The sequence below is a fragment of the Boleophthalmus pectinirostris genome, unplaced genomic scaffold, assembly GCF_026225935.1.
Source record: "Boleophthalmus pectinirostris isolate CB_2022bp ecotype Guang Dong unplaced genomic scaffold, ASM2622593v1 HiC_scaffold_22, whole genome shotgun sequence".
Lineage (NCBI taxonomy): Eukaryota > Metazoa > Chordata > Actinopteri > Gobiiformes > Gobiidae > Boleophthalmus > Boleophthalmus pectinirostris.
This window is the reverse complement of record NW_026571190.1, coordinates 22057863-22110125: the sequence shown is the minus strand read 5'-3', so window position 1 is coordinate 22110125 and position 52263 is coordinate 22057863. Positions and strand designations below refer to the sequence as shown.

At 38.5% G+C, this 52263-nt stretch overlaps 4 protein-coding genes across 4 annotated transcripts; all 4 read left to right on the top strand.

Moving 5' to 3' along the window:
* The first annotated feature begins 12528 nt into the window (after positions 1 to 12528).
* Positions 12529 to 14523, top strand: LOC110166257 (homeobox protein MSX-2-like). Its single transcript, XM_020931484.2, has 2 exons — positions 12529 to 13166; positions 13715 to 14523. Exons 1-2 carry the CDS (start codon positions 12800 to 12802, stop codon positions 14125 to 14127), a joined length of 780 nt encoding a protein of 259 aa, XP_020787143.1. The 5' UTR covers positions 12529 to 12799; the 3' UTR covers positions 14128 to 14523.
* Positions 14524 to 15815: 1292 nt separating this feature from the next.
* On the top strand, positions 15816 to 18148 carry atp5pd (ATP synthase peripheral stalk subunit d). Its single transcript, XM_020931465.2, has 6 exons — positions 15816 to 15901; positions 16509 to 16635; positions 17110 to 17206; positions 17483 to 17554; positions 17669 to 17731; positions 17971 to 18148. Exons 2-6 carry the CDS (start codon positions 16514 to 16516, stop codon positions 18100 to 18102), a joined length of 486 nt encoding a protein of 161 aa, XP_020787124.1. The 5' UTR covers positions 15816 to 15901; positions 16509 to 16513; the 3' UTR covers positions 18103 to 18148.
* A 398-nt stretch (positions 18149 to 18546) lies between these two features.
* On the top strand, positions 18547 to 41772 carry pnpla6 (patatin-like phospholipase domain containing 6). The gene is given in 37 exon segments (XM_055157954.1): positions 18547 to 18657; positions 21084 to 21187; positions 22414 to 22467; positions 22551 to 22638; positions 22714 to 22796; positions 22881 to 22972; positions 23066 to 23206; positions 23904 to 24063; positions 24687 to 24767; positions 24846 to 24974; positions 25075 to 25155; positions 26934 to 27066; positions 27142 to 27213; positions 27525 to 27625; positions 27774 to 27956; positions 28320 to 28397; positions 28467 to 28672; positions 28867 to 28998; positions 29106 to 29229; positions 29321 to 29434; positions 29508 to 29583; positions 29661 to 29810; positions 29885 to 29948; positions 30030 to 30198; positions 30277 to 30332; positions 30334 to 30457; positions 30532 to 30650; positions 30724 to 30880; positions 30959 to 31075; positions 31148 to 31217; positions 34297 to 34413; positions 36781 to 36929; positions 37095 to 37247; positions 37869 to 37985; positions 38062 to 38149; positions 39092 to 39222; positions 40604 to 41772. Coding segments are annotated over 36 exon segments (4047 nt in total). The 5' UTR covers positions 18547 to 18657; positions 21084 to 21124; the 3' UTR covers positions 40679 to 41772.
* Positions 41773 to 43188: 1416 nt separating this feature from the next.
* Positions 43189 to 46298, top strand: LOC110166114 (ependymin-like). Its single transcript, XM_055158460.1, has 6 exons — positions 43189 to 43270; positions 43509 to 43524; positions 43619 to 43745; positions 44546 to 44729; positions 45369 to 45456; positions 46091 to 46298. Exons 1-6 carry the CDS (start codon positions 43189 to 43191, stop codon positions 46254 to 46256), a joined length of 663 nt encoding a protein of 220 aa, XP_055014435.1. The 3' UTR covers positions 46257 to 46298.
* The last annotated feature ends 5965 nt before the right edge of the window (positions 46299 to 52263 follow it).

The following is a 52263-nucleotide window of genomic DNA, read 5'->3' as shown; positions in this document are numbered from 1 at the left end:
AAGTGCTTACTGTCATATGCTTTTATTTTGAAGGCTTTTGTTCATGCAAATAGTTTTTTGGAGAAATAGAGCAATGAAGCCATAATTTTTATTCGATGCATCAGGAAATTATTTAGTTTGTTTTCAAAGATGCGGATATTAGGAATAAATAAATCTAATATTTTGAGCTTATTGCTTATCAAAACCATAATAACACGGCTTTTACTTATGATTGATTGTAGCATTTCTTTCAGAAATAAAATTCAAAACAGCTCTCATTTCTAGGGAGATTTTTTTTTTTAACCACCCCATTCTAACACTTGCCGTGACAGCGACAATTTTATGAAAATCCATTAATATAATGAATCAACTACTGTAACTAAAATGGATTACTAAGAATACCATTTACAGTTTACACTTTAAGTATCCTTAATATAAGTTGAAGAAAGACTTAATTCATAATGAATATAGTTTATTTTTAACAATTCAGGCTTAGTAACTATACTTAATCAAGGGCTGCACTATGTATTTGTAATGAAAAGGTCTTCCTTTACATTTTATTAAGCTGTAGTTATTATAGAGTCTCACCTAAATCTTTGCTTCAAGCACCAGAATGGCAGGATTCCCTCTAAAAATTGTTGAGAGGAGCAATCTACTGCACTTTGAAACACTATCTGCATTTTTAAGTTGATGTGACTCAAATCTATTTTCACACAGTGTCAAACTTCAGACAAACCATATAATGTGATCAGCCCAGAGTGGAACACCTTGTGCCTGCTGTCCGCTGCTCTGGGCCCTGTGGTAGACGGGGCTTCCTGGCCATAGCTGCTCTCCCTGCGGCCAGTGTCTCCATACAGAACCACTTAGGCCGGCTGCCACAGGTATGCAGACTCTGTGGCAGTCAGCTGATCCGCTCGGACAGGCACGGGCGGCGGCGGCACCCTGGGACAATCTGCCTTTAAAGCCCAATTACAGTCCCCCATTTCAAAGAGCAACGGTAGAAGAAGATACCAGCCCCGATAAGGGACACATGGGTTCCATCACACTTAATTGAAGCAGGGTTTCCTGAAAATGAAAGTGGCCTGAAGCAGTGGAGGAAAACAAACACATAGAAGGGCATAACAAGCAAGCTTAAAGTAAAAAAAGATTTAGGAGACAGTGTCCTTCTCTCTTTTTTACTGGACAATATTGTGTCTTGAAGAGCACCGTGAGTTTCGCAGTCCTTCCAAACCTGATTACTGCTATGCTAAAACCTCAGACAATGCTGTGGTCAGTGTGCAAACCAAGAGTCTTCTCAGATATGGACCATTCATTGTTGTCTTTGTTTTCACTTTATTTTTCTGATATAAAAGCATGGAAAACCTGCAGTGTGCACTTTAATGGGTTTAAGTCTATCTTCTATTGCAATACCAAAATATTTAAATGTCAATTTGTTGAAACATCAGTCTGTTTGGATGGTTGCATGATGAAAGGCAGGTCCATATTGGCACAGGAAACTTGTTTATAGAAATAACACTAAAAAGCATACATTAAAAAAAAACACCACCAATAAAAACATGTAAACGTGAATAAATATTAGTAATACATGAGATATTTCTGAGACTGGAAGAGATTGTGTACATTTAGATAATATCTAACAGTGAACATTAATGAAACTTTGACAAGCAGTTTTTATGTTTGTTTTTTGTTGGTTTGTTTGTTTGTTTGTTTGTTGGTTGGTTGGCTTGTTTTTTATTTTTACTTATTCACCTGCGTTTCAGTTTGCATTTTTTAACTGTATATTTTTGTGCTTTTACTGTTTGCTGCAGTGTCTCGGATAGACAGGGTTGCATGAGGAAGGACATTTGCCAAGTCATTGAATGTCGTAAGTCTCATTATAAACTCTGGCTACGCCTAAAGTAAAAAACGAAGAAGTTCAGTTTGCATCTAAAAGAGAAATGTATCCCGTGCATGTCTAATAAAGGTTTGCACAGAAGCTCCCTGTTCTTCAGCCCGCTCCCATGAACCAGGATGTATTTAGCATTTACAATTTCTCATTTAGGGGTATATTATTACCTCTCTGGCACTAGGCCCCACTGTTTGAATCCCCTGGCTTTAATGTTAAATCATGTGGACATTAAAGTCTTTCCTTGACTTACAAGACATGACATTTCTGGAAACATACAACCCGGGTCAAAGATGGAGCTTGTTAGAGGATTGCACACAACCACAAATTCACCAAGAAAATAAAAAAGAGGAAAAAAAAGTTGACACGAGGGACAAAGACAGTGCTGTGTTTGGGCTCTTTTGTCCAATTTGCTTTATCATGGCAAAAGTTTGTTTGTTATTGACTATGGCTCCTAACAAGCGGTGCAAGCATCAAGGGGATATGAGAATGAGGAGATAAACCCCGCGGTACAGCGCTCCTCTGATCTTAAATGAGGAACATGTTTTGTTAAAAAGGTCAAATATGATTAAAAGCCGATGTGTATCGTTTGATCACAGACCACTTCTCTTGATTATCTATGGCACCTATACAGTCTCATTCTGCGGTGTTCATCAAACTACTCCCTGTAAATATAATTATGTTTACAAAGCCTATATTGATTTTTAAATCTCTTATTTTACCCGCTTTCATAATCTTGTGTCATTTCACTTAGGTATGATCTGGTAAACAAGTCAATATAGCTTTGGCATCATGGAAGATTCATATATTTCAGTTTATTTTATTTTATTTTATTTTTTTTTAGATAAGAGCAATGCCTCTCTCTTATTTTGGTCAAGTTTGTCCACTGATTTAGATATTTTACTTTACCTATCCTTAGCAATTGGTTTGCAATGGCCCCCAGCTAACTCACTGACTCCGTGCAGACGTGTCCTCAGGTGAATTGTATTAACTTTGGATCTCTAACTTATCGCAACTCTAAACTCCCATATATAGGAGTGAAAGTAATGTTGAAAACTATGAGCTATAGGTTGTAAACTGAAGTGGAGACACCTTAACAAGAGAAATAAACAATTTAAAGCCTGCATTAGGTCACTTTTTTCATGGAGGAAATGAGACCTCTCCATGGAAATGATATTGGCTTTCCCTGAAATATGACGCACTATGGCATTAAACTCTAACATTTGTGTCATTTCAGATGTTTTTATTGCTTAAAAATACCCCCAAATCATGCATTCTCGCAGTGAGCGGAGTCGTCTCTCCAAATCAGACCTGTAACTTGGCCTTTTTGCTCCATGTGCCGGTCTTGAGAGATACATGTAATACAATACTGTGGATTATTCTGGCATATTCCATAATATATCCATGCAGGCAAGCAGGTGGAAAAGTTACAATAGCAACATTTCGACTGGCTTTACCCAAACCGGTTTGAGTTCTTTGGTTTGGTTTGATTTATTGGTAGATATCTGTTTCCATTTTAACATCTCTTTGCGCAGTGCATTGGGTTTAGGTAATGTTAGATTCATTATCCACTGGACATTTAAGATTTTTGATGCAAGTACTGTCAATTGATAAAAAAGAAACAGCTGTTGTTAGCATGCGCTAGCTTTGTTGGGACCCCTCAAACAGCTCGATACAATTCACTTTAGACAGTGGAAACACTTACCGTACATATCCGTGCCAAAGCAAACCAATGGAAATAAGGCTATAGTGTACCTTTAAGTAGAAAGCGAAAAGTTAAAATACCACATTAACTTACATTCTTAGATTTTGTAGCATATTGAAAACATTAGGAGCTTTCTGAGTTGTGAGAATGTTCTTAACAAGTGCATCTCTCTGTACTAAAGTTTGTACTAAAGGGAGTTAAGTCTTCATTTGTTGCTGTTACCGTTGCTTTGTTGTTGCGTGTCCATTTCAGAAGACACAGTTACACAAAACAGGTTAGAGACGTGTTTGGTCTTCATAGCCTCAGAGCTCAAATGCAGCCAGCCGTGACTCCAGCTCTCGATTTGTCTAATTATGTGCACTTTGTTTGCCATTAAACTGGGCCAGAGAGACACTTAATGATCTCACAGAGGAGCAAATTACAGACTTAATATTGTGATCTTTAATTATACTTTACTAGCTACCTTCCCATTTGGCAAAGTTATTTTAAAGTCTTATTTTTCCGAATAGACAAGGCGAGCCCTCTGCACGCTGTTTACACATCCCACAAACTGCTAATACATTTGGAGTGCACCCCCCCTTTGCCTCAGCCCCTCTCTTCCTTAATTGCCCAACATCATGAGGCAATTTGGGTTTTTTAATCACCGTTTTAGCAGTTATAGCGTGGCTGTCCGATTTCCTGCAACTAAAGTGTGTAGTGCCATTAGTGCGAGTTAATTCCGCACAGCAGGCCGGCAGTTGTGCGTGTGATGCTCTCGGGACTCAAACAACAAGGATCACAATGGAAAAGCTGAGCTCACGGGCTCAATCACACCGCTTTGTTGTGGCTGGCTTTGCATTCTTTGGAGATTGTTGGTGAGATGTATCCATGCATGGGACATAATGAGATACTTTCATGTCAAATTTCAGGTATTTTCATTGTTGATGTTGACTCATAGAATACAACTAATTGTTTGTTTTTTAATTATATATTGGCATTTTTGGTCATGCTCGTCTGTATAAAACTCTCTTTGTGTCAGTATACAAAATGCAGGATATGGGATGGATAAATTGCTAATTATCTTTCAGATATCATCTCAGGTAAGAACTGATTAAAGTACAGTAACAGTTCCACCAAAGTCAAACACATTCAATACAAACATTAAAGCCTCACAGCAAAAGAGTTAACCTAAAAAAAAAAAAAAAAAATTAAAAACACACATCATATGACAGGGTTTGCTTCTCAACCAATATGACTCATAACTTTGTCTCATGGAGGGCTTGACACCTGCTTGTGTCCATCGAGATGTTATTGCTTTGCCTGGAACATACAACAAAATGGTATAGATCATATTTACCTTCATGGAGAGTGTTCTTGGAAATCTGATGCAGTACTGCTTTAATGTTCATTTTTATTTTTATACTGAAGTCAACTTTCTGATTACAAATACTGTCCACATTTTTATTAGAGTCTGATCACTGTATCACCCATCACACAACTTTACATTGGTTATGGTCATTCAACACATCAGGGGTCCTTAAATGGACCAGAGCCACAGTGGGCCAATCCTAAAACTTTGCTACTGTGTACCTTCATTGGGCTGAAGTAAAACCTGTGGAAGTGGTTTTACAACTGTATTTATACATGTCCTTATTCCCATATGCCAGACTATAGACACAGAATCTCACCATTTTGGCTCTGACGCACTTTTCAGCCTTTAAGTCAAACAAGCACTGCAACCCAGCGGGTCATATATTAAAACTCATGCACTTACAGAGTGAAAAGCAAAACAGAGAGACTTCTTGTCCTATTTTAAACAGTGTCTTATATAAACGTAGCGGGGGCTGGGTGATATCTGATAAAATAGATCAAAATTACATTATTGGCTTTTATAGCCCACTGAAAACACAGCCTGAAGGTATGCTGTTTGGCAGAGAGCGGCTCGTAATATGTCCAAGAATTGTTACCATCTGGCTCCACGGCAGGGAATACTTCTCTCTTAAAAACCTCAAAGTCAAAATGATATAAGTCAAACGCAGCATTCATAACCAGGTTGGCTTTTATGGATGCCTGTCCACTTCGATTCGGCTCCACTCAGTCTTGGAGATAACTCGGACAATTTTGAAAGCTCTTTTCTCTTAAAAGGGGGTTTGCTGTTACATTCTGGCAGGGCACTGTGGATACAACTTCATATTTCAGGTCATTAGGAGGTAATCTTTTTCATAGGACCAAAGATCAGACAACAAAACTGAGATCCTGAAGTTTGAGTCACATCCTTCACCAACAAAATGCACAATATGCTTGTCTCTGTCTGGACAGGAGAATGCGCTCCCTTGACATTTTAACCCCTTTTTGGGAGCTACACCCCTCTAATCACACTCCTGTACACAGTTTCGACCCCATTATCTTATTATGAGATTACAATGTCAATGCGCTCACAATTGTGACAATTACAGTAAGTGGTGCAGTAATTTTCAGCATTAAATGGGCTCTTTGTGCAGCGCAGCTCCACAGACTGTCACCGGGTGAAGCCCTGTGAATCACATGCACTTTTATGTGCACAATAAAGAGTATAGGTATACTTATGAGGACAGTGGGCGAGCTGACAGGCCCTGGGCTGTGCAGATGAAACATGAGTGCTGTTTAGAGCACTGGAGCAGAGTGTTTTCTCACTGCCTCCTTGACCTGTCACTATTGATGATGTGTGTGAAGGGGACAGCGTGCTGATATCCTCTGCCCCCTCCCTCACCACCGCCCCTCCCTCTCTGGCGCCCGCTATGAGAGAGAAAGCTGTTGTTAATAAAAAGTTTTCAAAGAATGGGATGAAAAGGAGGTGAAATTGAGCGGCCCTGGCTGTATTATTTCTTCTCCGTATGGGAGCTGGCCTCTCGCGGTCTCTCCGACGCTCTCAGACCAGGAGGGGGTCGCTGGCTCGGTGACCATTACTGCCCCGGGGCCAAAGCAAATCATTTGCCTCTCTGAGGCTTCAAAGGGGAGCAATTACACTTAAGTAACCAAATGAATAGATAGCCCAGCTTGGCAGCAGTTTGGGGGAAACAGTGGAGGCCTTTGAGTGAAGAGGCACCACACCTTTGGAGTAATATGTAACGGCTCGCAATGCTGAAAAGAGGACCAAAGTAAACAGCAAAATATTTCCTCACTGAAGAAAGCGAAAAGGAGGAGCTAGTGAAACGTGTCCAAACCAAAACAACAACATTGTTTAGAGCGGTTTACCAGACCAGATGAGAGCTTTTAGACTCCACTTGTGCCATTAAACAAATAAAGAGCCAACCACTGCAGTGTGCTGCATTTCACACACAGTTTATGTGATGGCAGGCAAGAAACACAGTCTAAGCAACCATTTAGTAAAGAGATCAGCTTTCAATTAGTTTAAATAAACTGGCAAATCATTATTTATTCTTGTCCACTGTACATGCAGCAAAGAAAACATAAGCAGGGGAGGAGCAGAGTATCAAACTCCAATATAAATCAGTGCTCCTGAATCTGGGCAGCACCGTGGCTAAAGATAATTGCAGTGTTTTGAGTGCGTGGCTGTGCTACTGCTGAAAGCCTGAGAAAGGCCCATTGACCAGAGTGGAGACTGGGAGCTGCACAGTGGAGCTCACCTGTGGAGAGCGCTCTATAGCCACAGAGACAGCACAACAGCTGCCAGGGTTGTAAGTCCAGGCACCTACTGGAGCCACGGCATGGACCTCTTTCAAAGCACTGCCACTTAGTAACAGAAGGCATGTGCCAAACTTGCAGAAAGAGAAAGAATAGTCCCGCTTGGAGTTCACTAAATATCAGCAGCACTCTCTTTTTCAGCCCTCCTCTGTCCCCCCTGCCTCTGCCCTTTCTCTCCATCCTTTAGTCTATTATAATTCCTCCATAAAAGAACAATGGGTGAGTGAAAGACCCCCAAACCACTCAGATATATCAACAATCGGCAGGGTAGAAGGAAGAAGGGGGGACTATGCTGAAGTGTGGAAGCCATCAATTACTGTGGGCCTTAAGTTAACATCCCAGCAGGATATGAGCATTAGAATGCAGATATGGGCAGACATTGGGCAACAGATGCCGAGCGAAGCGGTCAAAAGAGCAGAACATGTGCAGTGTGGGACGCTGCCTCGGAATCTACAGAAGAATGGAAAATTAAGTTGAATGATGATTGTAGCAGTGGCTGAAAAGGGCTTTTGTGAGAAGAAAACTGGAATTATGGCTTTGAGATGAGCCAAAAACCTCAGTAATGTCCCATATGCTGCAGTGTGCAACAAGTGTCCCTCAGCTTCATTTCTCCATCCACAAACGCACCGTGATGCCTTCAATGGCTTTGAGCTAACAGGATTTTCCTATTTCTCTATTCTCAGCGCTCAGCAAGACCCGGCCTCTGGGCTTCCTCCTCGCGCTGCTAATTTACACTAGCCTGCAGGCTTCCTTCACAGTCAGAACACCGCAATTGTATTTTCAGGCTCATTAAGCAATAGCACACGAACGGGGGCAGCTCTGACCCCCCATCTACTTTCCCGTCCTCTCCCGGTAGGAAGAATGAGGATATAAATAGTTGGATGATAAAATGCACTTTAAATATATTTGAGTTTTGATTCCATGTTGGAGCCAGGTCGTCATTGTGGGACTCTTCTGAGAACCAATCCGGCTGCTCTGTGGAAAAGCCCTATTCAGGAGCAGGCCATGCGTGTTTATTTGAAAGAGACCCCCGCTTTCTTAACTTCCCACCCGGTGCCATTGTTCCACTTTTCATGGGGAGGACTTTGAAATTGTAATCTCAGGATATTCAAACACACACATTTGTTGTGACCTCTGGTGCCTGCAATAACATTATTACTATCAGACAAGCTCTGTCACTTTGGATCTGGGCTGTTTTGTCCATAGTTATCGTTTAACAAGGCAATAGCCCACGTTTTACAAATGAAATATGGAAACAATAACATCTACAAAGAACATTTAAGATTTAAAGAAGTGTGGAAATGTTGTTGACATTAATGTTATTATGCTCTGGCCTTGCAGAAAGCAGTTAATAAGATCAATTAATGTGTTTGTGGTTTAGGGGAGTAAATCATTATTTTCAAGTATTTTATATATGCTGTAGGCTATTTGTTTCTATCAGCAATGTAAAGCAACAAGTCAAGAGGTCAATAAACTTCTCTAATCAAACAAGATTATTCATTTTATTTTTATGCAGTAAGTTACACTACCATAACTATAAACCATTTTCAAAATGACACATAGCTGTACTTTGGGGTTTGATTCTTTTTTCAGATAATATTTGTCTTACTGATGCGACCAATATTTACCAATAATGATATATTTCAAAACCAAGCCCCAAGTTGTCATTAAGTTCCTGAAGTGACTTATCTCTTACGTTAAAACTGAAACAAAATACATTTTCTCAGATATAACAAAAATTTTCACAAATAGAAAAAAACAGAAACAACAATAATCAAAAGATAGTTATGGACCAGATAACAATAAGCATCCCCCAATAACGCCAGTGCCTAGTAGCACTCATATAACTCGCCCCTCAGTTCATAATGTTTTATAGTGTGAGTATATTAAATATTACTGAGCAAATAGCTGTGATTTCTTTGCTTTGGCTCGGTATGGACTAAAGCCAGCAGTATGACAGAGCCCTTCTCTTGCTGTGCTCTAGCAGGGCCCTGGCTGTGAGCAGTGTGTGTGATTGTGGCTACATTCTTGGTTTGGTGAATGTGACCACGGAGCAGCCACACTGAGCTCCCAGTCCACAGCGCTCCACCGATTTCGCCCACTCGTATTGTCTACACACTTTCCTCAAGAATGTGGATTTCTATGGTCTTCGGCAAGCCAAACCTAATTGCCAATCGCATTGTCACCTTTTGTGTTTGTTTTACTTTTCAATGTAATATGTCTCTGTAGAATAAGTCTTTCACTCCTGTTGTAACTAAAAGCTCCACTGGACTCTTTATTGCCTAATTGCTTTTTTACAACCCCCAAAAAAGAAGCCATGATGGAGGCAATTTGCTTGGTTCAGTTGGAGAATATTTTGCTCATTACAGTGGAACATAGGGCACGCTGATGCCGCAAGAGGAAGTGGCTTTGGCAGGCCACGTCAAACTGGCATTTAAGTGCAGGATTCAAGCGGGTCTGATGTGGACGGGATCAACTTGTTAAGTCAAATGAAAGGTCAAAATATTTTCCACAGCGTTGCGCAAACTCCATAAATGCTGTCCAAATAGCTAAAGTGCCTTGCTGCAAGCCTGTACCTCACATTCACATAAGAGCCGTGATGAGGCAAAAAAGTGAAATAGTGTATTGTTACATTTATGGGAACTTGGGGAAGAAAAACAACATTCAAGAGAAATAGTTTTAAAAGTATTTTTGGAAAGCACTACAATATATAATTGAAGCATTTGTAATAGGAGTTGGAATAACCTTTTTGAACATAAGCACTATTTTGTATTACTCTGCACTATTTGGTATTGGTTTCTAAAATGACAACACCATGTATTGATCACTAAATGTAACATACTGTATATTCTTTGTTAAAAGGGATATTAAAGGTCCCATATTATGATATTCAGATTTACGTTATAATGTTGTTTCCTCATCAAAAACAAATCAGGAATTGTGTTTTGTTTCATTCACACATTTAACACACAAATCCTGCATATTTAGGCTGAGTTCTTCCCTCAAAACAGAAAACACTCCTTGCTATGTCATGCTGTAAAACAGGAGATGCTCCACTGTGTTTTTAAACTCTATACACCTTCACTTGAATTATTTGAATTATTTTAGCCCTGGAATTGCCTATTTCTACTGAACTAAAGGAAAAAGGTAGCTGTTAACTACAAAACTACCACTACATGACATCACAAGGTGGAACAGAGCATTTTGAGCTTTTGCGATATAGACAGACTAGTAATGCAGGATTACTCAAACATGTCTCAAAGCAACAAAACAAAACTCCAGGTATGTTTTTGATGACATTATAGCATTATAACAAGGCCAAAAGGATGCAAGACTCAATTATGTATAATATAGGACCTTGAAAGATTTTATTGTTGTTTTTTTTTTCAGTCATGCATGGAGTCACACAACTCACAGTTCTCGCAGTTCTGGTAAAAATGTCATGCGCAGCATTGGACATAAATTTTATTTTCTTAGACAAAAATAATATATTTTTTCCTTTGGTTGTTTCAAAAGTTAGAAAAGAGTTCATTTTGTCTCCACTCTGTTGTAGAAATGCATGCGCCAAAAAATCCTACCACAATCTAACCCAAAGTATCTGCATTGAGTGACAAGACTGTTTGTGTCTACACTAAATCTACAGTTAGGGCCCTGGTTTGTTTTATATGTAGCCATGACCCTTTACACATCGTGAAGTGTCTAAGTGGTCCAGTTGAAACATGAGTCCACTTGAACATGTGAAAATCTTTAGCTCTGTGGTGCCAGCTGAGAGGAGAGTTCTTCCCGTGGAGTTTCTCTAACCTTGGCGCTCATATCTGCTTTCAAACTCCCTAACACCTTTTGACACTGCTCACCCGCCTGCACGCTGTTACAGAAATGTCTTTTGGCCCAAAGGATAGGGGCGAAACGGAGGACAGGAGGCCAGGGACACCAGGTAACCCATGGACCTATAGTGTCTGTACATATAGCACTGTATGGGCAGACTTTTTAAAGGCAGAGAGACCCGTGCGTCACAAAGGAAATGAAGCAGTGAGTAAAACATCAGGATTGACTCAAGTTGACTCATTGACCTGAATCCAAACAGTTCTTTTCAGCTGTTCACTAGTGTCTAGAGTCCTATTGAACTATATCTGGTGTTTGTCCTATGTGTAAGTTCATTTGACAGGCACTCATAAAGTAACCTGTAAATAAGGGTCACCAAATTGTTATTGTTATCTGTGATTACTGTACAAATAAACTGGCATGATTAAATGTCTCTCTCAAGGCATATCACAATTGAATACATTGTATCTACTATTGTTTGAACACATGCAGCTACAACAGGAATATTTCTACTATTTAGACAATCCGGCAAATCAGCTAGATTTTCAATTTAATAATGTGACATTTTGACTGTGGGTGTGGCGTGGACTGTAAAGAACTGGATTGATTGTGTGATTCTGAAGTGTTAACTCGTTTACATATGCAATCAATCAGTCACTGAGACTAATTGGTGTTATTGTAAAAGTAGAGATAATAGATCAGATAAGTGCGGTGTTAACCAATTAGTACGGGCTGATCTGATGTTGATCTGATAATGGCGCACCACTGAATCCCAGAAAGCAAAATTGTTGTAAATACTGAAGTAGAATGACTCTTTTGTTCCACGTCCATCATTTAAACATTAAAAACACTGACTGGGAGCCTCGGTGCGCCCCCGCTTCCTGCACTACGCAGTGGACTATGAAATATCTGCAGGACAATTGGTTAAGTGGAGTTAACTGTTCGCCTCTTTTATTTCCCCTCCTCTCTTTCCCCTCTCTCCCCGCGAGGTATATCTTCCTTTTTGATCCCGCCGAGTCTGGCGCCTCGCACAACACAACTCGTCTGGCTTATTAAATGCTCTGACCTGGAGAGAGGAGAAACGCCTGTTGCTTCTCAACTGGGGCCATTGTGCGGGAGACGAGCGAATGACAGCTCCTAAATTGCTGTAATGTTGTGTGACCAACGTTCAGACCTAATCAATTTCTGTCGCTTTTGTTTGGTTTTAGAATAGTTTTTACATTTGGTTTAATGCCGCGGGCCATCCTCTAAACAAAGTTTGTAAATATTAAAGAGTGGTTGTCTTTAAAGGGCGCGCTCTTCTGAAGTGCGATAGAAGTAGTCTCGCTTTGATAATGTCAGTGGGGCTCTTTAGTTCCCATACAGTAGGAGAGGACGCTGCTCCTAATGGATGGAAATGGCCAGGAGTCCTCCCCACTGCTTAATTGCGCTAAAATTGGTCTAAGCCACTTTTGTGAGGGCCTTCAATGGGCGCGCACCGCATGGGGTCTGTATGATTAACTTCTTCTTCCTTTCAAAGTCCTCTTGATGTTCCTTTTGCGAGGCAGTGGGCCAATCAGTGTTCAGCTCTTCAACGTCATGATGTCACTCCGTGCAGCTGATTGGAGGGTTTGGTGGAGTAAAACAGCCCCTGCCCTTTTATAGACGACCCCCGTCCGGTCAGTACTATTGACAAGACTGACAAGGTTGAACTCCGGATTCAAACTAACTTCTCTGGACGGACCAGCACGTACGGGCGCTTCAACATGAATAACGGACAGAGTTCACCGTCACGCGACGGAAAAGAGGACATAGACAACGAGGAACCCAAAGACATGAGCGCGGAGAAAGGATACAAGGCTCACCGGAGCAGCCTTCCGTTCAGCGTGGAGTCGCTCATCGCTAAGAAGACCACCTGTAGAAGCTCGTACTCTTCCACAGACTTAGCGCTGTCCCTCAATAAGACCGGGACACAACAGCCACAGATCCCTCAAAGGACTTTTTACACGGAAAGGACTCCCGGAGACAGCGGGCACAGTTCATCCTCACACTCCCCCAGCGAAGACAGCGCGCAACTGAGCGACAAAGACCAGAGCACTTGGTTCCAGACCGCTTCCTTCTCCTCTCCACCAAGTAAGTCCATTATAAATGACACTGGACTAGATGCAATAGTTAGACTGTTGACGGTATTATTTGGAAAAATACGCATAATAAGAATGTTTTTTGTGATCAAAAGACGATGGGTAAACTATTTAGCACATGCACATTTGCTGCAAAAGATTTTAAAAACCGCTATAATGTGTGTGTGAACTGTGAAGCGACCAAACTACATTTAAAGTTTTTTTTTTTTTGTTTGTTTTTTTTTTTGTATTGGCCTACATTTTAAAAAAAATATAAAATATATATATATATATATATATATATATATATATATATATATATATATATATATATATATATATATATATATATATATATATATATATATATATATATATACATATGTATATATTTGCTATTTAAGAAATATTAAACCGTTTTTGAGGCCTCAGATGAATGACAGTAATCCAGATTTCTGTTTTGTTGGCAGGTCTTGCTGTATTCTATTCCACAATATTACCCCTAATACCAATACACGCAAATAATGCTATCATTTATAATTTTGTTTTTTTTTCTTGCAGGGAGCTCCAGCCCAACGCAGTGCACTCTGCGCAAGCACAAAAACAACCGCAAACCTCGAACGCCCTTTACTACCTCGCAGCTCCTCGCGCTGGAGCGCAAGTTTCGCCAGAAGCAGTACCTTTCCATTGCAGAGCGGGCCGAGTTTTCCAACTCTCTGAACCTGACCGAGACTCAAGTCAAGATCTGGTTTCAGAACCGCAGGGCCAAGGCGAAGAGGCTGCAAGAGGCCGAGCTGGAGAAGTTCAAGCTGGCCTCCAAACCAGTGTTGCCTGCTTTTGCCTTGCCTTTTCCAATTGGAGCGCACGTGGGCTCCCCGGCCTGGAGCCCTTCCAGCGGTTTCCCGCGGCCCAGCGTGCCTGTCCCAGGACTGTTCAGCGGGCCCGTGGCCTATGGGATGTACTACCTGTCTTAGTATTCCCTCTGTATGTGAGAAAGAAGAGACTAAGGACAATACATTTGTTACTGTTGTAATTGTAACTTCAGAATTTGAAGTCATCTGTGACTCCTTTATAAATGATGATCCATGTTTAATCAGGTTAAAGCCACACGCCTTAAAGGTCTCACTGTGGACGTTTAAACTCTGCGCAATAATGGACAGGGAAGCTTTAAGCAACAAAGTACTTAAAGGTGGAGTGCCTTAAGACCAGTGTATCACTTGAGCTCCTTTGCTGTGTCCCAGTCACTGTTCGGTGCCTGTTTAAAATGGGGGATTATATTCTTACACGTGTATTAGACACTCTGTATGGAGTGCCTTACTGTATGCTGAAAATGTACATAGGCCACATGTGGACTATGGATGAAGCCTGTGCCTCTGTGATGTGCACAGTGGTATTTATTGAAACTGTTTGTATCTGTACTGTGTACATCCTGCGTCTCTATGTAAAGCTTTGTAATTTGTAAAAAAAATAATAATAATTTTAGTAAATAAACATTATACAAGATGCCCAGGAGTCGTCATCATTTTTATGCATTTTAATAAACTAAGCTTATAAGTAACAGAGTTTTATGGAAACAGAATGTGTGTGTGGGCCAGTTTAGCTGCAAATTATATTAGCCAACTAAAATATATAAATCACAATTAAATACGTTTTTACATACACTCTTTGTAAATAGCCAGTATTTTTGATAATTTAAAATTATATATAATTGGAACTGAAGAGTGTTCTGTCTCTAACCTGTATATGTCAGTTGTTATATTTTCCATAAATGTTTGAAAAGAATATAATAATATATAGTTGTTGTTTTGTTTTTTTAATTAACCACCTAGCAAATGCCAGCCTGTTATATTTTGTGTTAGTTTGAGTGTTAAAGGAACATTAAAGGATAGAAGGTCAGATATTTAAAACTATGATTTTTATGCTCTTGGGGCTGTCATCTGAATTTTTTCAGGTTATATTTTAAGTAATCGGCTATGAGACATAAAATGGTTGTCACTCTTCTGGATTCCAATTTTAAATTTTTTTGAGAAAAGGAGGAGCAGTAGGCCCATGCTCATGTGTTCCCAAACTCCAAATTCTTTACAAAGTCTGCTTATCAGTTTGAAGACATTGCTGGCGTATTTGTATTACTTATAAATAAACCTCAAAGATGTAGCAAGCAAAATAAAAATATTAAAATAGACTAAATGATAAAGCAAAACAATCGGTTGCTGCAATTCAGTCCGGCTCCTATATATTTGAATTTATTTGTTTGGAGGATAAGCCCCTTGAGATGTCTCACCATCTCGTTTTGAGCGTATCCTATATATATAAAATATATGGATAGATGATATAGATATAGATATAGATGTATAGATGTAGATGTAGATGTAGATGTAGATATAGATATAGATATAGATAGATAGATCCAATAATGGCCTAGATCTGGCCCCACATCAACATATTTTGCCCTTCTTAATAAACTACATTAAACAACATTCAATTACTACATTAAATCTCAAAACGCATTAAATGATATTAAATGACAAAATGTACTTGTTTTTTTTAAACTCCAGGTTTTGTGGTTATATTTAAGCAAGAGTGTGGGAAGCTAAGATAGAGAAGAGGCAGAAACTCATCTCCGTGGGCATGTCGTAAATGCATCGTGTGTCCCACAGAGGGCGGAAAAGTACCAATTGTATTCGTGATCAACAGAAGAAGAAGCACTTCCGTCCTCTCCGCTGTCAGACGCGAGCTCAGCGCAGTGAGGTGAGTGCAAGTATCTGTGCGGTTTGTGAATGAAAGCAACTACAGATTGTGAAAAAAGACACGCACCTTTAGGTCCGTGTATTTATTCGACTCATAAACATATGATAGTTTAATACCTATATTCGATTAACTATGAAAACATCCGACCTTTATGGAAATCGTCTCTGACCTTGGCTAGCAAGCTAACGCGTTTAGCCAAAGATCCCTTTGAAATATCCCAGCGTAAACAGTCAGTATGCCACTCTTTACACGAGCTGGACGCTTATCCTTTCTCCTCACGTTTTGTATTAAATTATGCATATTTAATATTCAATTTTGCCGAAATTGCGTATTTGGTGGTCGTGCTCGTAGGTTTGTTGTTTCTGTTCAGACCCTTAATGCCCTCCTTTTTTTTTTTTTTTTTTTCATTTTTCTCTTAAGTTGTCCAAAGCAAGCTTCTTTTTTGTCTACATCATTTACAACTACAGTTGTGTTAAAATAGCTTATTGTGACTAGTTGATAAGCCTACTGTACACTTCTTCTGACTAATTGTACACTATGTTCTTCCATATTGATTAAGATTGTTTTCAGGCAAAGATCTAACAATGTTTCTTTTTATGTTTTACAGTCATTATGGCAGGTCGCAGGGTGGCACTCAAAGCGATTGACTGGTTGGCATTTGCTGAGCGGGTGCCACCAAACCAGAAGAGCATGTTTAATGCTCTGAAAACCCGAAGTGATGCCATCGCTGCAAAGTAAGAATTAATTGATTTTAACTTTTTTTTTTTCCTTTATGGTCAGCACCAGATGTAATGTCAAACGCTTCTCAGAAAACTGTCAGAAAACACTCATGTAGTGAGCACAAGTACTGAACCCCAAGTCTTACACTTGAGACCTTTTTTTTAAGTCAGTCGTACTGTGGCAGCAGGCGTTTCACCATCTAGTATGGGGTGAATGAATGACTTTTGACACTTTAAGAGGCTTTGACAAACAAGTCTTTTAAATACCATTACAAGTACAAGTGATTATTATTAATTATTCATTATTATTATGACTTTAATCGGTCAATGATGATATGCCAACTGAGTGCCAAGATGTTTAGACAATCAACAACAAGGAACAATCACCTCACAAACTGGGATAGAATAAATATAAATGCAAAATCTCTATTCAGTAGTAGTTGTAATTGTTAACTTTTTCAAAGCCAATATTCTCTGTCTCTCCCACAGGCTAGCTTCTCTCCCGGAAAGTCCTGCTGCCATTGACTGGAACATGTACAGGAAAGCAATAGCTATGCCTGGCCTGGTTGATGAGTTTGAGAAAAAAGTAAGTAAATTAAGATATACATATATGTGTTTGAGAGGGTGTGTGTTTGGTGTGTTGGCTCAAATGTCTGTTGGGAAATGCTCTTTGTACACTGTGGAATGGACTAGATATAATTTCTGTAAATGATCTCATTGTTTTATTCTACAGTGGCCTTGTACAGCAATAGTGATCATTTCCATTACCAATAAACATTTTTTAATTTATTATGTCTTTAAATTAATCTTACACAATGCACACAGAAGCAAGTTTTTAACATTGTGTTGCATTCTCTTTCAGTTTTCAGCTGTGAGTATTCCTCAACCAGTTGACACACAGACCAGCTCGATCAATGCCCAGGAGGAGGAAGCTGTAAGTGCACTTTTACAGTTGACTACTTATCCATGTTAATTCTACAATGTTTAGTACAAACTTGTCAACAATCCCATTCTTATTTTTTGATCTTGAAAATGCTTATTTTTACAGAACGTGTCTGCTCTAGCCTACATTGAACAATCAAAGGCTCGCATTGCCAAATATGAGAAAGAGGTGAGGCACTATTGGCTGTCTTCACAACATAACATTGTGTCAACTGGACAAAAGCTTTTTAGAGTGAATAAGATTCACCACTCCAAGTATTCGCTCTAAAAAATTTTCATCCTGTTGACAGAATTCAATTTTCTTTTGTGGCATAACCTACCCAGATGACTGGGATTAGACATTATTAGTAGTCTTGAATTTCAATGTGATACTGTTTTTAATTTTAATTTAATTTTTTTCGTTCATAGCTGGAAAAATTCAATAACATGATCCCATTTGATCAGATGACCATAGAAGACCTTAATGAGGCCTTCCCCGAGACCAAACTGGACAAGGTCAAATACCCATACTGGCCTTATAAGCCAATTAACGATCTGTAAATCTGTATTATGTCTCTCAAAATAAAATATGTATTTTAAAATGAAACTGACTGAATTTTGTTCTCTCTGCCAACGTATTCAGTTGAATCTTTCTTCCACTGGGAGGCAGTGTTGCTTCAAAATTAACTTTTAAGATTTTATTTAAGTCTCTAGATTTAAGAGAGATGTCATTTCAGCATATTGTCTTTAATCCATATTCAGCAGAAGTCTGGATGGTTTACATTATGTTCATTGCCCAGATTGGCCAAATAGATTACAGTGAAATTAGTAGGTAATCCACAATACAATAATTGCATATCTCCCTCCATTATTTTACTAACGATTGGTCTGCAACAAAGGTTTGTTTTTATTGACACGGAGTGGTGAGGGGGGGTCTGCTGTCTGAAACAGCATTTTGATTGGACCTGAGACAGTCGCCATTTACGTCGTGTTTGGCTGAACAATCTGGACACGGACCGGCCTCCAACGGACACAAAGGCGGAGCTTGGTGAAGATGATTTCCGTTTTATCTTATTTACAGCAAACCACAGCAATTGACGGAGTCCATCAGCCCAGGTAAAATACCGTTTTTTTTAAAGACCAAGTCTTAAACATGTCAGTCGTGCTCAGGAAAAGACTAAGTGATTTCATTTATTTTGTAAATTGATATCGAAGAATTGCTTGCCTAGCTCTGGTGAAATTGTGTGGTGAATTTGTCTCAGATTGTCCTGTGGAGGTCACACTGAAAGACATTTAACACCACTGTTCAATTTTACAAGCACACGTATTAGGTTTAATCGCCTGAATCTATAGCCAGCAACATTTATTATTATAGTCCGTGCTAGCTAACATTAGCCACCACTGATGTCAATAGGCGCCTACGTTATCAGTCAATTCAACTTTGCACTTCAGTTGATGGCGTTAGTGATGTTTCCGACCTTATATAGTTTACTTATTAATTTAATTCTGTGTATATTATCAAACATTGTATCATGGTTGTGCTATTTGCCATCGTTACGCATCAATATCCATGTGGCACTGCGTCAAAACACCCTCTACCGGCGCACAGCACATGTCACAGGAATGTAATTAACGCACGTATTATTCAAGGCAAATAAAAGACTCCTTAAAGCAGAACTATTAAACTCTTGTATAATGTTGTTGTGGATTACTTGCAGAAGAAGTAAATGAGTCAAAGTTGAGTAAAGGAACACTCCTGGGCGTGCAAATTGTGCTAAACTATTTTGGCTTGAGGGAACATGAGAGCTTGGTTCTTTGAGTTCACCTTGGGCAGTAGGTCAGTTAGGTTACAGTTCCACTTAACTACATTTACATTTCAGAGTGGAAATTTGTCTCTGTTTGTCCCATCTGTTAGCTGTGTGTCTAGTTCTTCAAGCTGCCACTGAACCATAGGTCATCAACACAAGCCTTATTGTTTTATAGGACAATGGGAGTAGGACTATCCCTTGAATGGAGGCACAGCATGGAGCCTTGAGTTTGAGTACAGGGTCAGTCTGAAAAAACTGTATATTCACCATAATGTGAATATACATTTTTAGGGGCTGTTTAAAATGAGAACATTTTAAGGATAGGCATGTATTGTGTGTTACTTGAACCGCAACAGATGTATTTTAGCACATTTCTGATGGATTGCCACCATTCTTTCTAATATCATCACTGCTATAATCCAAAATAAACAATAGACTAACTAATATATCTGTATATTTTTTTTCTATATGGCTCACCTCTAGTGCTAGTCAGACCCATGTTATTGCAACACACAGAGTTCACCTTCTAAACAGCACAGTACAAGACAAGGCGGTACATTTTGATCACCACAAATTTGAGGAATTATTTTCTCAACCCTCTGAAAAACTGCTGAAGAAATGCTTTCATCATCTTCAAAATGCAGTGGTCGGAGAATGATTTTGTGTTAAAGTTAGATGAGACCAGTTACTAGACCAGTTACACTATGGTCTTCTTGTTTATGCAACTGGTAGTTGTAATTTCCTCGGTAGCCACATCCTTTGCTGTTTACTTGTGGAATTCCAAGGCTAACTGTAATAAGACACTACAAGACCTTTCACTGATTAAATTACAGCCATACAGCAAAAGGTCACTCTCTCTCTCTCTGGCCCTGGTAATGATGCTCTATTCAATACAACTCCATACAATCTACCAGTACCATGCAGTTGTACTACTACAGAAAGACTGTGTCAATCTGGCATATTTTAAATGAAAGACATACTGTTTGCAGTTTAGTAATGGAATTTTGATGCTTCTCTGTTCTTTTGGTTTTTGTGGTTATTTTGAAATGCGTGAGCATCATCCATGTAATTTTGCTTGTGCATCAATAAAGTCTCAATACACTACAGCACCATGTACAATACTCTAAATTGGAAAAGAGAACAGCTCTTTCTCTGGCCACTGTCCTTGCTTGAAGTTTGCTTGAACAGAGGCTGGAGACTAGTTTGTATTCCCTGAGCAAGCTCTGGCTCTTTTGTTTGTCCCACTTGCTGCTGGGATTGTTGTGAGCCAAAACAGCATAGCTGTTTATTTGTTCATAGACATTGAATGAGGTTGTTGTCCATCCACAGTACACAGCCCTGTGTCAGCTGAATCACTCTTTGTGGGCATCAATGTGGTATGTGGCCATGCAAAATTAACCTTTATAACACTGAATTGATACCTTAAGGAAAATAAAAGCCTCTTGATATTTGCTTTAATAAAACCACTGCTCTAATGTATTAGCAGTGTCAGTAGATCATTGGGGAGGGGTAATGAGGGATAGATGGATATAAAGAGAAAGGCTTACCATCTGGACAGGGTTTATCTGGGCAGAGACATACAACAGCCTGCCTCCTCCTTTGCCTCCTCCTCTGCAGCATGGGATAATTGTAGGATGTTAGTGAATGATTTATGATGTCCTGCTATTAGGCTGACAAACTCACAACAAATGTAAATACAAGTACTTAGCAATATGTGTCTTGTTTTGTTTGCAGTGGACGTTGATGGACCAGCCCTATGAAGACACAGGATTACAATGGGACAAAGTACCTCGGAACAAGAGGTCCAAGAGGCACCACCACCACCAGAGGCCCGCGAGGTCTTTTTTTAAATTTATTTATTTATTTATTTTTTACATTTTTTATAACACCATAATATAATGTGATCATACTTTTGACCACAAGTACATTTCATACATAAAATGGATGGAATTAATGAAATGATTTAATTACATGTTTGTGTGCCTATGAGCATACCATCTGTTAGCCTGCATCTGAATATCTCATGTGTCCAGGCTAACTCCATATACGCTAATCAATAACTGCTGATAACGGACATGTTTCCCTCTGGCCAGAAAGCACTGCACTAAAAAGATCCCTTCTGTTTGTTTTCCTAAGTAAGTCTCAAAAGTACTTAGATTTTATTAAATTGCAAAAGCATATTTCTGGTGATTGACAGTTTGCGACTGTGTTGTATAGATTGCTAATATATTAAAGTAAAACCATAGCCTGTTTTATCTACTTAATAATGTATGAGAACAATGAGACATACTTAATGGCAATCTCAGTAATGGCATTATCCAAATAAATAGGGTCAAAATATGAATAATGTTAAGCCACTTTGCTGCAAAATTCAAAGACATTTCTTCTCTTTTTAATAGTTGAGATCTATTTTCATTCTTTCCTCTTTGCCAAACAAGCAGCTTATCTGCTCACACCCTGCACAGTCAGTCTAAAGATAATTCACCTGCCCCAAAGTGCTCTGTCAATGTGTGTAAGAGCAGTGCCACGTCAGTGCTTGAGACACTAATGAGCACCATAGCATTTCTTTGTCATATATATGTGTATAATATAGACATAGATATTTGGATTTTCAGCATATTGTCTATTGGCCTTAAATCTCTAGCACAGGCTGATATTTTGTTTTGGTCAATCTGCTGCCTCAAAATACACACAGACCTTTATTTCAACACTTTAATATGAAGAGATAACTGCTGAAAACATGACTACACCAGTCACTCAAAGGTTTATGGTAAAGAAAGGGCTGTGGATGAGTTTGTAGTAAATTTAAGTATAAATTTGAGGAAAATCTTTAGTATAGTGTTGTGTGTCACTTTTCTCTGCTCGTTTTAATGTCTTGATTGCAAATCCTCTATTCCCACATACCATTACACTTCAGTGGCCCTGATTTCTTAAGAGTCATGAGGCTTCCCAGCAAAAGTCACGTGAAATTGTGAAGAGCAATGACTATTGTTGGCACTAACTACAAAGTTAACAGTGTAATCACATACTGAAAATTTGTATGTTTGGGATTTTCTTTTCATAGGATGGGTTTAATGATATCAAATCTTTGGTGGAGGAGGAGCTTCAAACGAGCATGGTGAGCTCAATATAACTTCATATAAAATAAGTGCTAAGTATACATTTTGTTTTGTAATAATATAATTTTCTTTAACGTCTCAGATGGTGGGAATGGTGATTGGTGCCGGCATTGTCATAGTTCTCATTGCCATCCTCATTTTCTTTGTCCTGCGGAGGATACAACTTCGAAGTCAGTTTTATAACTTACCATACAAAAAGGTTTTATTATCAAATGTTCTGATTGTAACATTTCATATTCTGACAGATGAAGAGACTGAAGAAACACCGAAGTATCGCTTCCGTAAAAGGGACAAAGTTATGTTCTATGGCCGGAAAATTATGCGCAAGGTCTGTACTAAAAAGAAACCATGTTCAGTGAATTACTAATGCTTTTTTCATCTTTTAATCTCATCCATATTGATTTTCTAATAGATGTCACAGTCTACCTCTTCTCTGGTTGGTACTTCCTCCTCTTCTCGTCCCCGTATGAAAAAGAAGCAAAAGATGATTAACATAGCCAAAAAGTACATCACACACATGAATGTTATAGCTGTGCATGACATACCATAACCTATAATATTTGTTCTTATTATAATACTTGTTCTTTTCCTGTGAAGGATCCTGCGCTTTCAGAAAGAGGTACCCATCCTTCAGGCTAAGGAACCCCCTCCCTCAGTGCTGGAGGCTGATCTCACAGAGTTTGATGTGGCCAACTCCCACCTCCCCTCAGAAGTGCTCTACATGCTCAAAAACGTCCGGTAGGTTTGCAGTCTGTCAAATGGAGTCAAGCGTAAGAAAACTTAAATGTAGTTTACACCACGCCTCTTCTTCCCCACTGCATACCATACCTCCTTTGTGTCCAATCACTGTCCTGTTATAGCAGATATAGATATGCTTCTCAATAAAGCTGCTCTTAAATGTCCTTTGTTACTCAAACTGACTTTTTAAGCCATGTTAGAACATTGTTACCTTCTCAAAAACATACTTGGAGGTGTGTTTCTTTGTTTCATTCACACGTTTGAGTGAGTAATACTTTATTGTTAATCTGTCTACATCTACAAAGCTCAGAATGCTCTTTTCCACCTTGTGATGTCATGTAGTGGTAGTTTTCATGTTAACAACTACCTTTTACCTTTAGTTCAGTAGAGATTGGCACTTCCAGAGCTGAAATCATCCAAATGATTATAGTGAAGGAAGTGGAGCACATGACATCACAAGGTGGAAGAGAGTGTTTTCAGTTAAACACATGTAAATGACACACAACACAACTTGAGGTATGTTTGTGATGAGGAAACAACCTTATAACAGAGATCAGAAAATAATATGTAATAATGTAAATAATGAAAATAATGTCAGTAATATGAGCTCTTTAATGCTCTCTTGTTTCTTTCTCTTCAGGGTGAAATTATTTTCTTGTGTTTAAAATATTGTCAGTGAAACCATCTCTTTGTTTAGGGTGCTGGGTCACTTTGAAAAGCCACTGTTCCTTGAGCTGTGTAAGCACATGGTTTTTCTGCGCTTCCAACAAGGAGAGCATGTGTTCAGACCAGGCCACCCTGACAGCAGCATCTATGTGGTGCAGGAGGGGAAACTCGAACTGTGCCTTACTGGACCGGTGCGTGCTGCTTTTGTGCCTTTTCACATGTAGAGCACACAAACCTTTAGTAAAATTATGTTTTATGTCTCTTTTAATCTATGTTAGGTATTACCCTTGTTTTTATATATGCAGTGTATGGATGTGCCAGACCGCAAATTATGTTTCAGAATGGGAAAAAATCAAGTTCTTTGAATTGCAAATTACTACCTTTAACTAGGCACGGGATGATAAAATTATTAAAAATGCTTTTAAAAATGTTAGTGTCTTTATTATGAATAGTTTGGTTTTTAGATAACCATTTTAGAATTGTACTTTGTAAGTGAAAACAATAATTATCTAGAATAGAACATCATCAATGATTTCTTTTTTCTGCACAAGTGATTATCTTTGGCAATTATCACAGTTATACAAAATGTGCCACAGTTTATCACAATTAGCAATATTCAATCAATCAACAACTTTATTAATCCCAAAGGGCAATTCAGTTCGCACATCTCTGGTCATGAACAATATATAAATATAAATAATAAAGAGAAAGAAAGATAGACACTAGACGTTCGAACCACAGTGCATCAGGGACACAGTTTAACCCTAACCCTGGACTTGCAAATATTACATAACTGTATGTTGCGTTCTTACAGGATGGCAAAGAGAGTGTGGTGAAGGAGGTGTATGCTGGAGACAGTGTTCACAGTCTTCTCAGCATCTTGGACGTGATCACAGTAAGATACACTCTTTCTGTGCGTTACAATTATTGTGAAAATGGTGCATAATATTTGGCCTCATTCATTTCTTGTCAGGGCCACCAGAAGCCTTACAAGACAGTGTCGGCGCGAGCTGCAGAGGTCTCCACTGTACTGCGTTTACCTGTTGAAGCCTTCCTCTCTATATTTGAGAAGTACCCCGAGAGCCTTGTGCGAGTAGTGCAAGTGTGTACTATTACTACTTCAGTGACATTGTGTGTTTATCTGTGGTAAAACGGTTACAACTATTACTTTCGTTTAACAGACACATTTTGTTTCTCTTTAGATTATTATGGTTCGTCTCCAAAGAGTCACTGTCCTGGCCCTGCATAACTATTTGGGGCTCACCAACGAGCTCTTCAGCCATGTAAGTGCACATATTTACTAGACATATTTGCTGTGCTTTGGCATTTCTTATAAACCGTTATTTAACCAGGTGAAAAATACATTGAGATTGAAAGCTCTTTATATACAGACGTGTTCAAAATTTTTTGTACCTCTCTGGTAATGAAAGAAAAGTCAGCAATCATCACAGAAATAACTTGAAACTGATAAAAGCAATAATAAATAAAAAAATCACCGAAAATGATCCTACATAAATCAAACATTGCCTTTCACCTGTGGTTCAACAGAATCATTAGAAAAAAGAAAATAATGAAACTGGCCTGGACAAAAAGGATGGTATACTTAACTTAACATTTTGTTGCACAACCTTTTCAGGCAAACTCTGCAAACAAATTATTTCTGTAACTGTCAATTAGACTTCTGCATTGGTCAACTGATATTTTGACCCACTTCTCATGAGCAAACTGCTCTAGTTGTCTCAGGTTTGAAGGGTGCCTTCTCCAGACAGCATGTTTCAGCTCCTTTCAAAGATGTTCAGTAAGACTGAGATCTGGGCTCAGAGAAGACCACTTCAGAACAGTCCAATGTTTTGTTCTTAGCCATTCTTGGGTGTTTTTCGCTGTGTGTTTTGGGTGTTGGAAGAATCATGACCTACGACTGAGACCAAGCTTTCTGATATTAGGCAACACCTTTTGTTCCAAAATACCTTGATAGTTTTGAGATTTCATTGTACCTTGCACAGATTCAAGACACCCAGTGTCAGATGCAGCAAAACAGCCCCAGAACATAACCAAGCCTCCTCCATGCAGTACAAACAATGTTCTTTTCTTGGTGTGCTTCATTTTTGCATCTGTGAACACAGAGCTGATGTGTCTTGCCAAAGACCTCCAGTTTTACCTCATCTGTCCAAAGGACATTCTCCCAGAAGCTTTGTGGCTTGTCAATATGCACTGTGGCAAATTCCAGTCTCACTTTTTTATGATTTGCTCTCAACAGTGGTGTCCTCACCTGAAGTCCACTTTGGCTCAAACAGTGACGGATGGTGCGATCTGACACTGATGTACCTTGTCCTTCAAGTTCACATTTCATTTCTTTGGAGGTTGTTCTGGGCTCTTTGATACCATTCATATGATCCATCTCTTCAATGTGTCATAAATTTTCCTCTTGCAGCCACGTCCAGGGAGGTTGGCTACAGTCCTGTGGACCTTAAACGTCTGAAGAACATGTGCAACTGTAATCGAAGGAACATCACGCTGCTTGGAGATGGTCTTATGGACTTTATCTTTATCCTGCTTGCCTATTATTTTCTTTCTAGTCTCCTGACACAGTTCTCTTCTTCACTTTCTCTGGTTCATATTCAGTGTTGATGACAACATGTCCCCCTTTAAACAGGCAGTTTGATTGAGGACAAGTTTGAAGACACCTGTGATGCAGATTAGAGGACACACCTAAGTTTAACATGTTCCTATTGTCCATGTATTTACAATCTTTTCTACGGGTACCATCATTTTTGTCCAGGGCAGTTTCATTAGTTTGTTTTTTTAAATTATTCTGCTGAACAACAATTCAAAAACAGTGTCTGATTTTCATTGGTTATTTTTCAGTAAATGTTTATTTATTATTGCTTTTCTTAGTTTCAAGTTATTTCAGTGACCATTGTTGATTTTTCTTTCATTACCAGATGGGTACCAACAATTTTGAACACGTCTGTATATTCTGCCTCATTGGGGACCTGTCAATGTTTCATTAGTAACAGTATTTTACTAAATGACAGTGGTTTGTCATAATATTGTTTTAAAGGAAATGCAACCCAGTCGTTTGCCCCCTCCATCTCCTCACCCGACTCGGACCAGCCCAATACGTCACGGTAAACGCTTCAGCAGCTTGACTGTACCAGAGGAGCACAGGGAGGCTGCTGTCAAAGAGGCTGCAGGTCATTGTCATTATATCATTCTACGACAGTTTTGTTAATGCATTATTTGTAAAATGGTTTGGCTTTTTTAAACAGCAGAGCAAGGGAAGGATGGCTCATCAGCCCCACTTCTCAGCAGAGCAATTTCCATGCCTGTGGATATTGCTGGTAAGACTCTTTGTTCAAAACTATATCCAAATACAGAAACAACATTCAGCATTTTTATTTCAAAAGGCAAACCATAATTTTTTTTCAAAAGGCAAAGTATGTTCTTACTAGTTTACAACTTTGCCTGTAGTCAAATGAAACATATTTCTGTTTGGGCAAGTTCAGGCCATTTCAAGCACAAGAACTGACAAATTAGAGTATGTAATTTAAGTAAAGCATTCCAGTAACTACTGTTCTTGTGTATGCCAAGAATGAGATTTTATTATTATTATCTACTATTTTGAAATTAGTATTTTTATTGTTCTGTTCAGGTATTCAGAAAGGTCTTAAGTCAGACTTTGACATGGCTTATGAGAGAGGCCGTATCTCTATTTCTGCAGAGGATGGAAACACTCCTCCACAAACATCAAAGGCAAGTGCCTCTGAAAAGAGATAAAGATAGTTGACAATTTAGAATTGTATCTTAATCATTAATAATAATCTATCATTAATAAATAATAATAATCATCATTAATAATCATTAATAACTATATATCATTTCTTCCCTAAATCTGTACTAGTGTGTTGGACCTCTCGATCAGCGTGAGCGTAAAGTCACAGTGGATGAGGTTCCATCAGGGATTTACTTGTATCCTGAGGAAGAGCCAGAAGTGGATAATATTTTCACTCCAGTTTCTGCCAAATCTGGCGCTGCTCTGTTTGAGGAAGCCCAGAAAGAGGTCCTGAAGCTCATGAGGATAGAGGTTGGTTTCATTTTAGTCTAAAAAGCGACAGATTGTGCCTTTTAATATCCATCTACAGCAAGCATTTTCTGTCGAGGCTCACGCAAAATACGCTCATACATACACATTATTTATCTGCATGAATGAACATATTGTCCATAATCTTAATCTGATGACAGTCAGATTATGGTGGCTACAACACTGAGCAGCAAAGTGGGCCAAACCCTGTCTACTGTTTGCATGCATTTACTTGCATATGTTGCAAGTCTTGCAAATATTATGTTTAATAGGAGACAGCAGTGTACATTGCATTATATAACTGTGCTCACTGACCTTGGGTACTTCAAATCTATATTCAAGCATTTTTTAATAAATTTTTTCTAGGACCCTACATTGCTGAACGGGAGAGTAACTCTACATCATGCCAAAGCTGGTGCTGTTTTAGCCAGACAAGGTGACCAGGTACTGTGAAATCCCAAATATTTTATACTGTGTTGCATTTGCATACATCTCATTTGTATCTCTTTCCAGGACGTGAGCCTGCACTTTGTCCTGTCCGGGTGCCTGCATGTGTACCAGCGGATGATCAACAAACAGGAGGCAGTGTGCTTGTTTGTGACCCACCCAGGGGAGATGGTGGGGCAGCTGGCTGTGCTCACAGGAGAGCCCCTAATCTTTACCATCAAAGCCATCCGGGACTGTACCTATCTTAAGATCTCCAAGTCAGACTTTTATGAGTAAGATCTGATTAGATTGGCTACATTTCCAGTAACACACTTACAGTATTTCTTTTATTTTTGAGATTAGTCCAAATATACAAGTTCTGCCTCAATGTATTACACGCTGATATCAAAGTTTCAGTTACTATATGGCCCTTTCTAGTGAAAATTTTGAAGTATTAAGAAAACAAAACAAATTATGTATGTTGTAGAATCATGCGGGAGCAGCCCAGTGTTGTCCTGAGTGCGGCTCACACAGTGGCCATACGCATGTCTGCCTTTGTCAGACAGATGGACTTCGCCATCGACTGGATGGCTGTGGAAGCTGGAAGAGCTCTTTATAGGTACGGTTTGCTTATTTGTTAATTACCATAATGTAGTTGGCATTTATTAAATTAAAGAGATTATGTTGAGATGTATTTAGCAATTCTATGATGTTTGTAAATTTCAGACAAGATGACAAGTCAGATTGCACCTACATAGTTTTAAATGGACGTCTACGCTCAGTCATTCGAAAGGCAAATGGGAAGAAAGAGCTTGTTGGGGAGTATGGTAGAGGAGATCTCATCGGTGTGGTGAGTGTTTGACTATTTTATCCAATGCTCCAAATGTATAATCTTAATTTCAGATTTGAAAATAAATGTAACCTCATCTTTTATACGTCAGGTGGAAGCTTTAACTAAACAGCCGAGGGCCACCACTGTCCACGCTGTTAGAGACACAGAGCTGGTCAAACTGCCTGAGGGAACGCTCAATAACATTAAAAGACGATATCCACAGGTGAAATAAATGCCTTTCAAAATCTTGTTTAATGCAATGGTGCACTATGATTAATCGCATCTTTTTATTTCAGGTAGTGACACGGTTGATTCACTTGTTAGGCCAAAAGATTTTAGGGAACCTTCAGCAGGGGCGAGGGCCTTTCACAGGTGAGAAAAACAGAATTGCATGTAATAAAAAATAATGTGACTTTACACAGCTGAACTTTTGCCATACTTTTCTCCAGCCTCTGCTCTGGGCCTGCCCACTGTTACCACCAGTGCTGATGTGACCAACCCCTCCAGTAACCTCTCCACTGTGGCTGTGCTACCCGTGGGTGATGATGTGCCTGTCAATGCGTTCAACCTGGAGCTCAGCCATGCCCTCAGTGCCATCGGTAAAGTCTCACACACGTATTTTATTAGTTAATGTGTGATTTTGTTTATTGATCATGTTTGATTTAATATATAGGTCCGACTTTATTGTTAACAAGTGACATAATCAGGGAGCGACTGGGTGCCTCTGCACTGGACAGGTATGTTCAGACCTGCATTGTATGTACTATATATTACATGGGCTTTCCATTGTAGATTTAAACAGTTTTGTTATTGCTCAGTATCCATGAGTACCGTCTGTCTGGCTGGCTGGCCCAGCAAGAGGACATAAACCGGATCGTCCTGTACCAGACTGACAACAGCATGACCCCCTGGACACAGCGCTGTATCCGACAGGCTGACTGTATCCTCATTGTTGGGGTGGGGGACCAGGAGCCCACACTTGGAGAGGTTTGTTTCTCAAAAAATAGATATGATATAATTGTGGCTCACACATAAAGTTTTAAGTCTCCCTCCTATGCACGTTAGCTGGAGCAGATGTTGGAGAACACAGCAGTGCGTGCTCTGAAAAAGCTGGTGGTCTTACAGAGAGGACGGCCCTGATCCAGCGCGGACAGTGGAGTGGCTCAACATGAGGAGCTGGTGCTCAGGTCACCTTCATCTCAAGTGCCCACGCCGAGTCTTCTCTCGACGCAGCCCCAGCAAACTGGTACAGCTCTATCTAAAGGGACAGTTTGCGTGTGTTTTTATTCTATCTGAAACTGTATTTTGTCTCATCGGTAGAGGGAGGTGTATGAGAAGGTTTTTGAAAAAACAGCAGACAGACACAGTGACTTTTCTCGGCTGGCCCGAGTCCTGACGGGGAATAGCATTGCCCTGGTGTTGGGAGGAGGTGGAGCCAGGCAAGAAACATGCTGTTATATGAAAACATGCCTATATGAGGAGTTATTTATTCGTACTGTATTGTTTATGTAGAGGCTGTTCTCATGTTGGAGTGATTAAAGCCATGGAGGAAGCAGGAATTCCCATTGACATAGTAGGAGGGACCTCTATAGGATCATTCATTGGTGCTCTGTATGCTGAGGAGAGGAGCGCTGTTCGTACCAAGCAAAGAGCCCGCGAGTGGTCCAAGGTACACAGTTCACATTTGTCCTGTTGTTGTCATCTAAAGATTAAATACTAAATATTCTTATATTTCTCTTTGCTATAGGCAATGAATTCTGTCTTTAAGACAGTCCTTGATTTAACCTATCCCATCACTTCAATGTTCTCTGGCTCTGCTTTCAACACCAGTATATATAAAGTTTTTCAAGACAAACAAATAGAGGTAACAGAGTAAGGCAATAATAATGATGCATGTGAATGAAACATGGACACAATGTAACATATATTTTTCCAGGACTTGTGGTTGCCATATTTTAATGTCACGACTGACATCACAGCCTCAGCCATGCGAGTCCATCAGGATGGTAAGAGATCACAGCAGAAACTCATATTTTTACTCCTATAATATATTTTACTATTTTTATTATTATAAAATTATTCTACTTTACACACCAAAATTATCAAAACTATGGAATGTACAATATTTAACACAGACTAATAATTGCTAAATTATAATTAATAAGTGATTACATAATACTATGTGGATTTAGGTCTCAGCGATCTTGATTAAATAAATACCTTTTTGCATGTCATTATACTTTTAGCATGCCCTGAGCTGACTGCAATAAGAAATGCTAGTCTCTAGGTACTGCATGAGAAACAAAAATACAGTTGTACATCTGATTTTGGGGTGAAACGGTTGATTATGTATTTTATTTACTGGATATTTTTTTAATGAAATACATTTTAATGAACTAGTCTGAACAGAAATACACCCCAGAATCAGAAGTGTTTTGATTGGGTCTTTTGAATGAAATTCCCTGCATAACTTTCCTGGTGGAGTGTACGCCACCTTTGTTGTCTCTATAGAGATGATTGCTTTGCTTGGAAATTTCCTTGGTATGGCATTACATTTCATTCAATTGCAGTGTTATAAACACATTTAAACCTTGGCTTCATCTACCTGGAGATGGTTAAGTTTCATTCTTTCGTGTAGAAGATTCGAGGCAAAGCAATAACATGACATCAGCCTCCACCAGAAAAATTACACAGTACATTTATTTTCAAAACATCTTTTATTCTTTACCCAATGGTGCAATTGCTAAACATGAATAGTTGTTATTTCAAACCACAAGCTTTCTAAATCCCCCATTCTCATTAACCATAAAGAGAAAAGTTTGGATTTGAGAGGCTTGTTGTGTCGGCTGACTGCATCATGGCATGTGTTTGAACTAGAGCAAAGCTGTGCCCTTTCTTTACTAAACAAAACCATCTATTCACTTTTTAAACATTTTTGTTTACCATGCCTTTGATACTCTTATTGCATTATCTTCTGTCTTCAGCTGCTTTAATCATTCTCATTCTTACCATATCCTGCTAAATTATCTTTTATGTGCCTAAGTAACCAAACTGTAGTCTTGTCATCAAACGTCATTTTCACTGTACTGAAGTGTTACTGTGTGAAGTCCCTGCTCATCACAGACCACTGTCCTGGCTTTGGTGTAGAGACTGATAGAGATGTCCTTGTCTTTGTCAACATGTAGGATCCAGAACACTTACTTTTTTCTTGCTTTAAATAACATACAACCATGCTTCTCCCTCGCCTTCATTTCAGCTTCATTGTACTGCTTATCTGCCTTTGCTATTATAGTTTATTCTAGTTTTAGATTTGTTTATCTGGTAATTGTTAGGGCCTCTGTGGGGTAGCCCTGTAGTGCAGTTTTATGTAGATTGCTGGTACGGGTAGATAGATGGGGCGACAATTCAACAACATTCAAAGTGTGGGACAGTTTCTACTCTTCTTCTCTTCTTCTCTTTCTGCTTGTACTACTCTCACCTTTTTAATGCAACCATTTAACAATTCTAATAATGCTAATTCATTTTAAACACACAATGAACACCACCTTTAAATCTAAATTTGTTTTATACATATGTTATTTTTTTTGGGACCTAGCATATGTATTTTTATTTTGTTACATAATTTGACACCTGAAAACCATTTTGTTACGTATTTATACACTATGTTTTTAGATTACATGACACATTTTGTTCCTCTCAGTCTTGCTGTTCTTGCTCTGTCTCTTCTCTGTCCCATTTGTACATCCTGAGTCCAGCCCATATTTGATGTGCTGCTCCTTCTTCATATCATGTCCCAACAGGCTGCGCCTGGCGCTATGTTAGGGCCAGCGCCTCCTACACCCCTTATTTACCTCCCCTCTGCGACCCCAAGGATGGCCACTTGCTTGTGGATGGTTGCTATGTTAACAATGTCCCAGGTCAGATTTTTAAAAACCCACTCACCTCCCAAACCGAACCTCTTACTAACCCCACCCTGACCAGCTGGACATTGGTAGACCATGGTTTGGAAGGAAATATTTTTCCAATTTGGCATCGTCTTTATCAACACATCACCACTTCCACAAAAATGACCCAAATTATAGCTCACATTTCAACATGGTTAGAACTGCTAACTTTCAGAGGGGTTCCAGTGTGATGTTTCCATGCATGTCTGGATATTCTTGGTAATAGACAGATGCATGATGATCTTTAATCAATTCAAGTTAACTTTATTTACTCTATTCTGAAGTTTTCCTTCTTCCTGAACAGAAAATTAACAGATTAGTAAATTCTTTAAAATTCTCAATGTAGGCCAAGTTGTCAGTTCACGAACTATAGGACTATGAAGACATCTTGTTTGTTTTGTGCTTCTGTTGCCGTAAGCCTGAATGTTGTCATCCTGTGGTCTCTGTTTCCTGTGAGAGCCAACGCTTGTTTAGTTTGAACCATTTTCCTCCACAATGCATTTCCTCTTCTCCGGGCTTTGCTTGCTTTTATGAATGCTCGACATCATCAGTATGTTTGAACGTACATTGATGCTTTGAAAACACTTTAAGTTAAACGTGTTCTGGATCCTGCAGTGGCTTCTTCTCATTCAGATTCACCTGTCACAGTCCACACACACTACATGCAAGTTGCACCCTGGCTTTTTCTGGTGCTCCTTATCCTTCCAACCCATGCAGTGACCTGCTCCTGCCCCCTGTTGGCACTGGAGGGAAGAGCAGGCTTTCTGTACCCTACCATGTTCACGGTGAGAGATCGTCAGACATGGTCACAACAAGCTGCTTGTCCGTAATAGAAGAAATTTGGCTACAATGCAAGATAAAACATATTTTAAAAATTGTTGGGCATCTTGTTGGGGCCTAGTTTGGAGATCAGACAGCCTTGATGCTCTGTGATGGAGCCATGTCCTTTGTTACCTGCTGCACTGTGAGTGTGCGAGGTAGTGAGGTGTGCAGTGGTGACACAGAGTCTAAAGGTGGGCAGACACTTAGGACACGCCCCAGCCTGACCCTCGTCCTGCTGGGGCGTGTGCTGTGCCCTGCACCAGCACTAACCAGACTGGTATTGAGATGTTACTCCCTTCCTCCTCCCCCGCTGCACCAGGCTCTCTGTGGCGCTATGTGCGTGCCAGCATGACCCTTTCGGGGTACCTGCCACCCCTCTGTGACCCCAAAGATGGAAACTTACTAATGGACGGTGGCTACATCAACAACCTGCCAGGCAAGTAGGGGTCCCATAAAGGGTCCCAGCCTCCAACAAAGAGGAGGGAGAGGTGGGGAGGTTTCAGGGTCATCATGCAGGATATAGCATAGAAGGGTGGTAAGTATGAAGTGTAGGGTTGATCTATATGTAACCAAGAGGAGTTTGAATCGACTGCTGAGTTTCACTTAGAAAACACCAAGGCTTTCCTAACATGATCTTATTATAGCACTATAAATCAGACTCATATTGGTACATTAAACACAGTGAAATAAATTCTCTATTAGGGCTGGGCGATATGGATCAAAAAATATATCTCGATATATTTTGCTATATCTCGATATACGATATATATCTCGATATATGCTCAAGAAAAAATAACCCCCTAAAACTGAAAACTGCAAAAACAAATCTGCCAAATTCCACAAGGTCTTTTTTGTTTTAATTGAAGTGTAAGAGGTCGGCAGTTCATATAGGAACATTTAAGATTACAAAAAACCCTAATTACATAAATAATAATTTAACTGGAAAATAAAAGAAATAATATATATTTCCTCCTTTTCATTCATAAATAAAACAACTCAACACAAGCCCATCTTTGCATTAACTCTGTTATCCAGTCCAGAACCATAACCATGAGCTCATTTAGCAGTAGAAGCTCATAATGTTCCTTATTTCAATAGATCCATGTTTCTATCCAGCAGTAAAGAGCTCTGAGGTTTCCCACAATCCACTGCAGATCAAACCCAACGCTTCCAAACACTATTGTACAAGTGACACTGCAGCAGATTATTAATTAAAATCTTCTGCATAAATAAACTTTACATTGCTAAACTTTACAATATATAAAGTATAATGACTATAGAGCCACAAAAGCCCATTTGCGATAATAATGTGTTTAATGCAGTTTTGCGCACGTGTGTTTACATTTTACAGAAACGAAATTTAAGCACATGGCTCATTTGCATAAACAGCGCACTTCTCATGCAGCTCAGCTCGTTTAGCTTCTTTCGGGCTAAAGGACGTGACTCGGTGGAATATGAGGATGTGCTGCTGGTGGTTTTGTCTGTAAATGATGGAAAAGGTTCGTGGCGCTAGAAGCTTTTCACTGGCACCAACTTTCGGCGTTCACGGCGATAGTGACGAGTGAAGGAGACACGAGCGAACAAAATCAGGGAGGCAAGGGCGCGCGGGCGACGAGAGAGAAGGTAAACAAGCGAAGCGACGAAATCAGAATTGAATATAAGCATTATATCGATATATACGATATGTCAGAATTCATATCGAGTTTAAAAACTGTCTCGATATATTTACAATATCGATATATCGCCCACCCCTATTCTCTATCTAAAATCTTTGTTTTGTGGAAACTCAGCAATCAGATTCAAAGCAAACTTATTATTACCTTATGTTTATACTTTATATACATTTATAATTTAAGTACTGTACTATATGTATTCATTACATAGAGAACTTGAAATGTAACACATCAAGTTTTAAATCCAACCCTATACATTTATGATTTAAATTTGTTATTGATTTATAAATTAATTATAAGAACAATAGCATGTAAACATTGCATTTGCAATATGCATTGTGGAATTTCACACATATAAATTATTGTGTTACAGTTATATGGTAGATATATTTTTTGCTACATCAACTACAAAGTAATAAAAAATATACATCAATCCCCTACATGGAAACATTTCAAGTTGAGGCTATGTGAATGCTATGTGTCTAATATTTGTGTGTGTGTGTGTGTGTGTGTGTGTCTTTGTCTTTTATCAGTGGACCATTGCATATATTCTCTCTGATACTGAAAGAAACATTAAAAATAATTAATAATAAAAAGTTTTTGGTGCTCTGATAAAATGTCTGTTCCATGTTCTGTTGATTGATGTTACATTTTATGCAAAGCTGAAAAATATTAATGTTTCTAATTCAGCTTTTCAGAATTGGCTCTGACACTAATCCATAAAAAGGAACTCCTGTACAATGATTGCTGAAGTACATTTTTTCCCTTAAGACATGCTTCTGGTCAGCTGTATTTATAGGTTGGCTCAGTGTTGTGTTTTGAGCTTTGGTGTGCTTTTCCGGTTTCTATTTTAACACCACAAAAATGCTTACCCCTAGACCCCTTTTAAGAAAGTAAACAAATGGGAAATATCAGTCCAAATTTAGTTTTAGCTTCATGGTAAATCCCTTTTAGACTGATCTTAAATGTCCCTAACAACTAAACACAACACAATTGAAGTGTTTGTGGTGTAAATTTATTGTGGACTTTTTTTGGCTCCTGAATCCAAACAAAATGATCATTCTTCTCATTTTTGTTTTTGGATCCCATCTTGTTGTGTCGCTGCGTTTTCTATGCATTTGGACCTATAGCGGACATTGCGAGGAATATGGGCGCCAAAACCGTCATTGCCATTGATGTGGGCAGCCAGGATGAGACTGACTTGTGTAACTATGGCGACTGCCTGTCTGGATGGTGGTTGCTCTGGAAACGCATCAACCCTTGGGCCGAGAAAGTTAAGGTAAAGTTAAAGAGTTACTGTTATTTTTCACTGCTCAGGACCTGTCTATGTGTAATGTGAAATCCTGTATAATAATGTAATAAATAATGTGTAATTAATGTGTCAGTGGTCATAAAATAATATATGACATAATATATTTAGCTGATGGTGAGTGTGGTGTTTCAGGTGCCGGACATGGCAGAGATCCAGTCCCGGTTGGCTTATGTGTCATGTGTGCGTCAGTTAGAGGTGGTGAAGAAGAGTGCTTACTGCGAGTACATAAGACCCCCCATCGACCGGTTCAAGACCATGGACTTTGGAAAGTTTGATGAGATCTATGTAAGTTAACTCAGTTACTCTGTGTTGAGATTGTGGTGGTCCTTTAGATTCTTTCAAAAATATTATGTAATTGCTCTATTTTTTTGCATTCTTTTTACTTGTTTATATTTTTTCTTAGAGTATATAGTAGATAGAGCAAAGAAATCACCTGTTGTATAATTGTTAATTTTTTTTTACATGGAAAATAATATCAGAGTAAAATTGAGGGCGCTTTTGAGTAACAAATGTAATCTTTTTTTATCTTTTTTTTTTTTTTTTTTAATATATATTTTAAATGCTGAAAGCAATATTGGTCTCTATGGAGTGTTTGTCTGGAATGCACCACATAATGACATTAAACATATCTGTCTTCATGGAGACAAGCGGCTGAGGCCATCAGGCTAAGTTACAAGCCAGATTTATGGAGCGGTGAGCCTGCTCACAGTAAGAAAGTTAATGTGTCACTGTCAACATATGTTTGGAGCTATAAAAAAAATTATGTAATTTAATAAATCCAAGATAGATATTTATTATACCATACTGTGGAACATTCCAAACAAAGCAATAACATATCCATGTACAACCAGGTGGCAGACCCTCCACAAGTTTAACGTAGTATGTTATATCATATTTTTTGTTCAGGAGGTGGGTTATCAGCATGGAAAACTACTGTTCACCGGTTGGGCTCGTGGAGACATCATTCAAAATATGCTGAAGGACCATCGCTCAGCTGACTATAATGACGGAAAGAAAACAGATGTAAGACAAACATGCAAAACACAGGAAACCAGTTCTACTCACAAGTATCTTTATAGTAATAAGATTTTTGTTTCAGTCATGCACATGTCCAGACGCAGACTTCACTGACCTGGCAGAAATCGTGTCCAGAATCGACCCAGTTCAGACCTTTGTGGCTGCAGAAGGTAAAATATAATATGGAAATAAGGAAAAAAGAAAAATTATAGTATCTCTATCTAAATTTATTCACATTTATTTTCAAGGATTTTAAATTTCATTTACAAACAAGTAGTATTTTGCATATTTTTACACCTGTATTTGAAGTCACATTGCTATTTTAAAAGGGCTGCCTGAAGCAATTATTTGGACTAATCGTGACTGATTAACTACTGAAATTAGAGTAAAGATGTAGCCATTTTAATTTGAACAATCTACAAGCATACTCAATAGATCAACATAGATTAAGATTAAGTTGGTTGAATTTTATAGTTAAAGGTCTTATATTATCTAGAATTGACTTTTGTGAGCCATGTTAAAATGACGCTACCTCATCAAAAACATACTTAGAGTTGTGTTTTGTTTCATTCACACATGTTTGAGTACCGTAACTCTAGTACTCACTCTGCAAAGCTCTAAATGCTCTGTTTCAACTTGTGATGTCATGAAGCAGTAGTTTTCAAGATAACAGCTACCTTTTACTTCTTATTCCAGGATTGAAATCCTCCAAATGATTCTAGTGAAAGTGTATGGAGTTTACGAACGCAGTGGGGTTCTTCTTGAATTAAGACATGACATTTCAAGGTGGAGCAGAGTGTTTTCCATTTGAGAGTAGAACACAGTTTACATGTGCAGTGCATTATAACATGGATCAGAAAGTAGCATTATATGGGCCGTATAAAAACATCTCCTTGGTAATAATCACTGACCTGTCGACTAATAAAATAATCGTTAGTAGCAGCCTTATCTTCTACAGTTATAAATCTTCCTACATGCTATGCCCTGGTTCAGACACTTGCACACTGGAGCAGATGTCCTGGGATGTTTAATGGCCACTATGCACTAACAAGTCTGTGGATGATAAATATCCCTCCCTTTCACTAATATCTCCCATAATTCTTTGTATTCAGCAGAGGAGTCGGACTGTCTGACGGAATACGAGGAGGACGGGATGGACACCGTGAGAGAGGAGGAGGGGGAGGAGGAAGAAACAGATGACCACTCACCTGGAGACTGGGGTCCAAATGGTGTCTTTCAAACGGTAATTAAAATAAATAAATGAATAATTTTTTTGGGTTTTTTTTTTTTTACATTTTTGAAGAGCATATAAAACCAACAAGGTTGTATAGCCTAATATTGTCACTGTTGCTATGTAAATTATCATCTCATACATTATTGGATTCTTATCAAAAGCTTATACCTTCTTAAAGAGGGGTATTTTACTTCTATTTGATATTAACTGCTAACACATAATATATTTAGATCACCATCCAAAAACTATGTATTGACATGCTTTATAATTTCGCCCCCCTCACTTTACTCCCCACATTGAGTCACTATCATCCTGCTAATGAAACTACTGCACATTACATCAGGTTTGTCAAGACCTGAGGGCTGAGAATTGGACAGAATCTTCTAACTAAACGTAAGGAGGGTTTGAATAGGGCCCAGGAGAGATTGCAAGATTACTCAAATATCCACACCACTTCACGCATATTTTTGATGAGGGAACAAAGTTATAACATGGTAGAAAGTAAAAAAATAAATCTTCTTAGTTTAATATTCCCTCTTTAATTTAAGTGCCAATGTTTTATCAAAGTTTAATGAGGTTGTTTTGGCTCTGTATGAGATGCGATGAAAGTGATGAATGAAACTAAATCTCAGATCTTGCTAATTACTTGGATCCACTAATGACTAATTTATTGTTAAATATTAAACATTTCAAGAAATAAAACAATTTTAAGTTTGTCTGATGAATACATTGCACAAGGTCATGTCACATTATTTAATTAAAGATTAATCTTGCTTTTTTATTTCTTTACTTCTGTCTTTTCAGAATCTACTTCATGAATCATAAACGTGATAATTAAATAAAGTACCAAACCAAAGGTCCAAGGGCAAGGATTTTATATTATGAGGATTATTAAAAACTGTTTACAAGTGCTGCTTAGAAGCACCCCAGTAAAGCACATACACATCTCAGGCCTGTAACTATAACAAAATTTTAACCACAATATATTGCTACAGAGAAATATTGTGATAAACGATAATATTGAAACTACTTAATGCCACAGACATAATAACAGTAAAGCAGTATAATCCCAGTATACCAGTTTTTAAATAGACAGTATCACTCAAAAGGCCTGAGTTGTAACAAATGAACAGTAGTTATTAACCAATAATTAGCCTTAGAATTCATTATTTTACCCTCTACAGCTCAAATCTTACTTTTCTTACATACAAATGGCAAAAATCGCAGACAGCTCTGGCAGAGAAATTATACACCCACGATAAACACTGAGCACAATAATATATTTGTTCAGCTTTCATATATTGAACGATAAGTCAATATAGTAATTATAGAGACAGGCATTAGAGTGTTACCTTGAATCTACTGTTGACATTCTTCTTCTGCTCTTTAGGATGAAGAGAAATCTGTCCGTCAACGCCGTAAACTCGCCAGTGACTCCAACCTGTCGGAGGTTTCAGACTGCTGATGGAGAGGAGAAAAGTGGCGAGGCCTTCTGAAATAACTGCATTTCTAGTAAAGCGGAGGACAGTCTCTTTCACTCTTCGTACAGCCAATCATCTGCCTCTCAGTGAAATATAACTTGGTTTAACATCAGGTGAGCCTTCTAATGCAGTCCTCTTTTATTTACCCAGTTTTGGGACCAAATACAGAGAATTGTGCCCCCTACTGTCTGGATGAGGAAAAACTCATCTGTGTTCTTGTAAAAACACCTAAAATGACTTAACACAGCAAACTATCTGTGGTGAGAACTGGATTGAAGGCTGCATGGTCTGTGTTTGACTGCCACAATGCACTGCATTCACACTGTCTGTAGATCTAATGTATCATCATTACTGCTGTGAAATACGAGTTAATGCGACTGGACCTACTTTACCGGTGAGAGCTTTGTCTTACATAAGGGAAATGCAGAGTTAGGTTAACAATGAAGGACCATAAATTATTTTGTTTTTAACTTATTTTATTTAACGCACAAAAGAACTTGCTGCTGTGTGACTGATTGATTAACGACTGGGTGCTATTTTTTGTTTTTGTTGTTTTAATTAATGCCACATTAAGACGATGCCTTTTCAAAATGTGTTTCATTACAACATGAGATACTCAGGTTTTCTGTTCTCAGTCTGAAGATTGGCAGAAAGCTCATTACAAAATGTGTAAAATAATTTTAAATATGTGTATATAGGAACCATTGTTATTACTGTTGATTTTCAGTCTTGAATTGTGCAGAAACTCTGAGTAATCTGTCATTGAATTTACAGTATAATAGAACATGTATTCCCACATGACTGAGTGGATGCTTTACTGAATATCGAGGGAATGGGATCCAATGACCTTGTGGACAATTGCCAGATATGCTTTTTAATATTATTTATACAACTCCTGGCTTTTAAGTTTGTTTTAGGGTATTCTTTTGATTAACTTTGGCTTTAGCTGTTTTGCACTGAAATGTTGGACATATTCCTTTTGGCCATCTGTTTGAGGGTGACAAGAGAAATAAAGATTTTTAAATAGAGATTATTGGAAATGCATAATTGAAAATAAATGTTTAACAAAACTGCAAAATCTTGTTATGTCTGAGGGCCTTCTTTTTACTAGTGTCTTAATCTTCAACAAATTGCTTGAACACTTGATAAACTTGTACTGAGTGGTCCCTGCTGAGAATGGAGCAGCTGTGGTCTGTTTTTGCACGTACAATTATAACATGCGACTCTATGAAACTGTGTCACGTTCTGCTCTACACAGTATATTTGATCTGTAATGTACGTATATTCTAACATAAACATACACAACAAGATAATAACTTTTATTGGTCCCAGTCCCACAATAAGTACGAGAACATCAGCAATGGATTTCAACAGTTCTGCCCATTTCTCGGTTACACAAGTAAAATTCCTTTAAATTTTTTCTCATCAACATTTAATATATTTAAGAGTTTGCTGTGGGCTAATCTGTTATGTTTTGACTAATGAGCACATGACACATCATTGAATTTACAATGCATTTCTGAAACTTACTAAAACCTACCTTTCGATTGGCCCGGTTGTATTCTCACATAGCACCGCTAGATGCTGTCTACATGACAAGTGTTTAATAGTGTGCCCTCTTTAGCCTGACCACTGGAGGACACAGGTCTGAACAAAGGCCAGGTGAGAGTATGGGGCAGGGGGGAACAGGTTTCACATCTGCCATTTACTAGTACTACTACAAAAAAAATCCAATAAACCTACAAGTAGTAACTTAAAAATACCCCCAGGTTAGTTCAGTACTTTGTGGTTGGGTTTGTGCTGCTGCTGGCTCTCTTCCCCTCCTTTCCAGATTCCAGAGAGTGGGATGGCCAACCCAACGAGCTGCACCTGATTGTGGGCGTGGCCCACCAAATTTTAAAGCTGGCTGCTGGAGACTGCTCACTCTCTTCTCTCCTCTCCACTGTGCGGCCACAACTTTAGTTGCACCTTGTTTTTAAATAAATATCTATATTTGTATTCTTTTTAAACATGTGTGGACTCTCCATTGTTCGAACCTTGAGCCAAACTTAAAGTTTTAAATGTTTGTTCTAAAAATCATCTCTTCATGAACATTTACCACATAGCATGAATTCTTATAGGAACAGATGGGAGCTGTTTGAGGAACTCAAACAAAAATTAAATTTTTTATTTCACAAGCACTTTTGGCATTGGGAAGATTTTCGTCCAAATATGATCTCTGGCCTACAGTATTTTTGTGACTGATTGACACATTTATAATACAATAAAATAAAATGTGCTGACCAATACAGTTTGTACAATATTTATTTTTATTTACAACATCTCCACTTCTAGTACAGGTATTTGAGTTTATCTTTGTGACAGAAAACATATGTCCCAGTCTTATCAGTTTTGTAAAGGAAAGTCCTTGAAAGTCTGTGTGTCAGTTCACATGTTCTACAGAGGGTATATAACTGTACTGTGTGTCTAAACTGGAGCTCATTTCTGGTTCATCATGGCCACGCTGTGTGTGCTGCCCTACCTCTGTGCCCTGCTGCTGCTCTCCTCTGCCCAGGCTCAGGCACCCAAACACTGTGGTGAGTGGTCTGTGTTACCATGACAACGTGTTACAGTCAATTACCAAAAATCTGAGTCTAATTTCAATTTTTAGACAAAATTGTCATATTCACAGTGATAGTTTTTTGTAAATTATGTTAGCATTTATCTTGATTGTGGTGATTTTGCAAGTACTCTGATCACTACTGACTTAATTGTTTTATTTTGTCTTATTTCGGACCTAACTGTACATAATTCAGTCTAATCTTTTTTTCACAGTATCACCACCAATGATGTCGGGTTCTTTTAGTGTGGTGCGTGTTTCTGACCTACATTTTTACCGTATCCGTTTAACAAATCCCACATAAATCTCCTGCCTCTTTTTGCAGATGGAAAATAATGGACTCATATGGGAAGATCTCTTATGATAACTTTGGGCAAAAGGCTCGTATTAAACATGCTGGTTCCACTAATGGCACTAATTTTAATATGGAGGTGCTTATGCTTTTCAGAGAGGTAAAACTTCCTTTCTTAACTCCCTAGTAAGGCTTAACATTGTGAGTACTTAGAAGTAACAACATAAAGGAATATTTATGAAAACCAAGTACAAGCCATTCACCGCACAAAACACTTGTTGACAGGGTAAATGAGGCAAAAAACATAGCTGTTAGTTGTGAAGGTATGATGCATCTCGATGAAGACAAATGATAATAAACTAAATAATAAATGGACATAGAGAGAAATAATTTATTGATCGCAAGGGAAATGTAATTTTTGCTGCAGCAACATTTACACTGCACTTCTTAGTGGCCTTTGTGTCTCAGTCAAAAGTCCCAGTGGAGTTTAACAAGAGGAGTGGTTAGGCAGGGTCAGCAGATCTGAGTCAGGACAGTTTGAGGAGCTCTCAGGACAAAAGTGTTCCTACTCTGTGTTCTGCAGCATCACAGCAGCCTCCAGGGGAAACACAACAGGAAAGGCCTCACTCTTACTCTGATGTTGTTAGTCAGTGATGGATACAGGAAAAACAAACATTTCACATTCATTGAAATTTCACAAAATCCAGAAGTCCCTTACTTGTGTCCTTTGAACTGCACCTGCTGCAGATGATGTTCAAAACTGAGCTAAAATTTCAAAAACTGCTCAGTGTGTGAGCCAGGTAGCCACAAAAGCAACAAAATGGAGCTTTTTATCTATGATTACTCAAAATTGTTAATATAATAAAAATCTTTTTGGCGAGAAAAGATAGAAAGTTGATATCATGTAAAATAGGTCCTTATGAACCAGAACCGCATGTGCAGTGATATGTCTTTTTACAGAAAGTGTACTATGAAATCAACTGGAGCAAATTCTCCTGCAAAAAGAGACTTCTGGATGATGCCTTTGTTCCCATGCAAGTGCCCTCTGACGCCAAACTGATGGGACAGGCCATTCTGGGCTCTTCCTCGTCCTGGGGCATGGGTGTGCTGACCAACACGTGGTACGGATCTCTGCCTGAAAACGGTGAGAGGCCAACACATCCAATGTTCAAATAAATTAACACTGCTGCAACCACTACATTTCATAACAACAGCAAATGCAATTGTTTTCCTAATATGTATTGAAACATTGCAGTGACATTGAGCTGGAGGTGTTATACATTGTTATACATGTATCTCTGTAGCAGTTACCACCATGATACAATGCACACATTAGCAAATACAGCCAAAAAGTTTTAAGATTGTTTGAAAAATCAAGAAAAAAATTACTAAATTGATTTAATGGATGGATTTGCGTTCATGTCCCGGTTTAGGTGTTTTAGTTTTAACTAAAAACTCAGAATGACTAACTGAAAACTGAAACTGTTGGCTAATGCTGGACTTGTTTAACAGCACAAATTATCTGTTGTAGTTCCAAATAAATCAGTTCTTTATAATCAGATTGTGTTAAAATAGAGCTAAGATTAAAGTCTAACAATGCCCCAACACAGCACAACCTACAGCTAGCATCACACCCCTCGGCAATGTTGAAGACATCAGCTGCAAAGTATCAATATATAGTCTTTTTAAAGGAGCACTACAAGACTTCTCTAATGAGAAATTACAAGTGCACCTTTCATAATCTTTATAACTAATGTCTGAGATCATGTGTTGTGTGTTTTAGTCACTTACTCAGCAGTTTTCACTGAAGTTGGTTGCATTCCTCTTACCTACATGACCCACAGCCCTAAATCAGGATTTGACGTCCTCAGGTAATCTAAACAGACCCAGTGGGGCAGGAAGTACAGCAAGTGATAATGTAATAATGCAATAAATACAATGTACAAAAACAAAAAATAAAAGATTATTTAAAGGGTTCATATTACACTATTTTCTGATCTATGTTATAATGTTGTTTCTTCATTCCAAAAATACATGGAGCTGTATTTTGTTTAATTCACACAAAAAGAGAGTTCTTCTCTCAAACAAAAAGCACAGTTCTACCTTGTGATATCATGTGGTAATACAGGAAGTGCTCCATTGTCTTTTTAAACTCCATACACCTTCACTAGCATCATTTGGATTTTTCAGCCCTGAAACTGCCAACCTCTATTGAACTAAAGGTTAAAAGTGGCACTTAACTGAGTATTTTGGGATTTGGAAATGTAGACTGACTAAAAATAAAGGGTTACTAAAACATGTGTAAATGAAACAAAATACAAGTCCGGTTATGTTTTTGATGAGGTAACAACATTATAACATGGCTTAAAGCTCACAAGAGTCAATTTTGTTTAACATAGGACCTTTAAGTTTAATTTACTTTAATTTACTCAAAGGGTACTATATTTTCCTGAACATATTTTCCATAAAACCTACTACAGATTAATTTCTTTGCCTATTTTTCAGCACTTTCAACTGGGTGATTGGCAACACTGACCCCATGGAGTACATCCCTCCATTTATCTGTAACAAACTCAAAGCAGATGAGACAGAGGTGCCAAGCAACTTCTTCACAATTTTGAAAGATTTTGCTAAGAAAGTCAAAGATGAGGAGTCCAGCCAGGATTATTAACAAGTGACGGTGTTATACTAAAATAAAATGACGTAAATGCTGTGGTTTTGGTAATGCCTTGTGGTCATTTAACTATTGTGAAAGTAGTTTGACTTGGTCTGGACATGATTGTAAAAACAAGATTTATTTACAAGCAAATACTGTTTCAAATGCATGTAATGCTGTTACCTGATGATCATTGGTCAAGGATATTAAGGGCCCCATATCACACTATATTCTGATCTATGTTGTTTCCTCTTCCAAAACTTACCTGGAGTTGTGTTTTGTTTTATTCACACATGTTTAACACACAAAGCCTGCATATCTGGTCTAATTTCTTCTCTCAAATGGAAAACACTCTTGTGTCTTGTGATGACATGTGGTGACACCGGAAGTACTCAAATGTGTTTTTAAACTCCATGCACATTCACTAGAATAATTTTGTTCATTTCAGCCCTGGAATTGCCAATCTCTGTTTAACAAAAGTTACAAGGTAGCCCTATCTGTTAATTTATCATTTCATGACATCACAAGGTGGCGCAGAGCATTTTGAGCTTTATAGATGTAGATAGACCGATAACAAAAACAAACATGTGTGAATGAAACAAAACACAACCCCAGATATGTTTTTCAGGAAGTACAAAGAGTCCAACATGACTAAAAGCTCACTTAATTTTGCCTAATACAGAATTTATTGTTGGTTAGGTGTTGAACCTTAAATGAGAGATGAACTGTTCAGTGCTCTGAGAGTGTTGCATTATTTGATTTTTCCAGCAGATGGAGCTATGACTGCTGTTTTCACTGACACATGCTTTGATTTATGGCCTTCAATTATTTCTAAATGGCAAATCTTTAGCGTCATGACTGTCGGTTTATAGTATAAAGGGCAGATGTAAAGGTGGCCTTTAGAACACACATGACATTACTATACTATTTTATGGTAGCAGAGTGGTTAACATTTCTTCTGAGCAAAGAGATTACTTGTTATCCTCCTTGAGACGTTATTACTATTTTAGAGCGTCATCTCTACATCAAACTTGGAGTGTATTCATGGGTTTTGGCTTTCTGTTATTTGCAACATTCTTCCCATTCAAAAGATATAATATTTTGTTTTAAATTGTTAATAAAAAAAAATAAATCACTTTGAAAACCATGGACAGTGGCTTGCTGTAGGCTACAGATTTAATCAAATATAATATTGACTCATGTGCTTCAAAGGAATTCTGTGACTTTTCTGAGGGACTGTTCCCCATTTGACCATCTCCATGTTGCCAAGAATTTTCCACAATATGGCATTTAACTTGTCAGTCTCCGAAGAGACAAGCATGTGATGTTGTGTGTGGAAAGCCAGGCCACTTAGGTATTTTTAAGGTATTTCAGTGTTTAATGCCATACTGTGGAAAAGTTAAAGCAATAACAAAGATAAGCAAGTGGCAGACACACTCCACAAGGTACAAGGTGTACCTTTAATGATTTATCCAAACGTTTAGTCAAAATTGAATGTAATAATGAAAACTATCGGCATGTGCACTTGGGCTTGGTCTACTGCAAGTTTTTGATTGTTGGAACTGCTTTGGATGTGCTCTTGTCTTGTGGGAGCAGCTTTTCATTTGTACGTAGACAATGTCATTAGATGTAATTCTCACTTTGTCATATGATTCGTTTAAACCAGTGTTCGTGTGTTGTATGTGATTAAGAGATAAGGTTCTCACAGCCGTGTTACTCTGTCCAATTATCGTTATAATGATGACTAGTGTACAGGGAGTGAGGTGACAGGAAGAACAGCCCAAGTCCCCAGTGGGCGGAGGCAAAAGACTTATTTAAATTCAAATGTGCCTGACTGTTTCATACCTGATGTCGACAGGCTTTGTGCTGATACCCCATTTCTGTGTTTGACTGGCAGCTGGTGGCAGTGTCAGTGCAAAGTCAAGACAATTTCAATCCCTGTTGCTTCAAGTGTTCACCAGAGTGACATAAATAGGACTTAAAATAAAGCTCTCGTAGAGCTGGAGATAGTGTCTATGAATAATTTGAAAGGCATTAGAACACTTTAACATCTTTAGAGTGTTTTATATAACTTATGTGCTTATATACACTGATCAGAAACCACATTGAGATGCAGAAGACAACTACTCATTTCTGATGTCTGAAGCTGGAGTATATGATAGGCTTGAAAAATATTTGAAAAGATGTTCCAAGTAACTTTTCTGGGGGAGTGTACGCCCCTTGTTTGTCTTCAATCTCAATTGCTTATGCTCCAAGGAGAGAGATAAGTTTGATGCTATCTGAAATAAATGAAAATAAATAAATAAATGAATTTTGCAAAACATTCCAGACTAACTAATATCATCTCCCCAGAAACAAGCAGATTTTGGATTACAAGGATTTTGACTGAAGAAGAAGAAAAAGAAGAAAGGCAATGGCTAACCTATAACTGATTGTTCCCTTGCTGTAGTGGTCAGTGACTTCCAAAAATGATCTACCAAATAAACTATTGCTAAACCAGTAAACATGTAACTCACACATATAGGAGCAAAGACTGGTCTATGCAGTAAAATCAGTAAACTGTGTACCTTGAAAATGACATTTTCCTGTTGTAAATGTGTGAGAATATTTTGTTGTACACTGTGTCCTAAGGCTTAACTGCTCATGCATCATAAGTCTAAATCACTATTCAATAAGGTGTTTACTGTTCCCAGGACGATCGCTGTGACGAACACAAGATTTGGTCCCTGGTGAAAATGCCGTCTACCTCAAATGCATCTTTAAAACCCGTGTTCTAAATGATACTTTTATCTGTGTGAGCTTTGTACTTCACACATCCCATTTTACAGAAAGCGGACGTGCCCACTCCCCTTTAGGACCCCCTGTAAATCAATGCATAAACGGATAGAACGCCTCCTTCTGCATTCTGTACAGTAGAGTCTTCACACCACAACAAGAAATCTGCAGGTAGTACTGACAAAGGTATTGGTTTGTTTGGTACATTTTGTGCTGTCCAACACAAAAAAAGAATCGTGAAGAAGGCCGCACATTATAATTTAACACCTCTGCAGAAAATACTGAGGATGCCTGAGACCTTTTTCACTTTGAATGCCTACACCCAAAGTGAACTTAACCAAGGTGCTCTTTTAATTTCCCTTTTCACCTAATTATACTGCATTTTTGTAGCACATACAAATTACGCCTTTGCGTGGGGGTTGTGTCAAATGTGTAGCCAGGGTCATATAATATTGGGCTTTGTTGACAGTAGCTACAGCTCAAATTGTTCTACCTTTATTAGTACAATTTAATAGACTGAATGTAAAATTGTCTTTTATTTACACAATTACAATAAAACAAACAGTAATTAAAGGTGCCACTGCCAACTAACGAAACATTGTACAACATTTAAAGGGTGTAAGCAACCATGTTATTGCTTTGCTGGAAAGTATCTGCAGATCTGACCTGTAACTCCGCCAGTTTCTATCAGTTCTTTCTGGTTGGACTGTGTTAAAACAAAACTCAGATTGAAGTCTAATTTGAGTAACAGAGCTTCAGACAGAGAAGAGCCTCCAGTTAGCATCACACCCCCAAGGAATGTTAATGATATCATCTGCAAAGTATCAGTGAGCAGTTTTACACATGAATGGTGAGTGCGGGGGAGTGAATGAATAATGAAATATTATGCATTTTGAGTATCTTGAAAGGCTTTGTATAAACTCGATAAAAGAATAAAATATATAAATAAGGAGTATTGTTTCACACTGTGTATACACACCTATAGGCCTTATCATTATGCAGCAGAGTGAGTGCTAATCGTGCCTGACTGCTGCTATAATTACATACATTAGTGACAGTGGCTGAGGTAAGTGGCTACTACACATACACTACACTCTCTACAGGATTACATGTTTAATGGCTCCATAGGCGTCCTAAGAGGGGACTCAAGCTGGTGTTTTGCATGGGCATTCACAACAAAGTGTTAGTCACAACCACTCCCCAAATTAACACAATATGATGAGAATCTCCGGGTCAACCTATTATTCTCTCCTATAAAAATGACTCAGAGTGCCTTGAACAGTCATTCAGTTTGAAGCCGTACTTATTCCATCAGCAGTAACTCATAGTACACTTGTGTTAGAGAAGTTTAATTTCTGTGCTGTATCTAGTGCTCTCACTGCCAGCTCAGTCCTTGTTATCTTGGCCTACGTCATCAGATGTATAATACTCCGTACAGCAAAAGCATAGAGAAGCTGGACTGCACTAGAATGGAATGGACAGCACTATCACAGTGTCATGAGGGTTTATATCTCTGGATGCCGGGTCCTGTACTGATAGTAAATAGACTTCTGAGTTAGAACTCCAGTGCTGCGCCTTTTCTCTTCAACTCTCGAGCTACTACAATTTATTCTACAAAAACTTGTTTTGTGCTTCTTTCAATTGGGCTTTTCTCTTTTAGGACAACCACTGCTTCTGTCTACACAGGGTAAATTCATGTGGTCCATTTTGATTGTGTGTTTAAAAGTGCATTGTCTTACTTGTTCAGTGGAGGATTGTCATCATGGAGATGTGCCTAGAATGTTCCACAGTATGGCCAGAAACATAAGAATCTCCATGAAGACTTGCAACCCAAATTATAAGTTAGATTTGTGGAGAGGTGACCCCACTCACAGTTAGAATGGATGTTTATTTTTTAGCAATAAATAACACCTGTAGAGACTGTGGACAATTTAAACCAAAGCATTTTCCACATCTCCATGGAGACAAACAAGTTGTAGAGTCTCTCCAAAAGAGTTATACAGTCCTTTAAACAAACTTGGTACTGGTACAAACTGTCAGGTTCACTACAATTTGATGTCCTAATAAAGCAGGGACCTGTATAGCATTATGATATATTCACAGTTTGTTAATATCATGGTCTTGTTAATAGAGAAATGCCATACCTCTGAGAATGGATCCTAAGAAAACTGTTCCTAAAATAAACAACAAATTAATATTATTATGTTAATATGAAACTGATAATTTATTTCACTACACTTCATATAAATCTGTGTTCACAGATCATATGTTATTGTGTTGTTGTGCCTGTTTTTGTGCTCTTTATCAGTTAATCACCTCCAATACAAATGTAAGATGTTTTTAAACCTTTTGGAGCATAAAAGGGTTTTTGGGCTTTTTGCCACATTTAACAAGTTATGCACAGAAGAAAACTTTTATTATCCAGCGCAGATTTTTTTTTAAAATTGCTGCAGCTTTGCATATATGGGAGGTAAATTCAGCTCTGGGTGGTCCTTGACATTTAAAAGGAAAGCCCTAAGTTAAATAGCCCAGGTGGAATACTTCTGAAAAATAATCTAAATCAATTCAATTTATACCATCTCAGATTGGCCAAAAACATAAAAGTGAACTTAAAACTTGGCCAACAAGAATAAGAATTCCAAAAGGGAAACTGGAATTTTATGATATTAGCCAACTTCTAGTTTAGTTTAAACTTTACTTTGTTATGTACAGCCTTTAGTTTCTTTTTCAGTTTCTTATTCAGACTGTTTCAGCTGCACTCAAAAGTGTCACTTGATGTCGCTGTGATGTGTCTGGTCAGCTGATTTTAACAGCAAAAAGTACCAGCCATGGACATCTGGAAATGTGTGCTCCGGACTGTAAATCAGGATAAGGGGGCATAGCAACTTTCTCACACCCAGGATACAGTTCTGAAGAGGCCGGACTGCAGATGGCGCTGTTGTCCTACTGCTCCAAGTAGGAAAACAGCTCCAAAATGTATTTAAATCAGCTGACCAGACACGTCACAGCAACATCACATGACACTTCAGAGGAAGGCAGCAGAGTGCAACATGTCAACACAAGTATGACATAAACTGAGATCTGTACATAAGAAACTAAAGTATAATCAGAAACAGAAAACCTAAGGATTCTAATCAGGATATTTACCATCTCCAGTCCACACTGACTTTTTCAAAGCAAATTTTGCTCTTCTTACTGCCCCTCATCTCAATTCACATGGATGCAGTCTGTTGCACTGCCACTGCCA

Excerpts from the sequence above, each read along its gene's own strand:
- atp5pd (XM_020931465.2), top strand. The coding sequence starts at position 16,514 with ATGGCAGGTCGCAGGGTGGCACTCAAAGCGATTGACTGGTTGGCATTT. Across the intron at positions 17,207-17,482 it reads TTGATGAGTTTGAGAAAAAA|TTTTCAGCTGTGAGTATTCC; the intron begins GTAAGTAAATTA and ends ATTCTCTTTCAG. Across the intron at positions 17,555-17,668 it reads ATGCCCAGGAGGAGGAAGCT|AACGTGTCTGCTCTAGCCTA; the intron begins GTAAGTGCACTT and ends TTATTTTTACAG.
- LOC110166257 (XM_020931484.2), top strand. The coding sequence starts at position 12,800 with ATGAATAACGGACAGAGTTCACCGTCACGCGACGGAAAAGAGGACATA. Across the intron at positions 13,167-13,714 it reads TTCCTTCTCCTCTCCACCAA|GGAGCTCCAGCCCAACGCAG; the intron begins GTAAGTCCATTA and ends TTTTTCTTGCAG.
- LOC110166114 (XM_055158460.1), top strand. The coding sequence starts at position 43,189 with ATGGCCACGCTGTGTGTGCTGCCCTACCTCTGTGCCCTGCTGCTGCTC. Across the intron at positions 43,746-44,545 it reads TGCTTATGCTTTTCAGAGAG|AAAGTGTACTATGAAATCAA; the intron begins GTAAAACTTCCT and ends GTCTTTTTACAG. Across the intron at positions 44,730-45,368 it reads CGGATCTCTGCCTGAAAACG|TCACTTACTCAGCAGTTTTC; the intron begins GTGAGAGGCCAA and ends TGTGTGTTTTAG.